Below are 60,948 nucleotides of genomic sequence, written 5' to 3' on the forward strand. Positions count from 1 at the left end.
GAACAATTTCAAAGCAATCAGTGGTGACAGAAACACTCTTAGGAAAAGATAACTTTCGTTGCTTAGCATAGTGGCAAGTGTCACAAACAATATTAGTGTCAACCTTAACATAGGGAAAAGTTTCACATATGAATTTCATAACTCTGTTTCCAGGGTGGCCTAATCTATAGTGCCACAAGTTTACATCAAGATTCTTAAAAGAGAAAACAGTCTTAACAGTATATCTTTGATCAGATTTAGGGAAAGCTTGTAGATAATAGAGGCCCTTCCAAGAGTTAGCACATCCAATCATCTTCAATGTATGATTCTCCTTTATCTGGCAGGTCTTAGAGGAAAAAGTCAGACTGCAATCTAAGTCTTTAATGAGACTTTGAACAGAAATTAAATTGAAGCAAAATTCAGGTATATAGAGAACATTAAAAATAATAAAATCCTTGGAAAATTGTACAGTTCCAGCATGTTCAGCAGTTAAAATAGCATTGTTTGGCAGTTTTACTGAAATAGGTTTAATCTTATGAAAAGAGACAAAGTTTGTCCTATCATGTGTCACATGATCTGTGGCACCAGTGTCTATAATCCAGGAAAGGGTACCTTGTTTATGTTGGGTGTCACTTCTCTGAACTTGATTAACTTTGTGAGGAGGTTCATCCATTTTGTCCATCATCCTGAGGAGTTTTTGCACCTGTTCAGCAGTGAAGGGGGGAAGAATATTACCATTACTTGTTTGATGTGTGCTCTGAACTCCTTCAGGTTCAGTGCTGGTTTGGCATGCATTTGCAGAGCCCCAGTCAGTCCTCTTGTCTTGGTTACTGTCACCCTTCTTGTACCAAGGAGGGTATCCATGCTTAGAATAGCACTCATCTATAGTGTGATTCATCTTGTTACAAAAGGAGCATTGTTTCCCATGATTGGGATTTCTGCCCCTTCCTCTGCCACGAAAACCAGATCCCCTTCCTTGGCCCTTCCATTGGCTGTTCTTATCAGTTGTATTTGCCAGAATTTTGACTTCGGGAGAGCTGTGCTTCTCTTGTCTCTCCTGCTGCATAATGAGAGAGAAAACCCGATTGATATTGGGTAGAGGATCCATTAGAAGAATCTGTGTCTTGACTGTACTGTAAGAGTCGTTTAACCCCTTCAAGAAACATATCACATGCTCCATTTCCCTGTATTTTAAGAAAATTCTTGAAAGATCACAACTACAGGGAACTTTACATGTGCAACTAGGAATGGGTCTTAGAAATTCCAACTCTTCCCATAGGATTTTCAGATCAGTAAAGTATTGACTCACTCCCCTTTCTCCCTGTTTGATAGAGTGTATATCCTGTAGCAGGTCAGAAATCTTGAAATAATCTCCTTTGGAGAATCTTTCTTTCAGTTCATCCCATAATTCCTTGGCCTCTTCAACATATATGACACTTTCAACAATCTGTGGGGAGAGAGCCTTTGTTATCCAGGACAAGATCATCACATTACATCTTTCCCATGCATCAAACAGTGCATCAGTTTTCTGGGGTTTCTTTATGGACCCATCAATAAACTTGGTTTTATTCTTGGAAAGCAAGGCTCTCCTCATACTTCTGCTCCATGAAGAGTAATTACTCTCGTTCAAAGTCTGTGCAATGAGGGTGAGACCCGGGTTCTCACCTGGGTGCAGATAATAGGGGCTGGATGGGTTGGTGGTGTCTTCCATAAAAAAACCAGAAACAGCCCAAGAAGACACCAAAAATAGAATCAGAGGTGCAAGGCAGCAGAGCAGGTACTAGACCTGCTCTGATACCATAATAAAGTTGGCCCAGCACTGTGCAATTAATTGTGCGGCCCAGCCCATTTGGAATTGCATCCGGGTAGGCTTAAGGCAGAAAAGAAAAGCCACGCAAGCAGAGTTGCGTGATATGAGCACAAGAAGAGAGAGAACGGAGCGTTCTGGAAGCTCCTTCAACCTAGGGCGTCGTCCGTCCAAGCTGGTGGTTCCGGAGGCAGCGGTTGGCGACGGTGAAGAAAGCAAAGATGGAGAGCGCGTCAAAAGAGGTAAGAAAAACCTAGCCTTTTCTCATTATGTGAATTTCTGGAAAAATTCTGATACAGATTGAATGTAATGTTATGCTTCTTAGTCGTAACAGAGGAAAAAGGGGAGAGCTCTATTTATAGAGCTCTTGTCTGAACAATCATGAAAAGCATAAGGAAACAGTAAAACCTAACAAACATTAAAGCTAACTAACTGAAACAGAAAGGGGTTACTGTCTTTATGACAGTAACCAATTTCATTCCCAATACATTCATTCATAAAAACAATTATATCACATATAAAGACTCATATTAGACTCAATTATCCGGATACATTCCTTTGACATTGAGTTTCACTATAGGCGTGCACTTGTAGTAATATTTATATTATATAAAGTCATAAAAAAAGATGTTATTACCTTACTACTCACAAGATTAATCCCCTTGCGCCTGAGACCAAATGGTCCAGTTGCTAGGAGCTCCTATCATTCTCTTCCACCACCATTCCTCTCTATATGAGTTGAATGCTAGGTAGAATATCAAGATGCTTCCTTTCTAACTCCCCAAGTGTCAATGCGTACACTAAGATCATCACCACAAAATATTTCTCCTTTAAATTCTCTCAACACCATCACCATACATGTCCATAACCACAATCACCATAGTTAATAACAAACATTATTATAAATATACATCAATTCCATCACATATCTATTTCAAACAACCAAAGAAGAAAATAGATCCAAACATATACACTAATACTCAAAGGTGGCACCCAACGTCAAACTAATCCCAAAAGGTGGCACCCAATAGTAGCCATGGTGTTCAACGTCACTCTTATCGCAAAAAGGTGCACTTAGTGACACTTTCTAACACCTAGCGTCCTAGAGTGAAAATGCTCCAGGCATGCAGTATAAGAATGACGTTCAGCGGCACCTTGGCACTGCTCAACGCTAAACCATTCACAAAACACTCGACATCACCCTGGCGCTTAACGCTATACCAACTATCAATCCTTTTTTTGCATTTTTAAGAAAACTTATACATGTTTAATTGATTAAATGGTATTCCTCAGTGAATTAGTTCCAAAACAATTTTAAACATGAAAAGTTGTACTGTTTGACCAATTATCCAAATTATAACTCTCTTAAACTCCAAAAACAAGTCCAAACTACAAGATTCAAGATCAAACATTCAAACCACAATTTCAACATATCATACATACATTCAATCATCCAATCAATTCACCATGTAATCATATAATAAAAAATTTCAAAGTATCTATAACTTAAAAATAATGAAGTAATGTGTTTTGAAATAATAAAGTTTATTCATAACAATAGTATTTATATTAAAATCTTTTAATATTAAAATAATTTAATCTCATTAATTTTAAAATACTATCATTTCTAAAAATATCATTTTCTATATTTTTATATAAGTAACCCTTTTACATATATTAAAAAGATATTGTACATATTTGCAGCTAATTTCTAAAAAGATTTTATATATTTAGTGTCATATAATAAATAAAATGTAGAAAAAAAAATTCTTAAATTTTTTAAAGTCTTTGGGTTAAATATGTTTTTAGTCCCCAAACTATTGACTGTTTATGGTTTTCATCCCTCTTTCAAAATAAGGTACAATTTGGTCCTCATTCTTTTCGAAATGTTGGTTTTAGTCCTCGAAAACTAAACACAGTTAAAATTTTGGTCCTCATTTAGTCAACAAAATGAGGACTAAAACCAAAGTTTCGAAAAGAATGAGAACCAAATTGTACCTTACTTTGAAAGAGGGACGAAAACCAGACACGGTCAATAATTTAGGGACTAAAAACATATTTAACCCTTTTAAATTTAACTACATTTTAGTTTACTTTACAGGTAACTAATTAAATCTTCAAATTAACTTTATGGATCCGCACATGTTTAAAGTGTGTATTACAGGGAAGATAATATATATATATATATATATATATATATATATATATATATATATATATATATATATTAGCATCATAAAAAAATTAATTAATTTAATAAAATAAAAGTTTTATTAGGACCAAAATTACACTTTTCAGATTTAGGTGTATTATATATTAAAAGGTTGAAACACTGGAGTTTCCGAACACAGGAATGAGGTAGTTTTGTAACATTGTTTTAGCGGTGGGGAACTAAGTGGTCAGTCCTAATCGTGCAACACGCTATTTTGAGATGAATTCGTGCACGTGAAATGCATATTAATAAAGCAATTTGATTTGTAATTGCATGAGTGACATCAGCCTTGACTTTGTGTAGTGCGTTTGAATTGAGTCCATTCTTGGCTCTCCGGCATAGCCAAAAGGTTAAACCTATCAACCCTTTCCGTCTGATGGTCAGCTTTCAAAATTGAATAACACGCTCCAAGGGGAGGCTATCTAACATTTACGTAACTAAAAAATCAAAATCAATAGAACACCTTGTTAAGTCTTTTCTTTATTATATTTTATTTTTATATTTAAAATTATGATTCATTTAAGTTTTTATATATTTTTTTATTAAATTAAGATTCAATGTCTTTTAAATAAAATTAGTTAGTTTATTTGTTAAATTCACGTTAATATTTTTTAGAAGTTTCATGTGTCAAAAATTTGAAAATGTCATGTGTTATGGTGTTTGGAAGTTATCATGTCTTAAAATTTGATATATGTCACATGTTAAATCCAAGGAGTCACAAGATACACTAGTGTATATAAGCTTTTTTTTGCGTCGGTATATAGGCGATATAAAAAGTTTTCATTTTCTATCCTAGTTATTCATTAATTAGTATAACTTTCCTCACTCAGGGTTTCTTCTTTTTTTTTTGCTATAGACTCTTCTGTTACTCTTTTCATCCAAATACGATCAAAGCAATAACTCAACTTGACATCATCATCATTCGTTGTGCCCAAAAGGGATGTATCAGTGTCAATAGGTTTCTTCTTCTTCATCTACGATGGTCACTCAACCTCGTTGTCACCACGGGAGGATGCATCAAACCATGGGAGGGCGTCGAACAAAGGGAGGATGTTGTAGTCATCGTTCCTCCATCTTTCTTTTCGTTCAACCTTCTTCTTACTCTTTTGCCTTTAATTTATGGTTGTTATTTGTAATCTAGTGCCTGAAAAGTGTGACATGAGATTGGAATTGTTGAAATGCACTGAGATAGAATTGTGATGAAGTTTGATGGTTTGGGTTGTGTGTGTATTTTTTTTAGAGAGTTTGGAGAATATTAAAAAAAGAGTTTGGAGAATATTAAAAAAAAGAGAGTTTGAAGATCATAATGACGAGGAGAACAACAATGTGAAAAGGGTTAGAGGTATATTATGCCAATTTTAGTGATGAATTGGCATAGAAAAGTCTTTAATATCACAAAAATGTCACTCTCTCACTTTCTATGCTGGTTTTAAGTCTGACTGATATAGAAAGTATTTTAATTCAATGTAAAAAATTTCACTGCTCAAACTTTTCATGTTGGGTCTAGGTACAACCATTATAAAAAGTCTTCTAATTTGTTACGAAAAGACCATCACCTCCACTTTTAATATTGATTTTATTGATAACCATTATAGAAAGTCTTACCATAATTACAACTTTGCCACCGCGTCACATATTATGCTGAGTGGATTATAATCCACATAAGAAGTTGTTATAAAAGCATGTTTTTTGCACTACTATAAAAGATGACTGAGATTTGGACAAGTGAAACAACAATTCATGTGTTTGCTTCACTCACAATAATTATTTTGTTTGAAAATTTAAATTCAAAATATAAGTCAAAGGGAAAGAATTATGGGGTCACTTGGATGGAATAACACTCTCACCCAAGGAGGAAGCTTGTTTTGCTACATGGGAGGTAAAAGCTGCTCAAATTATGTCTTGGGTCCTTATTGATCCTAAATGATCAATAATTTGAACTCTTTTACAAGGGCTGAACAAATGTGGGATTGTTTGAAACGCATTTACAATCAAGATAATACAACCAATTTTCAATTGGAACGAGAGATAGTTAATTATACCAAAGGTAATTTTTCTATTCAACACGTCCGACATAGAGATGACAATAGATCGAGTCGGGTATGGATAGTGTCTACCTGTATTCCAATCCGAAAATGAAAACTCTACCCGCAACCCGACCCGTACTTTCGTGGACATCCGTTCCAAAAAAATCCACATATATTTTAAAATCTGCGGGTATTCGCGGTTACCCGCAAATATTAAAAAGTATATATTTTATACATTTTTAAAATAAAATTTAACTACAATTACAAAAAAAAATATATAAAAATTTAATATAAATGAAATAAAATATAAACTAAAATTTAATTTAATTATATTTAATCTAAACAAATATAAATTAATTTTATTTTAAATTAAATTATTATTTTTATTTTTTTACGGGTAGCGGAGATATTTGTAGGTCAGATAGTATAATATCCACACCAAACTCGTTTATAAGCGGGTACTAAAATAATTGATACTCATAACTCGCACAAAAATAAATATCTACAACTATCAATTATCCGTCATGAATTTTATAGACAAATTTTTTTACCATATCTAATCCCGGACGTCCTCCATGACCAACAAAATGTCCTGTACATGTCCTCCTACCCAATTTCCATATGATGGTAGTGTTTTCCAGCTTGAAATGATTTAAAAGATGTTATTTTCCACTTTCTCAACCTTGGGTATTCAGGGTATGTCCTGTAGTGTTTGTCACCCATAATTTTTTTGATTCTAGTGCATCCAATGGCATGATGGATTCCTTTAAAAATTTGCATAATGTACATTTTTATAATGGTACACATAAAATACAAAGTTTTAACGGTAATACTCTTTCTATTACTAATATTTGTGACCTAAACCTGATTTTCAAAATATACTTGTCTCACCTGGATTTGCTTACAATTTATTGTTGGTTGGTTAATTAGTGGAAAATAATTATGATGTTAAATCTTCTCAATCTGTTTGTCTTGTGCAAGAAGGTGATCGCAAAAGAACCTAAAATGAAACAATTTTTTTCTCTCCAATTTATCTTTAATCATTTGTCTTTTGATTGTATTAATGTTCTAAATCTATATGAGTTCATGACATAGAAAATTAGGTTATTGAAGTTCTATGGTTCTGTCTCACTTATTTTAAATTGGTTTGTTAGGAAATAAAAATGTTTTTCTTGATACACCTTTTTCTTGTTTTGTTTGCAAATATAGTTTTATTAATTTAAAATACTTATCAATTCACGTTTAAGATTATTTTAAGTGTGTAAATAGTTTGTTTTTATTATTTAATTTTATTTCATTATTATTTCATGGATAGTAAAATAATAATTTTAAAATTTAAAATATAAATAAAGATAAAATAGAAACTGTTTCGGTAAATATTTTTTGGGACCGAGACACTCTCGATTGAATGTTTTTAGATATCTATGTGATGTAAACAGTGTGTAATTTGAATATGAGCATGAATACAACATCCCTGGCTTATGGCCCTGGCTCTCTATTTATAAATTGTCTCGTGGACTTTAAGGTGACGTAAGTCCAATAAAATATAAACAGAATGAAATATAAACAGACTTACCTTTAGATTTGGTCAGTTGTTCGTAAACAGATTATCAATACCTCTAATAAAATATCTTTGATTATTTTATCATCTATTGGCCTTTTAGCCCAGTAACGTAAATGAATGCAGACCCAACTATGACCCAACATCAATATAATCCAACTGACCTGGTCGACCATTGCTAAGGAGGTGACCGAACGGCCTTGAGTGGATGAATCGACCGAACGGTCTTGGGTGGTAACCGTTTTCGGTCCTGAATTTATACGATACAGAAACCTAAATTAATTATATATTATTATAGACAATAATTTTTTCATGTGTAGGGTTGCCCTCAGCGTATATAGTTTCTTCATTGATTATATATATATATATATATATATATATATATATATATATATATATATATATATATATATATATATATATATATATATATATTTATCATAATTCTGTCATATTTTTCAAAGTTGGTATTGATGAGATCAAAGTTGAGTGTCAAAGACAACAACTACTCCAATGACTCAGAAAACAATATACCTGTGAGCTTGTATATATCTCTATCAGAAACACACGCCAACAAAACATTGTAATAACTTTGGACATTAATTCAGACTTCCGTATTCAAAATTATTCTCAATGGTAACAGTGTTACACTCTCGAGATCTTCATGATAGCTGCTCAAAACTCAAATGTCAAGTTCATCTTTGAATCAGTCTCCATTGACATTTTGAGGTCAAGAATTTGCATGGCCACCTTCTTCAATCATCATATCCATATATTCATGTCATGTGATTCATCAACATAATCAAACTTGTTGATTCCACAGGTCATTCCAATTTTATAAAGCCACGTGAAATGTGTGCACAGAGGGTACAAAGTTCTTGATTATCTATATAAGTTGTTGTGCACATAAAATCTCTTTCTGCAACATGAGGCACAGCAAATTGTTCTAGTGCAGACAATGTTGATTTCTTTAGAGGCTTTGGCAATGGCAGGAGCAAGTAGTATCCAAGTAGATGTGGAGGAATGGGAGCTCAGAGATTCTGAGCAGAATCCACCACCCCATTTGCTGGCTGAACATTACTGCAATGAAGAACATTTTCTGACCTTCACAGATCATCAAGAAAAGCTAGATACTTATGCGGAAAAGAGGAAGAGAAAATGCATCAGGTCAATAAAAGCAAAGCTGCGAGCACTTGTAACAGCATGCATGTTCATGTTGAGCGATGCATGCAATCGTGGTTCACGATAAGCGTGAAATTTTGTACAACATTGGCATTACATCTTGGTAGAGTTGTATCTTCATGATGATTTTGAATAAGTAGCAAGACAAACATTTTTTTTCTCTTAATATAACTATACTTGTGTAATCAATGGAATCAAGTCTTCCCTTATCTGATTTTTTGTCTCTCTACCCTTATCTAATTAAAAAAGAAGTCTCGTTTTAGATAGAGTAAAAATCGCAATTAGAGCGAAAATGTTATGTAATTTTTTATAATAATGCTATAAGTAAAAAGGAATGAATTAAATTATACTTAAAAAGGTTATTCAATTGAACTAAATTGAAATGTGTAATACTTTAGATAAATTGAGTTAAAGTGTAATATGATAGTAGGGAATTGAAACACATCGAACTATTCTAAATTGTTTTTGAAGTACCTAACTTATTTGAATTTTATTTATAATATCATATTTTAGAGTAAATTTTACAATTTCATAAATTGTAATCTAGTTTACTTAAAAAAAACAATTTTAATTAATTCAATTCATTTTTTATTTTAATTTTTGAAGTAAATTTTTCTACATTACATACATATTCCAAAAGTACTATATATTTCGGGCTCTGCAACCTAAAATAAATTTCAGAACATGAAGGTGAAGCAATGGCATAGAATTATTAGAGTTTTGTGACGTATGACGTACTTGAATATTAGAGTTTTAGCAAATGCACACTAAACTAAAATAAAATTATGCCTATCTACTTGAAAAATCTGCTGCTGCACTATGAACATTGAGATTATTCAAAACACCAAAACGAGAAACAAGTTTTTGTGTCTTCTCTCATCTTAACGTTGTTTGCAAGTTTTCAAGTCCAAACGAAACACATCACTGTTTGACAAGCCGCAATATAATGTTGTAGTTGTTGGTACCCTGTAATGTAATGGGATAACAGCTGAGATCACACCAACAGATTTTTCTAATAAATTCCTTATCCGGAAACAAAAACAACAAGTTCCTTGAAACATCAAAATTTTACAACTATTTTCCCCCTTTCTTTACAGTTGGAAAACAAGAAAAATCACATTCCTAATCAAGCTTAACCTATCATAAAAGGATATATAGGTACAACATACAACATACATGTTTTAAATTTATAGATAATCTCATCTCCCACCAGACAATTCAATGGCATCTTGATTATAGACGGAATCTTCTCCCCAATCAAATCTTCTTTGTAATCTCTCGTATTCTTGTCTCCGATTGACCTCCACGTGCTGCCATTCCTCCCACCTTTCAGCCAACCCTTCTCCTTCAAGCATTCTTACCACCTCAGACATTGGTGGACGGTCCTCTGGTGTTGCTTGCGTACAGAGTAACGCAACCTGTATCATCATTTCTACCTCTAGTAGGTTGTAATTTTTATTTAGGTTGCGATCAACAATGGCGTCTAGTCGTTTTTCCCGTTCTAATTTTTTAACCTGTAGAACACAAAAATGCAGTAAAAACAGTAATCAGATAACCAACAAGTGCAAAGCAATAATGGTGCATTTCGGTTTTTGAATAATGATGACCACAAGCAACATGTACGCTACGGCAGAAGGCTAAACAAACACTGCAGTTCAGCTTTTCTTCATCAACATTATCATATAAATAACGCACACCAGCTTATTCCAATCTAAATCAAAATGTTTATGTACTATTATAGCTACACGAACTTCCTTGGCTCACTACAGCATTACTCATGTTAAGAGGGGTAATGATATACTCTTTAGGTAGAGCAACTATGACCGGTTGATTCTTGAACACAATCACTCACAAAATCACCCAAGAGTCACACAAAAGATATAAAGCATGCTAAACACAAACAAGAAACAAACCAAAAAGACAACAAATAAGGAGGCCATGATGTTAGAAAGTGATTTTACATGGTCAAGTAGCAGCACATCATCTTCCTCTTCTAATCTTGAAAAGTCAATTGCTCGTTGACCTGTAACGAGCTCCAAGAGCATAATCCCATAACCAAAAACATCAGTCCTTCCCGAAGACTTTCCAGTGGACAAATATTCTGGAGCTATGTGGCCCATCGTCCCACGAATTTCAGTTGTCACGTTGGTTTTCCGAACATCGACTAACTTTGCCAAGCCAAAATCACCAACAACAGCTTCAAAATCTTCATCTAGTAATACATTAGCTGCCTTCACATCCCGATGAATAATCTTAGGATTGCAATGCTCATGAAGATATTCTAAGCCTCGAGCTGTTCCCAGGGCCACTCGTTTTCTAGTAGGCCAGTCCAGAACAGGTTCACCAGGTTTGAGTTCTGCATCAGTATTTACTTGGTAAACCATAACTGGTAAAGATGCAAGATTTTACATATACACAACAAAATGTGGAAATCCAACCTACCCAAACACATTAAAGAAAGTATACAAAAATCATATTTAAATCTAAATCATTTAATCTCTTTTATTTATGGTTTTGATATCATGTAAAGGTTATAAAGCTCAATATTTAAAATAGCAGCAGTCAGATGGCAGTGTTAGTGATGAAACACCCATTGACACTTTTCATATCTTGTTTTATTTTGAAGTTCCTCACATAAAAGTAATTTATAAAAGTATTTTTTCTTTTGAACAGACCATACAGATAGAGTTAAACAGTCAAACCACGCTTGCATTCACAAAACAAGTGAAAACCAGCTAAAACAGGAGAAACAGATTGGTTTAGGAAATGTGTACCGCAAAACTAAAATTAGGACGTGGTTGGGTCAGAAGTCAAGTCAGGATAGAATAAATCCTAAAAATGGTTGGCATATATCCTCAATTGTGTACTTTAAATATTTTCACCCAGTTATTTTCTCATAAGTTTAAAATGATAATATGACTGAAACAATATAAGAACTTATCGTGATGATACTCAACAATATGAAATCTGAATAGCCATACAACTCCAGTTACAGAAGTAAATAATACTTTCTTTTTTGTAGAAATTCAAATTGAATGCCTAGCATACCAGTGACGCCAAAAATGATTTATAAATTGTTACCTCGAAGACGATAGGCAACACTTAAGTTCTGCATAAAGGGATAAACCAAGAGGCGCTCAGTCGGGGTAGTACAAAACCCAATCAACCGTAACAGGTTCCTATGCACAGCTACACTTATCATCTCAACCTCACGCTGGAAAGCTGCATCTCCCCCAGGACTTTCATAATCAGTTAACCTTTTGACAGCAACTTTTGTGTTATCAGCAAGAACACCTTTATAAACCTTTCCAAAGCCTCCCTGTCCTAAAACATTCTTCTCACTGAAGTTGTCTGTAGCTATCTGTAATTCTCTCCATGCAAATCGTTTTAGCTGACCAAATGCAATTCGCCGATCAACTTCCCCTGATAAAAAAACAAAAATGATCAGAATATAGAATACACACACGGTATTTTATAGTTAGCATCAGAAATTTGTAATTTTTAAAAAGGGGAAATTTCACACCAACTCATTTTTAATGTAGCTACTACTCTATTTTAACAAGCATTCACAGTAAAAAGATTACAGAATAGATTCAACCAGTAAATTCTCTTCTATCATGCCATAATTTGATCATATCTCGCATTCACTTAACATGAAAGGTTTAGGGTCATAAAGATGGATGGATATATTCCAAAGTTTTAAGGACCATTTTGTTTGGGAGAAGCCTAATATGCAATAACATTGCAATCTAAATAAGAAACTCAAACCTGGAACATCTACAAAAACTTCACGCCTGTAACCCTTGTTTCTACCCTTGCACCAAAAGAACAGCAGACCACCAAGGAAAAGGATAACAACTAGCGCTGTAACAATTCCAACAACGAGGCCAGTTTTTGATTTATGTGATGAACCTGAGAAATGTAGACAAATTAGTATTCCGCTTGTAGAGAGGAGAGAGGAAGAGATAACACGCACATCAAAAGGATGGAATAAACTTTCAAATAAAGTAACCTTGGTCTGCATTATCAGATTCGCAAAGTCGATGACCACAATCCAAATTATTTCCAGTGAAACTGCAATAATGAGCACAATTAAAAGAGTAAAATGTAATGGTAAAAATTATGTTAAAAATGGCAAAGCATCTCATGCACATAAATTAAAATAATATTCTATCCGAGGACTCCGTGCACAGCGCATACCATATGGTCCCAAGAGATAAAAGGGGGAACAAAAACAGTTTCAAATTTATAGTTAACTACATAACCAAACAATAAAATTAAGCATTTTTTTATCATTAATGCTCCCATTTGCTGCACTTATAATGTGAGTTCCTTAACATGGTATTTGATCCACTTTGACCAAGTGGTACAGAGTTCAATCCTCATTACTCCTTTATTCTCATTTTAAATCAACTTGTTGCAGAAAATATTACTGCACAAAGTTTTGTCTATTCTTCAGGATCAAAAGGCCTATATATAACAAGGTATGTTAAAAGATACAAGTAACAACAGTTCTAGGTTTTCAAGAAAAAACCTAAGCTATTTTAGAGTAGCCAAAGCCAAATAATAAGAATATAAAACACTCCAACACCTTTCATTCAACAATACTAATCTAGTGTCCAATCAATTTATTTTCTGGATGTTAAAAATGTTGTAATAATCCAAACATTCTGTATTAACTGTAATAATTACAGTTATACAGCTTTGCATAGCTTTAAATAATAGTAAACTCTGTAAATTCAGTGTGTATTGAGAAAGTCTCTTGTTTCTCAATCTCCTTAAAATTGTGTGGCTTACTGTGTCTGAGTATTAGTGTGCGTGGTTTGCCTTGTTCCAACAGAAAACACGGAAGTAGCCAAGCTACAAAAACTAAATGAAGTTTGTTGAAAAAAATTTGACAAAATCTTTCAAATGCAGATAAAGAAGTGGAACCAGAAACAACCAATACAATGTTATGAAGGGAGTAAAAGAGGCTCCAGAAATAGAAGCAGCTGCAGGTAGTGAGCAAATGGGGACTGTGGAACCAGGCGTACAAATGGCAACGAGTGAGATAAACAACGGCAACTGCAAAAAGTGGAAGGAAGAGAATAGTAAATTCTGCACTGAAAGATTTCGGGTGAGGGACTGAGTGATTATAAAAGGGAAATTGCTAAATGAAAAATGTGTGGATGATGTAATTTGTCTCGTTCTCTCTCTTGACCCTTTTGGGATATTCTTTGACATTCTTTTTATTTCAGAAATTTCTGTTTCTTTTTTGTAAGGGCTGACAGCTTGTTGTTTCAGCTTTTTCTCATGTTATGAAATTCCAAAATTCCATAATACTATACATATTATTCTGCTGGTACCATTTGCTTGCTGTTTTATTGATTAATTAAGCACATTGCATTTGGTGCTCTCATGGAACCATGGCCAAAAACAAACGTCTCAGGGAGCTTGAAGAAGACAGAAAATCCTGGAACCCATGAAGAAACATGTTGAAAGTCCTACATCGACTAAAAATAAAATGATTTCATAATATATAAGTAAATACAAACCTCATCCTATGATCAAAATGTTGATCTACCAACATGCCAAATCATCCAATACTTTAACCGTGGGACTGTTATAACCCCTCCCTATCCCTCAACAAATTTGGCCATGGATTTTATTGTTTGTCTACCCCATCTCATGGCTTCACAGTGATCATGGTTGTCATGGATTGTCTCTCTAAATAAGTGCATTTTTCCACACTTAAAGGCAGATTATTCAAGCAAGCAAGTAGTTGAGGTATTTATTAAATCCATTGTGAAGTTCCTTGGGATAAGTGGCACCATCTTAGATATGAGAACTGCCTACATTCCACAATTCAATGATCAGTCCAAAGCTCTTAATAGATTAGATGTTTGGAGATGCATCTAAGATGCTTCACAGTTGACTATCCAAAGGGCTGGAGTAAGAAGAAGTTGCGATGGACAGAATATTGATATAATACCTCCTTCCAAACCGGTATTGGCACCAAACAATTTGAAGCTATTTATGGAGAGACCCTCCCAATCTTCCTAAAATATTTGGGTGATGCCACTGAACCCCTCCACTGCAAGAAATGTTGCTACATCATGATCAAACACTGTTATGTTCTAAGCCTAATTTGATGTTAACACAAAATCTGATGAAGATTGCAGATCATTGCCCCTCTACAGCAAAGATCCACCCAGTTTTCCATGTTTCTTTATTGAAACCATACAAAGGAGAGCGTTGGCAACAATACTTGCCTCTGCAACTTCTAACCAATGAGTTTGGTCCGGTTGATAACTCTGGATTGTAATGCCATGAGCGGTACAATCCAGAGTAAGTTTGTACTGGGATCAACATATACCTCAAGTACTTGATCAATGGGTGCTCCTTGGGAAGATGTGCTCACTTTGCAACATTAGGGGAGAAATGTTATGAAGGGAGTAAAAGAGGCTCTAGAAATAGAAGCAGCTGCAGGTAGTGAGCAAGTGGGGATCAGGGGACTCAGTGGACACATAGCAAAGAGGGAGGTAAACAAGGATAACTGCAAAAGTGGAAGGAAAAGACAAAGTCAATTTTGCACTGAAAGATTTCATGTGGAGGACCAAGTAATATAAAAGGGGAATTGCAAAATGGAAAAGGTGTGCATGATGTAATTTGTCGCTTTCTCTCTCTTGGCCCTTTTGGAATGTTCTCTGACATTCTGTTTTATTTCTGAAATTTCCGTTTCTTTTCTGTTAGAGCTGACAGCTTCTTGTTTCAGCTTTTTCTCATATTATGAAATTCCAAATTTCCATAATACTATACAGATTGTTCTGCTCATAGTTTTCCCTTACTGTTTCATTGATTAATTAACCACATTACATAGAATCACTATCACTGATTGATTCGATTATGTCAGTAATTGTTAAATGAAATTCTATGTATCTGGACACTTCGAATGTATTTCATCAAGTGTTGGATGTGAACACATTGTCCTTGCAGTCAGGGTTAGAAAGACAAGTTCAATTGGCAATTTAAATGCATCATACGCTAATTTTGTGGTTTTGTCATCCATACTTGTATTTAGAAACCTCAAATAACCGCTCTGGGATTTTGCCATTCAGATTATTTGAATCTAGCATACTGCAAAAAGAGAAGTTAGAATAATCGATCAGATACTAAAGTAATGAAATATACTTTAAAAGAACCAGCAGAGTTCTAGAAACCATAATTGCACATACACATTGATCAAGATTGGAAGAGTAGCAAGTGATTCAGGAATAGTCCCACTAAGATTGTTTTGACTCAATGTTCTGGTTGCAGGGCAAATAAACAGACACTTATAAAAATTACATAAAAGAATACATAAGAAGACGCATCATATAACCAAATAACCTAGCAAAAGGAATGTCATACTTACAAGAACTGAAGCTTTTTAAGATTACCAAGGGAAGAAGGTATTTCTCCAGTTAATTTATTGTTTTCCAAATCCAACCTGCACAAGCTTGTCATGTTTCCTATCTCTTTCGGTATGCTGCCAGTGATGCCATTCCCTTGCAAAGAACTAATACATGTACAATATACATCAATTCTTAGATTTAAATTTTTCCTTTAGTTGTTGATGGTAAATATTTAAAAGAAAAAACCATTCCAATGAAAACATGTAATAAAACAAAAGCATGAACAACTTCACGCCACACCCCTCCGCAATATAGCAAGAGTAAACTTGTGAACTACTTCACTAGAGAACATCAATAACTTCTTTTAAAATAAGAAAATTAATCATAATAAAAAATATATCAAAATTATCAATACTTAGCAATAGTATGCATCAAAGTCCGTAACATTCACTGCAGATAATAACTACAGCTCATCAGATGCATAGAAAATAATTTCAATCTTATATAGCAACAAAAAATAATGGTGACGTGTGTATATATAATTTCACATTGTAATGCAAACAATTCAATAATGATAACACTAGCCAGTAAAAAGGAGGGAATATGCACACATGGTTTTTAATAGCCAAAAAACTGAAGCTATCTAACAAGTTTTCCATCATAGAAAATTGCGAGTAGAATGCCAAAATTATTTTTAGTACTACGGAGTTGACCAAGATTGTGTGGATCCTTTTGGTGATAGAAATCCTTACAGAGCTGTAGCATATTTTAGTACTCCTATTCTTGGGTTCAAGTATCCTGTGAATCCCATATATGCTAGTGATCTGCAACGAAGCAATTTTATATACAGAAAGCAAAAAATTAAAGCTACGAAAATGTGAGATATATAACTTCAACAATGAATAATGATAGTCAACATCTTCAGCAAATCAAATAATTAAAAGAAAACAACAACAGAAAATATCTTACACTTGGATGACATTGTTGTTTGAGTCACAGTAAACACGTGACCAAGTACAAGGATTCACTTGATTTTGATTCCAGTCAGTAAGCTGGTGAGCTGAAGCATTCAGTGACGCCTTCAATGCATATAGTGCATCTCCTGAAATGAACAAGAACATTACATATTGACTAGATCTTGGACCAAAAGTCCAAAACCACGGAAGTTTTGGAAAAAAAAGAGGCAACCCTTCAATTCTGTTGATAAATAGTTGTTTTTATCTATTTACTCCTCATAAAAAAATTGGAAATTAAAGTTGAAAAGCTACTTTATTTACATAAAAGAAATTCAATGTATGTAAGCATATCAGTTAACTTTTACATAGCACATATGCTTTTCTTTTGGGTTGAGTACCATAAGAACAGAAGAGTATACCTTGCGTGTCAGGAAACACAAAAGAACATAAGCAACCCAATATCAATAACACAAATAAGAAGCCCATTTCTACTGGCATCATCCACTGACACAATGTCCGTCAGAATCAATTAGCATAGTAGCAACCTCCATCTCTACAAAGCAGAATCATCAAAACAATTAAGCAGTGAAAATTGAAAAACAACTGTAAATGTCATACAAAGATTAACAGTACAGAAAAAATTACTAGTGATAAAAACAGAATTATTGCAGAACAAAGTATTTACGATCAACCACGAAGTTAAGCCTGTTTTTGGAATTAGTAAGAGTACTTTTCCTAGCCATGCAAAAATGGATAACAAGAAGACCAGGAAATCTATTCCGTGTTTAATTCCAAGGGGAAAAAACATAACCTTTTGATTTCTTTCTGTTCTGTACATAAATCAGGTCTAATAGCAACTCAAATTGTGCAGACCCACAGCCAAGCTATCCAGAAAAGATCTAGAAAGAAATCACTCTAAACGTGAAAACCAATCTAGTTGTTAATTAACACTTTTAAATCACAAGTTCATCCAAAGGAGTCAAAAATACAAATATGGCTCAATTGCTAAGCACTGAAACTTCATCTACTAAGAAAATGCAGAAACACGACAGACTCCAGACACAACCAATTAAACGACCATGTAAAGTACGGAAATAATTAAAAAATCAACAAAGTCCCATTTAAAGAACCGGGCATGAAAATTCATAAAAAATAAATTAAAACACTGCACTACACCAAAAACCCACAAACAAAACCCACAACAACAAAAGACTGATGCAATGGGGACCAAACCAAACAAAATCACCCGCCAGAAAAAGAGAAGAAAAAAAAATCCAGAAAGCTCAATCAGACAGCGGAAAAATCAGTGAACAGAAGAGTAGGGAGAAAATGAAATCGAGTAGGCACAGACCAAAGCGTGCGCGCAAAGGGACAAAAGGGTTGGGCAAAAGCAGAAGAAGCAAGAAAACTTAGAAAAAGAGAGAGAATCAGAAAAAGAGAAAGTGAAAATCGGAATCAGATACCGGAGTAGCCGGTTGTAGGTGATGGACGGTGAAGTTGCACTTGGTGAGAAGAGAATAGAAGGAAAGTTTGTTAGCGAAAGGGAAAGTTGAGTAATGGCGAAGCGTTAAAAGTATGGTGAAAGAGAAAGACAAGTAACTGAAGAAAACAGAAGAGAAAATGAGAGTGAGATATATACATAAATACATAGCTGGCAGAATGGGCAAAACTAGCGGTGTGACACCAAATCTGGAACAGAACCTTCTATCCCTTCTTTCTTCCCTTCTTTCTCTTTGGTCAGTTTTAAGCCAAACCTTTCTAATAATTCATTTTCCCCTTTTTCCTACTTCTTCCACTACTTTACTTTACTACACTTGACTATCTGTCTCACACTCACTCTCACACACACCGCAGCAAAACACAGTCTTTGTTTCTCACACACAAACATTTTTTTTATAAATATTTTAACACAATTCAAAATACATTAGTATAATAATAAATAAATAATGAATTAATATATGTTGTAAAAAAAGTATTAAAATATCTTTTTTCCAGTGGTTTAACAGGAATGAAAAAGAGAAGCAAGTTGGCATCATTATTGGTTCTCTCATTCACTGCACTTGTGTTGTGTTGTGTTGTGTTGTGTCTCTTGCTGGCTCCTTTCCAGTGCTTTGAAAATGTCACCCTCTTATTTAATTCCACTTGTCTCACCCCCACATGTTCATACAAGTAAGTTACTATTATCTGCTAATTAAAAATTAATGCTTTAAGAAGATTATGATACTAGGTTCTTTTGCTGTTAAGAGATTAGTTAATGCTGTAATTGTATGGAATAAAATGAAGTCTGTGTAGAATCTAGTCAACCTGTTTATTCTTGTCTTAAAACAGACTATTCATAATCTTATCCAACTACGATTTAACTCCTAACAACGATTGTATTTAAAGAGATTATTTATAATTGTATTAGCTTATCTGTGATCATTAATGAGAGAATTATTAAATTTCCATTTTAAATTTTAATGTTTCTGAAAATTTTCGCTAAAATTAATAACGCAGAAAAGCGAGTTTATTTATAATATATATTTCGTAAAATATTTTTAAGGTTTAATGTCTTGATAGGTTCTATTTTCGTCCAAAATTTCAAATAACTCTCTTCTTTTTCAACGTCTCAATTAAGTTCTTATTTTAAGAAAATTGCATCAATTATACCCTTACCGTTAAATTGAATCTAACGGTGTTAATATATACTTGACGTGACACATTGGATTATATTTTTAATTCATGTGGCTAAATGATATGAATTTGGGTTATTTTAAAATTAAAAAATTGAAAAAAAATTGGGATGCCATGTCAAGCTTGACGGCATCAACAACGGAGAGAACAGCGTCGACGGCGAGGGGCGCAAGAAGCGTGAAGTACGGGCTCACGACCTTGCGGTTGAGAGAGGTGCTAGCGGACTTCACGAGAGAGTCGTGGTCTGAGAGCTCCACGGTGGGGATATCCACTACCTTTACGGCGATCTTGTGGAGGGAGTCGGAGACGACAGTGGGGTGAATGCCATGGGAGAGTTGGAGGCACTACTCGAGCAAGGCTTCGGCGATAACAACAACCGTGGTAACGTTGTCGCCTGCAGCGGAGTTCTCGACAGCGGAGTGCTACGACTTGGAGAGCTCGACGAGCATCTTGGATGTGGTCTGGACGACCTACATCTTGTTGAGGAAGGTGGAGATCATCTTGTCCATACCCTTTGGGTCTGAGACTGGTGCGCACAGTGTTGGCGACGGAGCGAGCGACCACGATGTTGGCTGGCGGAGCGGAAAGGGCTGGAATCAACGATCTGCTTGGCGATTGATGATAATAACCCACCACTTCCATTCTCAGGGAGCCCTGTTTAAAAAGACTCGACCTTTTGAACACACGATGTATTTTCTGGTTGCAAGAAAGAGACTTTTAAATGGGGTTCTTCTTTAGGGGCACAAGGGTTGGGGTTAAGCCGCCATAAGGAGGTCCCGTCGTCGTAAGATATGCTCTCATCACCACTGCCTACACTCTCGACAATGGAGGAGGTGGAGGGACCTTGTTGGACGAGTCCACTGAGAATGCTTCTTCGATGCCACCATCAACCTCGTTGTCACGCGCAACCCACAACCTTGGTGGTGGCGTTTTCTGCTTGTGTGGCTGTGCATGGACGGATGGTGGTTCTGTTGTTGATTGATGGTGGCGAGGCGCGAGAATGTAGATTGGCCGTGAGCATGGGCACAACGATTATGGGTTTCTTTGTGATTGGGTTTTTCTTTGCAGGTTGACGAAGGCGGTAATGGCTCGTGGTGCTCTGGCGATGGTGGACGGAGAAGATGAACGGAGATTCGTGGAGTGTGGTTGCTTGCGCAATGCGGAGAGACTCACCTAGCGATTGCGAGCGTGATTGATGTGTTGTGGTGGTTCTCTGTTTCTCTGCATAAGCGTTAATGGCGGAGGCGCGAGGGTTTGGTTTCAATTGGGTTTTCTAGATGTTGGCAGGATGGTGACGGTTAGGATGGTTGGTGGCGCGTAGAGGTGATCGCGAGGGCGTCCTCGTGATAGTATTCTGGGTTGCGTTTGCAGGTGTGTGGCGATTACTATGGCCGCTGACATGAAGGTTGACGGTAGAGGTTATATGAAAGACATGTCAAAATATAAAGAATTCCACGTCATTTAAAAACAAAATAAGAATGTCATGTCAACTTAACAATAACACCGTTAGGTCCAATTTAACGGTAAGATATAATTGATGCAATTTTCATAAAATAAGGACTCAATTGAGATACTGAAAAAGAAGGAAACTTATTTGAGATTCTGGACAAAAATAGGACGTATAGAGGAAGATTAGTTTAGAAAAATTGTTTCTCAAAGTGATATATTTATGATTTGTTGTTAATGTTACGAAAGAATATTGATGATGAAAGGTATTATTAATTAATTTTAATTTTTTATTAAATTAAAATAAAATACTTAATGACTAAAACTGTCATCTTAACTTTTAACTTTTGATGTTTTAAAGCTTCGAGTCTCGTTTTGTTGTTTTATTTATTTTAGAATTTTATTTATCTCTATATTGGTTAATAATATAAAAGGAACGGGTGAAGTATATTCATGTCAATGAAGATTGTTTAATTTATGTTTGGAATAGTTTTAGTTTACATTTAATTTTTCTAAAGTTTTTTTTCCCTTTTGTGACAAATTTTTAAGCTGGGTTTATCTTTTTAGTTTATTCTTTTTTTCACACTTTTTTTCTTTCTCCTCCCATAAATGAAATGAATTTAAATAAATTGATAATATATAAATGATTAAAAAGGTATATTATAAAGCAGAAAGAATAAAATATTGCGTGGAAAATTGAAAATGCAGGTTTTATGATTGGAGAAGAAAAGAAGAAAAGGATAGTGGGTATTAAAAGTATCAGGTGCCAAAAATTGAAGGAAGGAATTGTTGCAGAAAATGTAGGAGAATCCTCTGTTGTGTTCCACTTGTTGTTTTCAGCAAAGTGAACAACCCACGTGTTTACTCAACACTCTTCACAAACAAAAAACATAAAGAAAAACATTCTACAAAATATTTTTTATATTTAAATATTTTGAAATATCCTTAGTGAGTTATAAATAAATTTAGTTCAAACAGTTACATTTAATATCAATTCAGTTTTAAAAAACTAAAATTATTCAATTCATTTATTGTAATTAAATGCATTGCTATATATTGAGTTAAGTACAACAATAAAAATACATAGGAGTGTGCTCTTAAAAGATATTTTAAGTTTGATTATATCATACTTACTATAGTTATAACATAGTTATACCTATCTAATCATAGTAATGTTACAAGTTTGTATCAAAATACCTTATTAAATCTCAAAGATATGAGGTAGAAAAATAACATAAACTGAAATGTTTCAATTAATTAATGAAATTGAAAAGGTAAATTAAGAAACGGTAAATAAGAAGCAAACAGCATTTTGTTATGTTATTGTGAGCAATTATTGTTGTACTTATCAAATTGAAAAGTAATGATGTGGGCTTTGATCACAAAAATAAAAATATTTTTGTAGTTCATCGACAACCAAAAAGGGTCCCATTATGGTGTTTTGCTACCCTAAAAAATCTATCAAAATCTTGAAAAAAATGCTCTCTTTCTCATATTATAATTATACCATACAAATTGTTTAGTGTGTTATCCAACGTGATTTAATCTTTTGTTTAGATATATTGTTTTTCTTAAATTATTTTAAAACAAAATAATTCTTAAAAAATTAAATTATTACATGTTTTATAAAATATTATTAATATAATTTTCAAATATTAATTGGTGGGAATATAGTATATTAACAAAAAATGCGTTTTAAAAATAGTTTAAAGATAAAAAAAGATATATTTAATTCTTATTTTTTTTAATCTCAAATATATATTTTTAAAATGTTATTCATTAAAACTTTATATAGTCGATAAAATAGACCATTAAAATTATAACAAGCTTAAATTAAAGATGTTTTAAGAATGACATTATTAACTAAAATCAAGTTATTTATGAATAAAACAAAATAAAAAATAGATAGAACTTATAATATTTGAAAACAACTTGTTAATAAATAATGTATGTATAAATATTTGTATAAATTAAAAATATAAGTGTTTCCGATGTGGGGGTAAAACTAATATACAGGTTAAGTTATGTTATCTAAAGTTCAAATGTTGTCTAATAGGTTGTCTCTCATCCGTTCAAAATAGTCGAAGAATACTTGCAAAAAGCACTCCAATATCAAAATTAGTTCAACGCATAAGGCTTCGAAATCCTATGTACATATGAACGTATCGGTCAACCATAACCTAAACGGTCAATTATAGTTCACGTGGTCAACCAGTAAGCTAGCGAACCACCAACCAAGTCGGTTGATCATACACCAACCCAGATGGATGTTCTACAACCCAGAGTGGAAGTCATTGAACTTAACCAGTCACTAAATTAGTCGCCCGAACCACTTTGAATAGTTAATCATCGGCTTGGTGAACAAAACACCGAGTTTGATTGGTCATACACTAGCTTAGATGAATCAAGCACTGACTCGAAGAACAGGACAAGCCTGGATGATCATTAAGTTTATTATTCGACCTTGAATTAGACCGATCAGGATGAACAATACTTTAATAGATTAACCTTAAAGTTGATGAACTTAAAAATAAAGTATAATTAATCACAAGTAGGTCGTAATTAGGCCAATATTAATAAAAAATCTACCATAAAACCTATGATCGGTTTGGACATGCAGAAAATCACTTAAGAAAAATCTACCATGAAACCTATGACCGGTTTGAACATACAAAAAACCACTTACTATACAAGATTTAGACTTTAAATAACACAACTTAACTTAAACTATTGATTTTGACTCTATATCTGAAATATTAAGATATATTTGTTTCATATTCAAGTGGAATAATATTATTAAATCAATTAGTATAAATGAAATACTGATTGTTTTAAAATTTGAAACTTTTGATACAATTAAAGAGTTAGAAAAAATTAGTATTTAAATTATTTTTAATACTAATTATAAATTATATAAAATTATTATTACCTAATAAATTGTAGTCATTTATTAAAGATTTTAATCTTTTTTACAAGTACATTAAATTTTTAGAACATTGAATAAGTATTTCCGAAATAAAATTTTAAATTTAATTAAAAAGATATATAAACAATATCATAGTACTTATCTTTTAATTAATTTTTTATTGGCATTTGGTGATAAGGACAATGAGTCACATTAAAATTACTTTATGGAAGGTCTGTTGGTATCTAAAAATTGTTTGGTTACTGTTAGATAAGGTTGATATGTTGTCTAAGTAATTATCATACACACACTTTTATATATATATATATATATATATATATATATATATATATATATATATATATATATATATATATATATATATATATATATATATATATATAGATAGATAGATGTGAAATATATAAACAATTTGTATAAAGAAAGAAGAGTAGGGTTGAATTAAATTCTTTAAAAAATACACATATATAATTTAATTTATTAAATTGGTGTGATGAGAAAGTGAGAAAATTTTATGACATATGATAAGGAAGTGACAGCGCATGATTTAGATTGAAGGTTGAAATCGTTGACTTCAAAATAGCAATAACAATGCCATGCATCTTCATGTTAATTTGGCAGACAAGCAGACAAAGTTTGGCAGGGTTAGAAGTCTGTGCCTATTGCCCTATTACCCTACATTTTAATCAATTACAAAACTGTCATATTTGAAACAGGAAAACAAAACTATATTTAAATACCCCATAAATATGAGCGTGTGTTAAATGATATTTTTAGAGTATTTAGTATAAAAGTCTGTTGACAAAAGTTGTATAAGAAAAGGTTAAATGATGATTGAGGTTTATATTTTTGTTTACTCATCTTAAATTAAATGGTTTTTTATTTATTTTTGTTTTTAACTGTATTCTTATTTGTCTAAAATGGATATAATTGGATATTTGTCGTTAAATTGACTAAATAATGTTAAAAATACATTAATACGAAATGTTGATAGGTGTATCGTGAGTTTCAAACATGATCAAACAATTAAAAAATCTCATTTTTATGCAAAACCCTAAAATCTAAAATCTATAATTGATACTCTGTTGTCTCAAAAGCATGTGACGTTGTGTGACTCAGGACCAACAATGTTTAGTTGCATTCTCTTCTCTGCATTTTTTGAACTCGTCTATTTTCTTCATCACTCGTAATCTGTTGAAGTGTTTTTGTGTTGTTTCACTTAGCATGGGCCATGACATTGTAATGTTGAGTTTGTGTTATCGTATTTGTTTTTAGGAAATAAAAATCAAAGAACAAAAATAAATAAGAAATCTATTTGGGACGAAAAACAAAAAATAAGAACCTTGAAAGAAAAATATAAAATAATTATATACTTTGTTGATAGTTAAAATGAATTAGTAGAGAAGAAACGGGTGAATTACGAGAGTGCAAGAATAAATTAATAGACTAGTATTGAATTTAATAATTTAAATGAGTAGGTTAAAAGTATTTGTTGTAACCTTCTCCTGTATCATTATAAGTGATTCCTTAATATTTATTATCTTTACCCGTGATTATTTTTCTCCTCATTTTCAGTTGAGGGTCTATTTAAAAGAAAAATGAAACAGGTGGTGTATTAGTAAACTTGAAGGGTATCAATAATGAGAATGTGTAATAATTCTTTCTTTTTCTGTTGTTTACTGAGTCCAAAACGCAGACCCCTTCCAAGCCCAATATGCGAGAACAATAATAAATATATTGTTAGTTTTAAAATAATAAAATTTGTTTATAACAAAATTATTTATAACAAAATTATTTATAATAAAATTATTTAAAATTAAAATAATTCTATTATTAGTTTTAAAATACTATTTTTTAGAATTTTACATAATACATAATCGATTAAGTAGTTTTAAAAATCAATCGAGTATCATGTGAAATATTTAATACATTTAATGTCAATATTTGTGACATTATCCATTTTAATTGGTAAATATTTATGGAGGAAATAAATAGAAAAATAGTAGGATGGTTGGTCCTCTCACGCACTATTTGAAATATGGGTGGCCATTTTCTTAAGTTTACTCTTTTATTAAAGGTGTTCTAAGCGAACAAATTTTTAATTTTATATTATAAATAAATTATTGTCCATTAATTATTATATTGATTAATTGATTTGTTATAATTATTTATGTAATTAATTTAATTATTTGTAAATAAGATTTTTCTTTTCGGAATAATATATTTTCTCTTCTTCCTTTATTTTTCTTCTTTTATCATAAATTTTATTTTATAATAATCAGTACAATGATCTAATCAACTAAATTAGTGGGGACGTTTTCTCTATTTATACTCTCCGTATTTTTTAATCTAGATTTGTTTTTATTTTCATTTATAATTTATTTTATATTTTTATTTTTGTGATAAAAATTATTTAATTTTATCAATTTTTATTTTTGTCTTACTATTACTATTATTTATATCTGATCATTTTTCTAGTACTTAATATTATTATATTAATTTTGCCGTTTCACATATTAATATTAAATTTATGGTCATGATATTACGGAACAACTAATTTACTTATGTAACAAAAATATTTTGAAAAAAAAATTCATAAATATTCTGAATATATTTCATATATTATTTTTGCTAAACAAAATAATGATTTTTTTTATGTTAAGGAAAACTTTAATAATGTTAAGGAGAAAGTGTGTTTTAAAATTGATATGACTTATGAGTCCACTGATCTTGTGGTGGATATCAAAGCAAATATTTATATATAATATAGATAATAAATATACTTGAATCTAAAAGTAATGCAATTTTCTTTATTGTGGTTGGAATTGACTGAGGAAAAAACCAATCAAATTATATATAATTGATATAGGTTTTCTTTTACTTAAACACCAAATTATATACGATCTTATTCTAAGACTTCTATAAATAAACAACCACAATTCACATTTTTCAATAATCATAAATAACATTTAAACATAAACAAACACAGCGTAATTCTTACCATATTCTGTTTCACGTGATGGTGAATGGCTACACACATTTCTTATTTGTCTATTTCAGCAGTTTAAAAATGTTTGTTAAAAAAATAAAAAATATATAATATATTAAAACTGTTAAAATCCATCTCTCTTCATGTATGGATTTATTTATGTTTAATAAAATTTTAAATTAATTTAAAAATACATTTTAATCATTTAAAATTTTAAAAACATGGTTCAGTGTCTAAATATATAAGACTATCTTTTAAAAATTCATCTTAGGTTTTTTAAATTTAATATTTAGAAACTAAAATTGTTTCTGCAGTTTTTTTTTTAATTTAGTTGACCAAAACTAAATTCATCTACAATGTATAATAATATAAATATAGGTATGACATTTATATAATTTTGGTACGCGTTCATTTATTAATATATATTGTTTTATTGAAAGCTGTCCACTCATTCGAAATTTGTCTTTTTTCATTCTTTAATTTTGATCAAAGAAAAATTTGTTAACAAATCAATTCACAAAAGTTACGTCCACTGATATAGCGAAATATTAATCACTAATATGCTTTTAAAAAAGTTTAAAATAATTAATGCATATATTACAGTAAAATGGTAATGAAAATTACATTTTCTATATTTTTATTGTTCAGTAATGGACTTTAATTATTTAAAAGGAACTTGTAACATCCCAAAATATAGTAATTACCATAATTGAGAATTAATTACAATTAACAGTAAACAACAAACAGTCTTTACATTAATAAAGCAGAGTTCAAAAGCCGAACGGCTTGAATAAAAAAATTAGCGTACGCTCAAACAGAAACAGAGATAATTAGGACGAACGGCTTTACAAAATACTTAGCCGAACGTTCAAATACTCTAACATTTACAGTACTAAACTAACGAGCACTCTAAGGCTCGGCCTTTACTTCCACTTCCACCAGATTTGCATCTTCTAAAATTTCTTCTTCCAGCATTTCTTCAAGAGATGCACCCCCATCTGCTCACATCCACACGGATGATCATTGCAAGACAAGACGAACGTACATGGACAATTGACAACACAAGGAAAACGAAAGGGTAAGCTTATAATATTTAATTCATACATTCAACATACACATTCAACATTTCAATGCACACGCACAACATACAATTGAACATAATCCATCATAGTAATTTATAAATATATAATAGACGACCGTCCGGACTGTATGAACCATGTAGCTACAGGCGTCCTTGCACCCGAGTGATGTAGTAACTGGGATACACTCAACAGCTGTCACTCGAGGTTAGCCCTATCCAAAGTACCCCTAAGGAATAGAACCTCCTGCCATTCCCACGCATGACTACCCCCTTCTACGTGAAGATGAGTATCACGGAATATCAGGATGGACCAAGCCAGCATTAGCTAACCACAGTCATACTTTACCAATTTAATATTTAACACATCTGAGACGTTCCTCCTTGGAACGCTCGTTCAAATTCCATAATCATAAAATCACTTAATATAACGTTCGCACTGTAATTTATCATAATTCATAATCAATCTCATCTTTAACTTTAAGAGTACAGAAGGACGAACGTTCAGTCCTTTGAAGAAAATAGGACGAACGTCCAAATACAGTACTGGATGGACGGACGTAACTCTCTGTTTTACCAATTAAATGAACTGATGCCAGTATTTGAACGAACGTAAGAGGATGAATATTCAAATGTTGGAACGAACACTATTTTGAACGAACGCTTCGGTATCAGATCGAGCGCTGTTTAGGACGAACGCTTCGGTATCAGGCCGAGCGCTGTTCCGGACGAACGCTTCGGTATAAGACCGAGCGTCATTTAGAACTATCGTTCGACATAAGACCGAACGATATTAAGGACGAACGTTCGACAGAAGGCCGAATGCTATAAGGGCGAACGCTTCGATTAAAGACCGAGCGTTACGTATTTATAAAGTTTCAAATATTTATAAACAGCTGAGCTGAACGAACGCTCAGACATCCAAATGGGGACGCTCGTTCTCGAGCAGAATTCTTTCCAAATGAAGGAATTCCATTCTAAGTTATTTTAAGGAAAACCGAACGGTCTAAGACCGTACGGTGACGAGCGTCATTTATCAAAGGGGATGATTTAAGTTTCAGATTTCTCAAACTTAACAAATTTCCAGATTTCAACCTTTAAACTTATACTTTATGCTTCATAGGATCTTCAATTTATAAACTTTATAACATGCATTCCAGTAACTTCATATTCAACATCAATATTCAGATTTACTTCATACAACAAAACATCCATTTTTCATACGTATCAAACCATCATGCAGATCAATCAAAATCAGAAACCAGATTCCATAATAGTGATCGTCCATACAGCTCAAACATCATACATGCAATCCAGATTACACAACATGCAAGTATAAATTAAACATATAAGCTTCCCTTACCTGGATAGCAGGGTTCGTTCAACAGCAAAGATTTGATTTGTCTCTTAGACTTTCTACCCTCAGTTTCACTAATTATCTTCACTTGATCTAAACATCAAAATCAGAGATTACTTACAAATAGTTCATGCATGAACCGAGGACATGGTTTCGAATGAAACTCTAACGGACGAACTGCTAGCGAAAGGAACTTACCAGCTTAGAATCTAATTCTGTTCGGTCCAAAGTGACGATCACAGCTGGACGAACACTCCTACGGTTCTGAAATGGAATTTGGAGAAAGCTTGGTGAGTTACAGTAGAGAAAAGTTTACTGGTTTATGAGAGAAGTTGGAGAAGATGAAGGGTTTGGGTTCTGAGGAAGAGGATGAGTGGTGCAGGTAAGAGAGAGAATTCTAGAAAATCCAGTTTTGTTAAATTCATGTTCGTTTGAGCGAACGTATTCCAAGCTGACACCTGCACACTAAATTCTGAACTGGAAACTTCTTCTGCAACACGTGGCGGGTGTACATGTGAAGCCATGTGCGTTTTTAATGTTGCAGAGAATGATGTGACTCGGTTTCAGTGCACAGCAGAGGGTTTATCAGATTTGGAAATGGGTTTTAAAATGAGATAAGCATGGATTGTGGTGTGCATTAATGGTGATATGACAGGTAATTTACAGAGTAAATTTTCAGGGTCTCACAAAACTCAAACTCATTATTTAATGAGATTAAAATTTTTTAACCTTAAAAACATGTTATATATGGTATGATACTGAGTCCCATTTACAGTTTATTCCGTTTATAACAGAAAAAAAAGGCAACTATTTAGTATTTTGAGAAGAGACGTAAGAAATATGTATATACATATTTTTGGATAATATTATTTGGATAATATTAGTATGAAATATTTTATAAAAGATATGGTCCATTATCATTTTGATATTTTTTTTACCACGTTTTTTTATCAATTTGTGTTACAAAAAATTATTTAAGGATTAGAAACATTTTTCTTTTAATATAAACCTGATAAAGAAAATCTCCAATTTATTTTTTTATTCTATATATAATTATTTTTGTGGCCTTTTATTATTAATAATATAGGAGACTTTTGTCTCTGATACATTCACTTGTGTGTGCGTGCTGTGACTGTTGTGTCTGCGTCTTCTACTCTGTAATATAATATCTCTTACTCTGAAAGTACAGTCTCCTTTGCTTCATCTTCATCATCATCTTCAATCAATTAGCTAATCATTAACAGCATGGCGGGGTGTATAAGCTTCACCGCCACGCGCGACCGCTGCTTCCGCTTCTCCTTCTCCAGCGCCGGCCTCAAATCCGCCACCACGGATCTGGGCCAAGGCACCATCATGCACTGCTGGGTCCCCAAGGCCCCCAAAGACTCCAAGCCCAACCTCCTCCTCCTCCACGGCTTTGGCGCCAACGCAATGTGGCAGTGGAACGACTTCCTCCCCCCACTCACGCGCCGCTTCAACGTCTACGTCCCGGACCTCCTCTTCTTCGGGGACTCTCACACGACCCGCCCCGATCGCACCGAGGCCTTCCAGGCCCAGTGCGTGGCCGCCCTCCTCCAGGCCCACGGCGTCCGGACAAGCAGCGTAGTCGGGATCAGCTACGGCGGCTTTGTCGCCTACAGCCTCGCCGCGCAGTTCCCTGAGCGCGTGGAGAAGGTGGTGCTGTGCTGCGCTGGGGTGTGTTTCGAAGAGAAGGACTTGGATGAAGGACTGTTTCAGGTGAAGAGCGTCGACGAGGCTGCCGAAATCTTGCTGCCTCAGACGCCGGAAAAGTTGAGGCAGCTTTTGCGCCTCGCGTTCGTCAAGCCCTCTAAAGTCACGCCCACTTGTTTCCTCACTGATTACATCAACGTGAGTACCACGCGCCGACCTGAATTTCAATTAATTTTTATTTTGTTGGTTTACTTTAAAATTGTTTGGTCCACTTGTTCCTAATTACATCATGCTCTGTTATAATCCGATGGTGGTGGGTGACCCGTGGTAGAGACGATTTATTTAATGTTTAGGTGGAGAGAAGGAGAAAAAAAATAGAAAGATGTAAGAAATGAGCACAAGGTTTGATTTTTTTGACAATTGGATCAAAGAAAGGTTTGCCTCTTTTTCAGTTGTCGTTTTAATTGAACATAAGTTGTGCCTGCGTGTGTGTTCTCTGTTGGTCCATTTGGATGCTCTCTTCTACACAATACCATGGTCCTCTCGTATTGAGAACAACACCCAAGTATGAGCACGTAAGCCTTTATGAAAAAGTACGTGTATTTTAATCAAATTTGTCGTTTCTATTTGATTTCAACCGTTCTTGATTGCTCCACAATGAGAAATTACCCAAAGTTCTGATTGCTTGCACAAGCATGGGAGTGCCAATTGCCTATTTACTGAAGTTTGTAACTTGCAGGTGATGTGTACTGAAAATATCCAAGAGAGGAAAGAACTGATCGAAGCATTGTATAAGGATAGAAAACTGTCTGATCTTCCTAAGATAACACAGGTTTTTTCTTTTTCTTTTTAGACTTTACATTATGGTTTAGTTTCACCATGTTTGCCATCTATCACTGAATGACATAACTTTTTTATGATGCAGCCTACGCTAATAATCTGGGGAGAAAAGGACTTGGTATTCCCAATAGAACTAGCTCACAGACTCAAAGGGTCTCTCTCTAATTCACTTGTAGTTTTGTGACATTGTTAATTTTGTCTTGAAAATGTCTCTCCAATTTACACTTAACGATTGCTTTAACTTCACATCTGATTTTAGGCATCTGGGAGAGAACGCAGAACTAGTGGTTATTAAGAATGCAGGACATGCCGTGAATGTAGAGAAGGCCAATGAGATGTACAAACATTTAAGATCCTTCCTCATTGATTCCACAGCTCCAACTATGCAAAAAAACCACAGTAACGGTCGCCATGTGGATTAGCAGAAAAATAGAAAGATGTCACACTACAGACATTTAGATTTGATTTCACCATTGTAGATATGCTTGTGTATTAATTTGTTTGAACGCTATTATCAGTCATGTGGTATTGTTTTTTCTCGGGCAGGACTGAAAGGGGATGGTTGTGAAACTGGTTCCATATAGAGAGAATAAAAACAGTGCATCTGTTTCTTATTTAAAGGAGTGTCAGAAAATAGTTTTTAGAGAGCATCTTCCACTGTAAATTCATAATTAAGGAAACTCGGCTGGGATTGCATGGTAATAATATCATGACTTGTTGTGTGTGCATTTCAACACTTCAATCTCTATGTCCTTCGGGTGATTACAGTGCATCTATCTCTTGTCTATTTATGTTTCCATGCTTTAATGTACCATTTTATAAGGATATCGAAATTCATATTGCTGTTATCAACAGTGTTTGAGTTATAGTTTCAAACATCTCAAGCGAATATTTCCACTTTTTTAAGGATTATCGCGTTGTTTGGTTCCACTAGAAACCAGTGGAACAATCTTGAACGGAAAGAAGAAATGCTATATTAACAAAGGAAAGGTAAAAAATGCTTCCATTAATCTCAATTTTCATTTTTTATGTGAGATGCTGTTTTTTCTTGAAATCATACTTACCATAAAGTTAAGGAATGGACAATGACTCAGAAGGAAACTGATCTCCAAACACGCGCTAATTAGTCATAGTCATATTTCACAGTTTAAAAGAGAAGACGCAAGGAATAAAGCGGATAAAGAATCATTTTGGGCCTTGGGCCTCCGTATACTTCCCCATCCTTTTTTGGGCCTGTGGCCTCCTTTATGCACATGCCCATCCTTTTTATGGATTCAATTTAGAAAGTAAAAAAAAAAATAGTAAATATGTAAGAATGGAATACTTACCTACACTTAAAATACATCTTAAAATATATAAATGTTAGCTACACCTTACTAAAGTAGCCGAATTGTAGTTGCAAAATTACCCACAGAAACCAGGAATGAATTAGCGAGTGCTCCTTTCTTTGATCATAAACTATTTTAACAAAAACAAAAGAACCAGAAAGACTACAGTGTAGGAGGAATGGATGCGGAATACCTTTATTCTTTTCTAAAGCAGCTTTTACTAATTAAAAAGTTTTGACGATATTCTGAAGTGAACGGCTCCCCTGAATGCTCATCACACTAAGCTCAAAATCATACCAGCCAAAATGGAACTCCAAACAAACCAAGCTGCCAAACATTCACAAAGAACACAACATTAACGATACATGTCTAATTACAACTGTAAGATATGTTTTCCATGCAAGACAATACATTTTGTTTCACCCAAATTAGAACATTGAAGTGTCAAAACGATCAATTGTTATCTATCTTAAATAATTATAAGCTTAACCAAAAACTCATTAGTTCTTATTAACAGGTACAAAAGGAAAAAGAACTTACATAAGAAGAAGAAGGGATAAGCAGAAGCAGAGTCAAAGAGGTAGTCCTGGTTCTGGTTGTAAGCGGGGGAGCAATCGAAGCTGGTGTTATAGCCTCCTTTACAGACACAGAGGAAGCCATTTCCAGGCTCCGAAAACCCGCACACTCCGCCGCTACTCTCGCAGCCACTACACTTCGTAGTCACCAAGTTATTATCCAAGGCCCCGCCATAGGAGAACTTCAACGCCACCCCATACACCCAGCGCGAGGGGTCAGTGGGGGTGTCGCCCAGCGACACTACAGAAGCGTAGGCTCCACACTGCATGGCTTTCAGGTCCAGCTTCCCGTTGCCGTCAAGGTTGGCGGGGGAATAGACGCAGCAGGAGTTGGTGGGAGGGAAGAGAGGGAGGCCGAGGGAGGCGACGGCGGGGCAAGTGTAGAGGGAGGCGCAGAGGTAGTCAAAGGATGGGTCGCAGAGGGGGGAGGAGAGGGAGAGGGAGGGGTGGCAGGAGAGGAGGAGGAAGGTGGTGGAGGTCAGCTGGAAGGGGGAGGTCCAGTCGAGGGTGAAGCTTGTGGTGGCGGGGTGCATGGCGGAGCAGCTGGACATGGAGGACGGGGCGAGAGTGAGGGTGGAGGTGTCGTAGGAGATGGAGGTGATAGGGTAGGTGGCGGCGGAGTGCGTTTTGAGAAAGAGTTGGTCGGCGGTGCCGTTGGAGGCGCAGGTTATGTAGGGGCTGAAGAGAGGGGAGCCGCAGCCTGGACCGGTGCCGAAGGGGAACTTCACCTGAGTGGAGCCGCACGTGTCGCGGCATGCTGCGGCTGGTGCAGATGGGAATATGTTGATGGAGAGAAAGGTGAGAGTAAGAAGAAGAGAAGCTGGTAGTGCTGCTGCCATGCTTTCATTAAAGAATCGATGTCACTAGCTTAGCTTAAGCTTCTTCACATCTATTTTTGTTACTTTATACCTTTTTTTCTTTTCATATAAAAATGCTCCCTTATTAATTCACTAATTATACTTTAGGCCTTAAGATTCATAGTAATTGTGATTTTGATTTTCTAAATTTCAGGAATTTTTTTTTTCTTCAAAATTGAAAAAATATATTTTAATTTAATAATAAAAAATGGGTAAAATATGTTTTTAGTCCCTAAACTATTGGTCTTTCGTCTCTGTTTCAAAGTAAGGTATAAGGTCCTCATTCTTTTTGAAACGTTCGTTTTAGTTCTCAGAATTTTAGTTTTAGTCCTCATTTGTTGTTGTTAAATGAGGACCAAATTTTTAAACAGTGTTTAGTTTTATATTCTAATTCTTAAACTTTAAAAATTAAAACGTAATCTATCAATCCCAAAAATTATATTTTATTCTCTCAAAAGAAAAATGACATGTTAAAAAATAGTTATATTTTTTAAAAGAAAAATTGTTTCTATTATTTATTGTATAGAAAAAAATGTAGCACGTATTAAAATGTACAACAATAGTATAGTACATAATGAAGGATGTCACATTTACGTGAGTATTTGAGTGAGATTTGGAGGTTCTCAAAATAAATATATATATATATATATATATATATATATATATATATATATATATATATATATATATACACGTGGGTTTGATAACGTCCATTGATATATCGTAAATAAAAATACAATAATTTTGATTCTCAATCCTAAAAACAAGAAACCCACCCTTACTCATCTCTCTCGTTATTCTCAACCTTTTCTCTCTCGATCCCAAACCCCCCAAAATCCCTCTCTCACACCAACCACTTCACTGCCATTCATTCACTCCTCAAAGAAGCCAAAGCTCTCAACTTTTCCATGCACCCTTCTCTTTTCAGCTCCATCACAACATCCCATATTTCCCACCACCGTGTCGCGAAGCCTTTTCGCTCTTGGGTAATGTTGCTCCCCTTTGTGCCGAAATTGGAGGGCCCACTTATAACTCACTCTTGGCTGCCCTTGCCTCTAATGGGTGTTTGGAAAGTGCGTACCAGCTGTTTGAGGAAATGACTTCAGTAATAACAGATAAACTTAGTTATTACTGTCATACTGATTTAATTAATTATATAGTGATCTGTGATCTGTGAGTGTCTTCTTTCTGCAAGTGATCTGTGATTCTCTTCATGCTAATAATACATAGCCCCTTGATAATAGATGATGGTTAATAAGTCTTGTGACTTTGTGGTTTCTCAGTGATTTTTGTTCTTTTTTGTAGAGAATTGAAAACAATCCGAGCTTTGCACCCTCACTGAGAGAGTCTGTTGGAGTTGTACCTACTGAAGAGCATACTGTAATTGAACTCACCGGCACAGACAGACCTGTTACTATCTGAAATCTGTGCAGTTCTCACGGACCTTCACTGTAATGTGGCGACTGCTGAGATATGGACACACAATACTAGAGCTGCAGCTGTAGTTCATGTGACAGATGATTCCAGCGGCTGTGCCATCAAGAATCCGTCTCGCCTCTCTACAATAAGGGATTTGCTATCTAATGTTCTTAGGGGAAGCAATGATCCAAAGACAGCAAGGACAACACTTTCACCCCCTGGAGTTACAAACAGGGACAGAAGATTACATCAGATTATGTTTGCTGATAGGGACTATGAGAGGATTGAAAGAGAAGGACGAGGGGGACTCAGAGATAGAGACAAACGCCCTCTCCCTCATGTAACCGTTGTAGATTGTGTTGAGAAGGATTACACTGTGGTTACCATGAGAGCAAAAGATCGACCAAAGTTGTTGTTTGATATTGTTTGCACTTTAACTGACATGCAGTATGTAGTTTTTCATGGTGTTGTCAAGACATTACGGACAGAAGCTTTTCAGGTTAGCCAGCTTTTTTCTCTTTGTGTTTTTGCTATATGGTTCAACCTTTTTTGTTTTGTATCCTGTACTTGTTATTGTAGCTAAACTAAACTCAAATACTAAAAGTTTTGGCCAGTAAATTTCAACTGCTATGACTTAAACAGAAGATGAGAACTTAACCTAAAATATTAGTTCATTATGTGAGAAAGTTCTATGGCTCAAGTATAACATTAAATTAAGTTTCTTATTCTACTTAACGTTAGACTCATAACAATGTTTTGATCAGATGAACTACATGCATTCTATAGTTGAGTTTCATATGGTCAGCATGAATTTTTCTGACCGAGCATATTTTCTCCTTCATCTAGGAGTTTTATATTCGTGGCTTTCCCATTAGTTTAGAGGCTGAACGTGAACGACTGGTGCAGTGTCTTGAAGCAGCAATTGAAAGGCGAGCATCTGAGGTGTGATAACAATCCATAGCTTGAAGCTGCACGTCTCACAACCTTTTGTGAATGGAATGATGATGCTAAGATATGTATTTGTTTGCAGGGAATGGAGCTGGAGTTGTGCACAAAAGATCGTGTAGGACTTCTTTCAGATATCACAAGAATATTTCGAGAGAACAGTTTGTGTATCAAAAGAGCAGAAATATCAACAGAAGAAGGAATGGCAAGAGATACTTTTTACGTTACAGATGTTACTGGTAACCCAGTTGACCCCAAGATTATAGATTCAATTCGCAGACAGATTGGTGACAAAGTACTGAACGTAAAGCATAGTTCTAGTATTTCACCAAAGGCCCCTCAACCCACAACAATTGGATTTCTCTTAGGAATTTTTTTCAAAGCTCGATCTTTTCAGAATTTTAAGCTGATCAGATCTTATTCTTGAGTCCTCCTTTGTATATTCTCTGCATTTTCCTTCACTTACTCTCAAGTGAAACAGAAATTTATGTGTGCAAGTTAAAGAGATTGTATATATGTTTCTCCCCAGCAAAGGGTCTTGGAATTTACCCTGTACAGTAGAAGAAAGCTTAAACACACATCTACATAGCTTAGTTGTGCTCAGTAGCATGTTACCTAGGTTCAATATGAAGCAAGTAGTCCTTTTAGGATGCCAAATCCAAAAGAGTATATAGTGCTTTTAGGGGTGTGATTTTTAGTAGATACGATTGGGTCTGTACATGGTTTAAAGAATACATTTTGGTGGTGTAATTTGGAGTAGATGTAAACTTTGGTATGTACATAAAATTCAATGGAAAAATTGTAATTATGTGTATAATTGTATGTCTCCTTTCCTTTTTCTCTGTTCAAATATCCTGTTCTGCACTAAGTACTGCCATGTGTATGGATGTAAATTACATCTATACATAAGAATGTAGGTTTAATTGCTTCCTTTGTCCCCAGTTTGGTTGAATTGTGTCAAATTCATCCTCATTTTTAAAAAAGTTTCATTGTCATCCTCACGTGGTGTAAAAGTGTCAATTGAATCCAAACATTGAAAAAATTTGTGTCAATGTAGTCATCTCCGTTAAATACACACTAACTGCGTTAAGTGGTTGATTATTTGGCACTAGAGAAGTAAAACGTGGCAAATGAGTCACAGTAGTGGTAATGACGTGTCATTTAGGGTATTTGTATTTGTGAACGAAAACTAATTAGGGCATTTGAGATATTTGAGATAGAGTGTTTCTGAGTTCAGGAAGGGTGAAAAATCGCAATTGGGGCTTTTGAAAGCAGAACGCGTTTGGTGATTTGGAAGCGTTTGGTGATTTGGAAGTGCGAAGTGGGTTCCATTCGAAGGTCCATTCGAAGGTACGTGTACATTGCTTTCGTTGGGTTTATGGTTGCTTTGGTGTGTGTGTTTGCTTCGTGTGTGTGTTTGCTTTTGTTGTGGTCCCCCATAAACTATTATCTCTGTTTGTTGTTGTCCCCCATTATGGGTGTTGTGTGTGGTCCCCCATTGTAGGTTAAAGTCAATCTTTATGCTGTGTTTAGGGTTCAGTACAAATTTGTTTTAATTGTTTATGGTCTGTTTAAAGTGCTTTGTGGAAGTGTTGTACCCTGATGGGTTGACAGTCGTATCCTGATATGTAAATGTAGTGTTATTTTGGTCAATTAAATGTAGTGTTATTTGGGTAAAGTTAGACTGACATGATTTTTTATATTAGTTTAGGATGCCTAACTGTGATGTCGAAGTGGTCTTTCACCATGGGGGCAAATTTGTGAATGATGGGTCATTTAAATATGAGTTTGGTCAAACATCTACTTTAAAAATTGACCCAGATAGATGGAGCTACTTTGAAATTATGTCCATTTTGAAGGAGATGGGCTATATTAATGTTAAAGAGTTGTGGTATTCAGTGGGTGGTGGTACTGTGTTAGAAGGAAGGTTAGAACTATTATCTGATGACAAGGGTGCATGTCATCTGGTCAACCTTGCCATTTTGAATGGTCAATCTCACCTGTATGTTGTACACATGGTGTCAGATCCTGAGTACGTTGATATGTTGGGGGAGGGTGACAGTGATAATCGTGTAGAGGTAGAGTGTGAGGAAGAGTGTGAGAAGGCTGTTTTGGGGGAGGGTGTACAGGCTGACAATGATAATTGTGTGGAGGCAGAGGCTGAGGGAGACACTGATGGGGCTGTTTTGGGGGAGGGTGTAGAGGCTGACAATGATAACATTGTGGAGGCAGAGGTTGTGGGAGAGGATGTTGGGGCTGGTTTGGGGGAGGGTGTAGAGGCTGTTAATGATAACTTTGTGGAGGCAGAGGCTGAGGGAGAGGATGTTGGGGCTGTTTTGGGGGAGGGTGTAGAGGCTGACAGTGATAACTTTGTGGATGCAGAGGCTGAGGGAGAGGATGTTGGGGCTGTTTTAGGAGAGGGTGTAGAGGCTGACAGTGATAATTTTGTGGAGGCAGAGGCTGAGAGAGAGGATGGGGGACATGATGACTACGATGTTAGAAGTTGGAATGGAGATGAAGAGGATGTGTTGAGTGAAGATGATTTCTGTAACCGTAGTGAGGAAGTTGAAGTGGGTGGACCAAGTGGGAAGTGTCCTCCATTACAGCATGTACATGACAGAGGTTTATCTGACAATTCTTGGGAATCTGAAAGTTTAGACAGCCTTGTATTAAGTGATTCATCAAATGATGATAGAGACCGTTATGGAAATTTTGGCATTTTTTCATTGCCCAAAAGTATGGAACACTATAACTGGGAAGTGGGGACATTCTTCAGTGAAAAAAAAGATTTCACAGAAGCAATAAGAAGCTACGGTGTAGAGAATGGTAGGAAATTGAAGGTTTTTAAAAGTGATAAAAGAAGAGTTTCTGTTAAATGTTGTGGGGCAAAAGGGAAGTGCCCATGGTACGCATATTGTGCATATAAGGCTGCCCAAAATACATGGCAGTTAAGGAAGATTATAAACAAGCATACCTGCAGTAGAGAATTTAATATGCGTTTAGTGACATCAAAATGGTTAAGTGGGAGGTTAGAGAAGACCATAAAAGAAAATCCAAATATTAATTTGACTAACCTCCAAAACAAAGTTTGTAAGAAATGGAATATTAATGTGTCTCGGTCAACAACCTTTAGGGCAAAGAAAATGGCACACAATAAAATTGAAGGTGATTTTGAAGAACAATATAAAAGGGTATATGACTATGCCAATGAGCTGCTTAGGTCAAATCCTGGATCAACTGTCAAAGTTAGTGTAGAACCTAATGAGGGGAACCAAGTATTCAAGAGACTTTATGTTTGTTTGAAGGCATGTAAGGTGAGTTTCATATCATGTAGGCCCATTGTAGGTTTGGATGGGTGTTTCTTGAAAGGGAAATATGGCGGTGAATTGTTAACAGCAGTTGGAAGAGATGGTAATGACCAAATGTTACCTTTGGCATATGCTGTTGTGGAGGTGGAGAATAAGGAAACCTGGACTTGGTTTTTGGAATTCTTGATTGATGATCTTGGTGGTGTTGAAAATTGTTCAACGTATACATTTATCTCAGATCAACAAAAAGTAAGTTATATTTCATTGTTTTTTATTATGAGACCTTAGTCTTCCATGTTCATGTTCAGTAAATTTACTTTTATCATTTGATAGGGACTTCTGCCAGCAATACAAGAACTTCTACCTCGTGTTGATCAAAGGTTTTGTGTCCGCCACATATATGCAAATTTTAGGAAAAAATATCCTGGAAAAAATCTGAAACGTCTATTATGGAAGGCAGCATCATCAACCCATCCTCAAGCATGGGAGGCAGTCATGAGAGAAATAAAAGATGTCAATGTAGAGGCCTTTAAGCACTTGATAGCTATTCCACCAAGGTATGTTTTCAAGAGTGTTAGCCATGTCAATTATTTAGAACTTTTTGGTTGTGTTATAAATGTGTGTGTTTTTCTTTATATAGATTTTGGTCAAGGTCAAGGTTTACACCTACAGCTGCTTGTGACACCCTAGTAAACAATATCTCTGAAGCTTTTAATAGTGTGATCTTGGATGCAAGGGCTAAGCCCATCATAACAATGATGGAAGACATTCGTATGTATCTAATGAAGAGATGGGCAAGAAATAGAGAGAAGATAAGGTTATATGAAGGTTCCTTTTGCCCCAAAATTTATAAACGATTTCAAAAGGAATTAAACAACACAAAATATTGGATACTTAGGTATGATTTCATAATATGAAGTTTTATTTGTTTTAATTTCTTTACTTTACTTACTCACTTGAATCCAAATTTCATTTTCCAGCTGGTCAGGATTGAAATTATTTGAAGTGAGACACACTTCCAACATTGGTGACAAGTTTGTTGTTGACATAGATAAAGTGGACTGTAGTTGCAGGAAATGGAGTATAACAGGAATCCCATGCTGTCATGCCCTCACTGCCATGACATTTTTAAACATTAATGGAGAAGACTACATCTCACATTGGTTTACAAAGTCAACCTATGAACAAACATACTTTCCAATGATATATCCAGTCCACGGTGCTCATATGTGGGAAATGACTTCAATGCCTGATGTGCTGCCTCCACCTAAGAGAATTTTGCCTGGTAGACCAAAAAAGAAAAGAAGATTAGAGCCTTGGGAGCTTAAGAAAGATGACACTCAACTAAGACAAGGTGGAACACGTAAGAGATGTGGCATATGTAGAGAGCTTGGACATAAAAGAAATAATTGTCCACAAGCTGCCCAAGCTGCTCCAACAACTCCAAATGCAACTCAATCCAGTCAAATTACTCAATGCGAGGTTGAACAACCCCAACAAAGTCACCCATCAACAACAGCACCTCAGACAACTTCAACACCAGCTGACCCAACTGCCACAGCACCTTCAAACTGATTTAGAAAGTCATTAGCTATTATTAATATGTATTTTGGTACTTTGTTTCGGCTAGCACCTTTTTTTGGATACAAACTTCAATATGTATTGTGTGCTGATGTATTATTTGATGAAGCAAAGTATTGTCTGTTCAATGAATATGATGTCCAGTTTGAAGCACAGTTTCTGATGTTATATTCAATGTGTCGTTTGAAGCACAGTTTCTGATGAATCTTATATTATTTATTAGTTATTTTCATTTGAAGATAAATGACAAGTGCAATATTGTTTCTACTGCATCAAATTTGAATTCAGCTGCATTTAGCTGTCTGCACTCAGCAGATTCATGAATATGCAGGTATGAACATAATTCAGACGCTCTGAGTTAGTTTCTGCATGTCGGATCAAAACTGGCAGATGAGTTAGTTTCTGCGCGACTTAGAAGGAAATTGGACGCTCGTCGCTCAGGACGCTCGTCGCCAGGACGCTAATCGCCCAAGACGCTCGTCACATAGCAAGGGCACGCTCGGTTCATCGCAAGCGGACGCTCGTCGCTCCCTACACGCATAAGAGGACGCTCGTCCAGAGAATATGAAATGGACGCTCGTCAAGACGCTCATCCAGAGAACATCAAGTGGACGCTCGTCGCCCAGGACGCTCGTCGCCAGGACACTCGTCACATAGCTAGCGCACGCTCGGTTCATAACAAGCGGACGCTCGTCGCCCCCTGCGCGCACAAGGGGACGCTCGTCCAAAGAATATGAAGTCAACGCTCATTCCAAGTTCATTATTCGCATTGGAAAAAAATTTACTGTTGAAATGGTGATTAAGCCTCTGTTTTTACTGATTTCTACTGTCCAATTCTCTTAAGTAAGATTCGGTTCGGTATGTAATAAAGCAATGGAATAGCTTTGGACAATCATAATGAATTTATCACAAGTTTTCAAATTACGTAAAGAAAAAGCATTTGAAGTGAATTCTGCTGTTATATTCAATGTGCATTCGAAGCTCTGATTTTATACTCAACTTTCATTGAATCTTATATTATTTATTAGTTATTTTCATTTGAAGATAAATGACAAGTGCAATATTGTTTCTACTGCAACTGATAACTGTGTACAGTAGCCATTAAATTGTTGCTGTCATCAAATTTGAATTTAGCTGTTAGGTTGTATTTGAAAGAACATCCACCTTCTTCAACAATATCACTGCCAATTAGCTATTGAAAGAAGAAATTGAGATTTTTCATTCATTTTCAACAACTGTCTAATACAACACATTGTCTAATACAAAATAGTCATGGAATTTTAAACAAGATACAAACAAGGATGACATTAATAAACCCCATAAAACATAGCATCCATGTTAATTGCTTCTCCCATTTCTGAGAAACCATAGCAGATTTCTCCAGACTAATAATTTTCCTCCTTTGCCTAGCAATAATAGTATCCCTTTCATCCAAATTAGCTTCATTGCACCATTTAAAATAATTGCATCCTTGAAGTTCTTCGTTTCGAGTCCGCTGTTCAAAACATCCAACCACAAACATTTCATTACTCAAAAAATAAACTAATCACTAAAATGAAACTACAGCCATTGAACAAACCTTGTAATTAGGGCATCCCCAAAATTGTTTGCCTTCGTTCTTCACAGTTTTCGCCACTCTCAACACAGCAACTTCCCCACAATGACATATGTTAGTTTGAACCAATCCTCTGGATGAAACGGCACGACAGCTCCCCCATGAGCAAGACGAACAACACTGATGATTCAATGACATTGCCACTTCCTAAGCCAACGAAAAAACGACACAACCTCACAACCAAGCTTTCTCACCCAACCCCAATCCACACAGTACCAACACTTCTTCAACCAACTCCAAACCGAAGAACAGCCATTTCTCAACAAACACCCAAAGAGGGAGGAAGAAGTACAGGGAGGAAGAAAAATAAACTCACGAAGCTTATGGGGGACCACAACAAAAGCAAACACACACACGAAGCAAACACACACACCAAAGCAACCATAAACCCAACGAAAGCAATGTACACGTACCTTCGAATGGACCTTCGAATGGAACCCACTTCGCACTTCCAAATCACCAAACGCTTCCAAATCACCAAACGCGTTCTGCTTTCAAAAGCCCCAATTGCGATTTTTCACCCTTCCTGAACTCAGAAACACTCTATCTCAAATATCTCAAATGCCCTAATTAGTTTTCGTTCACAAATACAAATACCCTAAATGACACGTCATTACCACTATTGTGACTCATTTGCCACGTTTTACTTCTCTAGTGCCAAATAATCAACCACTTAACGCAGTTAATGTGTATTTAACGGAGATGACTACATTGACACAAATTTTTTCAATGTTTGGATTCAATTGACACTTTTACACCACGTGAGGATGACAATGAAACTTTTTTAAAAATGAGGATGAATTTGACACAATTCAACCAAACTGGGGACAAAGGAAGCAATTAAACCTAAGAATGTATACATAAGAATGTGTACATAAGAATGCTATTTGATTTATCTTAAACCTGAAAGGTCACTATGGTAGATGTAAATTACAAACCAAGAAGGGATGATAATTAAAAATCTCAAGATAATATGCTAATTAACGAGATGACTAGTGTTACCATTTACTTGCTTGTTTGAGAAAACGTTGATAAAAAAACGAAGCTATTTATGAATTTGTATGGTAGCATTACTCCAAGTTATATATTAAAGGCTTGAATAAGTTTAATGTTTCTAAAAATATCATCAGTTTTTGCTTTGAATGTTTAATGATTATTGTTTAATTGAGTATGTAAAAAAATAATTTTTTTGTTAAGTTTATTTTATTATATATATCAATTATATTTTCTATGAATTTATTAAAAAGTAATGTCCTTTAAAATTATACATTTTCGTATCATAAATAATATATCATTATTAAAATAAAAGTAAGTTGAGAAAATAAAAATATGTAACGATGTTTTAGAAATCAATTAAAAATGTAAACATAGCTGTAAGAAAAGAATATAAATATTTTCATAAACTTTATAATTTGTAATATGTTAATGTTTTAAAACATTATTAACGACTTAAAACAAAAACGAATGCGTACATTAAAATAATAATACTTGTGACTTTGTGGTTTCAAAATTTATACAATTGTCCAATGAAAGAAATAATGATTCAATGTGCATAGGTAGTTTGGATATAGAAGGTGTTTTGGATTACATAAAGACTTAAATTGGTATTTAAATTGTATAATCAATAAGCCACTATCAATCAAAATTTGCATGGAAATCAAAAATTGAATAGCTAATGTGTTGTTCCATAAATTAGAATGAATTGAGCATTTAGTAGACATGAAATGTTAAGTTTAGAAGAGAAGTTAACTTAAGATATATAACTTTTTAAAATCTTATTCAAAAGTATAAAAATTACTAGACATGTTAACAGATTATTTTCCAATGGAACTTTTCCATCCACCCTTCTCTTTTCAGCTCCATCATAGCATCCCATATTGCCCACAACCGTGCTCGCGAAGCCTTTTCGCTCTTGGGTAATGTTGCTCCCCTTTGTGCCGAAATTGGAGGGCCCACTTATAACTCGCTCTTGGCTGCCCTTGCCTCTGATGGGTGTTTGGAAAGTGCGTACCAGCTGTTTGAGGAAATGACTCAGAGTGGTATTGGTTTCAACACACTGGGATTTGGGGTGTTTCTTTGGCGGGTTTGTGGAGAGGGTGATGTGGAAAGGGTGGTGAGGTTGTTGGATGAGGTTAAGGAATGTGGTTCTGGGATTAATGGTTCTGTTGTGGCGGTTTTGACTGTTCATGGGTTGTGTCGGGCTTCTAAGGTATCGGAGGCTTTGTGGATGTTGGGTGATCTCAGGAGTAGGGGTTGGAAACCCGATTTCATGGCTTACTGGGTTGTTGCCGCAGGGTTCCGATCAATGAGGAATGTGGCTGATGAAGTGAAAGTTTTAAAGATGAAGAGGAAGTTAGGGGTGGCTCCTAGAAGCAGTGATTACAAGGACTTGATACTTGACTTGATTACGGAGAGAAGGATGTGTGAAGCAAAAGAAGTTGGGGAGGTTATAATTGGTGGTAATTTTCCTGTTGATGACGACGTTCTCAATGCATTGATAGGATCGGTATCAAGTGTAGATCCTAGTACTGCTATAATGTTTTTCAATTTCATGGTTGAGAAAGAGAGGTTCCCAACTATTTTGACTGTCAATGATTTGTGTAGGAATCTGTGTAGGCATGGCAAGGTTGATGAGTTATTGGAGGCGTTCCATGTTTTGAATTCTCAAAACTACTTTAAAGATGTGGAGGGTTTCAATGTAATGATTTCATTTTTGTGCAGGGCTGGGAAAGTGAGAGAAGGCTATACTGTTCTGCAGGAGATGAAGAAGAAAGGGTTTCAACCCAATGTCTCGTCTTATAATTACATAATGGAAGCGTGTTGTAAGGAGGATCTACTGCGTCCGGCGAGGAAGCTCTGGGATGAGATGTTCTCGAACGGCTGTTTGGGAAATTTGAAAACATACAACCTTCTTATACAAAAATTTTGTGAAGTGGGACAAACTGAAGAGGCTCAAATGCTCTTTTACCAGATGTTAGACAAGGGAGTGGAACCTGATGTTACCACTTACACTTTTCTTCTAGAAGGAATCTGCCAAGAAGACAAACTAGAAGCAGCTGTTGAGCTCTATAACAAGTCTGTCAAACAGGACATAATCAATGCAAAAGGCATATTGAGCTCCTTTACATCATCACTGTGCAGGAAAGGTATTATCCAGTCAATCAAATCTTTGTAACATAATGCACTGCAAATGCGTGCTTGTCAGCTTGCTGCCTCATCTCAATTTAACATATGCTGTATGTTTTTCAAGCAGGTCATCATATGGCTGCATCCAAATTACTTTGTAGTCTCAATCATGATATAGGATGTGCAGAATCCCATATAATTTTGTTGAAAAGTTTGTCAGATGCACAAGAGATTCCAATTGCCATTGAGCACTTGAAGTGGGTTCAGGAAAAATCACCTTTGATACTGAGAGATATATGTACTGCACTTTTGGATTCTCTTTCTTCTGCTACGTGCCCAGAGCCCATGTTACAGTTCCTTCAAAGAATACAAAATGTGTTTGATTTCCCTTACTTCGAAGGATATGTGTGACAAATGATTACGATTTGAGAAGATTATGTTCTCAGTTTTGGGTGCCATTGGTTAAGTGTACATGCAACTTAGTAACAAAACCTTTACAGCATTGGTGTATTTGGATGAGAAATTTTGGGAGTAATTATATTTTGATTATATTTGTTCTATATGGAAAATTGTGTTGTTTGAATTAGCTGTTTTGAGAAAAAAGGATTTTTTTAAAAATATTTTTATCATATAAACCACTTATGAATCAATACATCAAAATTACATGTATAAGATTTGTATTAAACATGCCTTAATAGATATTAGCATATGATTAAATACTTAGATTTACAAACAAATATAAAATAATAAGTTACGACAAGTTTATTACAGTCTAAATCGGACATCTATCTATGTCACAATATGCAAAAATTTCTTATTAGTTTCTCGACATCCAATATCTTAGTCTATAACTTAGATTATCAATGAAACAAAGAGATATGTTTGTTATAACAAATACAAACACTTAATACATAAAATTCCATGTATGTAATCATAATTTTTTACCATTCTTATTAATTTTTAAGATCATTTTCATACAACATGCAATTTCATAAATGTTTAATAAACATAATTATATGATATAACTCATTTAATTAAAATCACAAATTAATAAAATATTTTAGACAGAGAATATGATTGAGTTTCAATGTTGTATTTGCTTGAATGAAAAGTTTTCTAATCACATCAAATTCCTAAATTATAATAAAGAAAAATATAAAAATTTACTCTATTTATCTAATCGTATTTAAAACTTAATTCAAAAAAAATTTATACTTCACATATATAATTTAGTTACTATATCAACTTATCAAGTATCCAATTCATCAAGCAAAACTTAGTTACATTCAAATTCAACAATTCAAAAAAAATTTTTAACCAACCACAGTCTCTACATAAAATTTAAGATACTTTCACATTCATATTATTTCTATAAAAAAATATATAAATAACTTCTCTTATATACAATGTTTATCTTTAAAACAAATTCTAAAAATCCAGACAAAAAAATTACTCAAAATTTAGAAACCTAAATCAAAGTATTATGATCAAACAAGTGGAGATACATCTCAACTTATTGACGAAAAAAATATTATTACAATTGTGACATCTCAAATATATAGCAGTATATATATAAAGGTATCATCAATCATAATAATAGAAAACAGTTAAAACAGTAGTTTAAGGTGTTTAGGATTACAGTCATCCGGAATGGTCTAAGAATTTAAAACTTTAAGTGCAATAGCGTACTAAACTTGAACTTAATCATAAAGAGTATTTCAAAAGAACATAAAATGACTAAGGAACTCCTAGGAAGACTAGGTTGCATCATCAGCATCCTCAAGCTCTTGCTCCAGGGGAACCTCCTCAACATCTACTCTCATCCAAGTGGATGATCATCACAAAAGGAAACATACACAGGCAACACAAACAAGCAAGAGTGAGCTAGATATAAAAATCATGTTATACAATCACACACATCATGCAAAGACCATAACACAATACAGACTAAGACCGAACGCATTATTCTGATACCAATGATCGACCACGTGATTTGACCATCGGGACTAGCATGAAATGTCAAGTTCCAGGGGTTTGTGCACCCGGGTGGTGTAGTAACTGGAAAACCATCAGCTGCAACCCGAGGTTAGTCCGTTATAACTCACCCAAGAACCTATGGGCTAGGACCTCCTACTATTCTCACCACATGACTCATCACTCTCTACTTGAGCATGGATGATCATTAAAATGTCAGGATAAACCCCATATGGTCACTTCGGCCATTCATACGGTCAATCACAACAAACCATAGGGCATCACCATGTAACCTCCCTTGAGGATCATGGAATTACGTCCAATAATCACACCTGATGCACTTACTTGAATCACAAACTTTGTACATATACATACCTTCAAACTGTATTCCGCAACATAATATAACATACTCTTAATCATGTTACACAAATCAAGTCACCCAAATCAGTTATATAGACATACATACACCCTGACAGTCAAACAACATCAAACAGCTCAAACATATGAAGAAAAGTGTGAAACTCACTCAACCTGGTCGCACAGCGCACTAGGGTGCAAGGCAAGACAACAAAAATTCGCACAGCGCACCAAGCGAATTTTCCTAATGGGGAAGGCAAGGCTTGACAGCAAAAATTCGGACAGCGCACGACCCTTGGTGCACTGAGCGAATTTTCCTGACGGTGAGCCTTTCAGCTAAAATTTGCATAGCACATAGGGTGCACTATGTGACTCTGCATAATCTGCAGAATGAAATTCTGCAGAATGAAATTCTGCAAATTTCAGGCACTCAACACCCCAGAACTCGTTCTAGACCTCTTCCTTAACTTCTAATGATCCTAGATCGTAGTATAAGCCTAATTAAACCTGTCTATTTGATGATAAACATTATTAGCATGATTCTAAAGTGATCAATACCCAACTTTTAACTTAAAACTCCGATTTCATTAACCCAAGAACCCAATTTCAATTCTACCATTTTGAACATGAATTTAGGGTTAAATATGTTTTTTATCCCTTAACTTTCAGTGAAAATTGGAATTAGTCCCTCTTCAAAACTTTGGACTAATTTAGTCCCCAAACTTTAGAAATGTGTGAATTTAGTCCTTTTAACCAAATTTTGTTAACTTTATTTGATGTTTCAAACGCATTTCTTAGTGAACATTGAAGCAAAAATATGTGAAACGGTGTAAACAACTCAAATGCTATCATGAAACGCACTTGAAACATCAAATAAACCTAACAAAATTTAGTTAAAAGGACTAAATTCACACATTCTGAAAGTTTGGGAACTAAATTAGGCCAAAGTTTTGAAGAGAGACTAATTCCAATTTTCGCTGAAAGTTAAGGGACCAAAAACATATTTAACCCCATGAATTTACTCAGTTTTATGACCCTAATCAGTTCTAATTGACTCATCCAAGCTAGCCAAACTGCCTAATTGCACTCAAGACCACCTAAGCTCAAATTTACTACCTTAGTTCCTCTCAAAAGACCTAAAACAGTACCCCAGTAACTGTTTACTCATCTAACAAAGCTAACACATGATTTCCACCCTCAAACACTCCTTATTAACCCAATTGGTCATCGGAGAAGAATCAAATGTCTGAACACATCAGACTCACCATATGCCGGTACATATGATTAGTCACAACTTGTTGGGCCATGCTAGGGCTGCTCTATGATCAGGGATGTACCAACTCCGGTTTTTAAGATTCCTCTATCCTACCAACAACGTGCTCTCAACCAGTCCTAAATTACCTCTCTACACTGTCTCAGTACTTCAATCACACCCCCAATCATAGTAACTCACAATCTCAGTTTACTTAATCCCTTCCAAAATGACCATCATAACAGTATTAACACTCTCCACCATATTTAATCACAACAACATAGTTATTCCCAGATCAATCACAACATCAATTCACAGTTCAAACAGCATTCACATACAGGGCAGTTTCATATAACATAAATTTACAGCTTCAAACAGAAATCTAAGTCATACATGCCCTAGTTCACTAAATCGAAATTAAGAGAAAACCCCAGCTCCCTTTACCTGGATTCCAAAGCACAACTAATTTAAGAAGTCCTAACAATAACTCCGCACAAAGGCAGGTTCAACAGTACCTATAAACCACCAAATTGGTGTAGAGCACAACTCTTAGAGCTTGTTTGGGCATAAAATATGAAGATGAAACCTCACTAGTAACATGAAACCAGTAACGTTGCATGCCCTAGGCTCTAGAAACAACGAAGGAAAGGGGAAAAATCACTTACCGGTCCAAACGAAAATATGATCAGATCAAAAGGAAGCCCTTGACGTTGTGGTTGCTTAGGCGGCCCCTAAACAAAAGTCTAACGGTTCAACAAAGGGATATTTTAGAGAGAAGTCAGAGAACTTTTAGGGAGAAAGAGTTTTTAGAGAGAGAAAGGAAAGCTGTAAAATGAACTTGGATTTCTGAAAAGTCTCCTCTAAGACTAAGGTATCCTTAGTTTATGGGTCTGACTGCCTTAACAGAAGATCCAATAGCCTTATACTTTTTAGACCCTTACAAGAAGAAAAGATTCACAAAATAAATAACAACTTGTATCTTTTAAAAGTATCGTTAAGTAAAAATGTTCAACATCTATTGTGTACTATAATCATATTTTGAAAAAAAAAATAAAAAAAATTTAAAGGTAAGTGAAAAAGAGAGAACGAGAACTAGAGAAAGATAGAAAATAAAAAGTAATAAAGATTTGAAATTTTACCAAGAAAAATGTATTTTTAACAATTTTTTTAAATATATTTTAACAACATATAGTGATTGATTTATTTTAAATATTTTAAAAAAATAAATTTAAATAAACTAATAAAATAATGACATGTTACTGTTAAAAAATTGTTATAAAACAATGTTACCCTTTTACAAAATCAAGCTTATAATTAATAATTTAATAAGAAAGAAGTGAAGTCAAAATTAAACCCGTTTATAATTAATAATCTAATACTTAAACAGACTAGGAAAAAGTCAACTAAAAAACCAAACCCAAAATCTCAACTTAGGTCTTTACTAATTAAGTTCATAAAATTAAAATAAAAAAAAACACTAAAAAAGTCGTTGAAAATTTGAAAGGAATTATTTGATGTTATCTTATTAAATTAGTTTTTGACTATTAAGAGAAAGATTTGAGAAAAAATTATTAAAAAGATTTTAGGAAAAGGTTGTTAACATAGTATCTAATATCCTGAATAATAGAGAAAAAGGATAGAGAAATATGCAAGGAAGAGAATCAATCAGGGGCGAGACTGGTACGTGTATTTTAATAACCACAATAAATCAAACAGCTAGGAAGAACCAAAAGAGAAAGCAATACTAGGGTGTGTCCACCCACCATCAATTATCAAAGAGAACTGAGCACAATAATCTAACCTTCAATTCAGCGCTCACTTTTCCCTGTTCAGAGAGAGCGCGAAGCTTAAAAAAAAGAACCGCCACTACCGCCACTACCGCCACTACCGCCAGGTTTTCTCTCTTTGAGATTTTACAGTTCCCACTTTAATAAACTAATCGATTTTCATGGCTAATTTTGCGCCGTTTGCTTCTTGTGATTCTTTTAAGTCAAGTTGTTATATAGACGCGATTCGAATGTTGCCGTTTCTGTCTTTTTTATATTGATACTTGTTGTTGCTTTTGGAGTTAATTTTATTTCATGGTGATAAATGAAAGTTGAATTTGCTTGTAATTCATTCGGAGCTTGTAATTTTTTATCTGGTTCTCGTCGTAGTTTTGTTATTTTGTAGGTTTAGGGTTACATTCAGGATTTAACTTTATTTGGCTATTGGTTTGCATTTGGTTGTAATTGATTCTGGATGAATTTTCATTTGGAGTGGTTAAGAAATAGGTATCATTTGATTTAGGTATTGAAATACTAGTCCAATTACTTTTCATCACGCGGAAGCCTAAAACCATCTTAGTCCTTTTACTTGAGAATTAAACTCAAATAATTCTTGAAGGATTGATTGATATAAATTGATACTAAAAATGTAAGAGTTTTTTTTTTTTTTTTAAGAATTGATTTGATATTGATCAATAGCAGTGAACATCTTCTGAAGACAATTAAAGAAGGAGCCAATTCAACTTCTGAGGATGTACTAGTTCTTTATTGTATAAAAAAGTAATTCTGCTTTAATTGCATAAGTTGTGTAATCTTATGGTCAAAAGGTTTATCTATCATTACTTAAGATTTTTTTTTTCTTTATACATTATACTTGTAGTGCCATTTGGCAACTTGAACACCTGATCTAACCTTCCCCTCTAGCAACATTTAGAGGGTCTCTTACCATGCTAACATATTAAAGTTCAGTCTGCAATTTTTTTCAGCTGGCAGATCATCAATAAGGGTTGATGGCAATAACACCTTTTAGTAGTACATCTACTGCACAATGGGGAATTCATCCTCAGCTCTTTGTAAGATCCAGTATTACAGGCAAGGTTGCATCATCCAGCCACAAGTGAGTTCTATGATTGAATATTTATTTTGTAGTATGGAAAAAGTAAAGTTGTTCCTTTAATAACAATTTATGGGGCAATCATTGCGTGTAACAAATTAACTATAGGTCTGTGGTTTGCAGCCCTAAAAATAATTTTCATTATTCATATTGATGCAAGCATATATTTCTATTTAATATTGTTTTCTCTATAACATCACCAAGATCAACTGGGATATAATCATAAGTTAGATGTAATTTGTAATTTTGTTACTTTAATTGTCATTAACAACAATTTTATTGTTTGGGTGTGGCCTGAATTATCAGATACTAGGGAATCTTTCTATACTATCTGTCTGTAAGTATTGTTGGATTTAGAGGGGGACAAAGCGAGAAAGTTCTAGAAACTATGCTTTCTTGTTCTCCTTGAGTACATAGTTTATGCCAGACATCCATATATATAGACTATTAATAGACCTGGTGGCAACTTTTTACTTAGTTAATACACATCATCTTGAATAGCAGCATAGCGGCTTGCTTTATAAACTTGGGATGACTGTTATTTTAATAATGTAGTACAAAATAAATAGTTTATAGCATACATATTAACATTCAAAGACTAAAGAAAACTCTAAAGTTAAACAAATGCATAATAAAGAATAAAAGTGGCATTTGCACCTTTACTCACCATCAATCTTGTAGTAATAAGAAAATATTAATGAAGTCAAAAAGTTAAAGATTATAGTGACATTAATAGAAAAAATAACAAATACATAAAAATAGTAGACTGTGATCTGGGAAGTTTAAAGGATGTCAAAAAAAGAATGGAACACTGGGAAAAAGTAGTCCTGTTAAGTGTGAAGGAACAATATTCAAGACAGTAGTTTTTGTGTTTGGGATGATCAAGGACGGGTTTAAAATCCTACTATTGAAGGAACAAACGCATTTGAAAATTGGAGAGAAATCACAATTTACCCTGCAAAAACTAAATAGAATGCTCTTTCAGCGGGTAAATATGGGTTTCTGAAGCCTATATCATGATAACATTGCTATTTGAAATCTGTGGCATCTGAGGGTTGCTCCGTCCTGCTACTCCACAGTGCAATATTGACTAAATGACATTTTATCATGTGATACACGAATCCAATTTCCAACAAATAACATATTTAGCACCTACCCAACAGATATACTCAATTTCCAGCTTGATCATTGTGCTGGATTTTGTAATATGTTTAAGTCACCTTGCAGTGTTACCAGCAGGGTAAGCTTCATGGCTGCATCAAGTTCAAGCTTTTTTTCTCGAGATTCCACACTACTCAATGTGGCTGCACCCCAAACTTTTAATCATCGCAAGGGATCAAGGTTGATTGTTAGAGCTGATGCAGTAAGTCTGAAATGCAGCCTTGAGCAGCAATGAGTTCCTTTTGTGGATGTGCTTTAAATATATGATAGCACTTTTTGAAAGTATGTTTCTTATTTAAAGTGTATAAAGCCCTTGGGCTGAAAACCCTTTATTTGTCAACATGCAGGATTATTATTCTGTCCTTGGGGTTTCAAGGAATGCTAGCAAATCTGAAATTAAGAGCGGTAATGTCCATTTGTTGCCTTATCCTCTACATGATAATCTCTCCATTATTCAGCTCTGTAATGATCTGTTAATAACCTTTATTCTGCTAGCCATCTATTTTTAAGTAAAAATATTTATCTCTGTAATTTTACTTTTTGACTATTAATGATTACCCACTATTTTGTGATTCTTTCTGTTTTCTTTGACCTTTGAGAAATCAAAATACTTTTACTTATTTGTGTGTGTATGCAATGTATGTATATGTATACATCTGTGTGTGTATAAAGCACACAAGAAAAGTTCGTTGAAGGAAATCTAGAACATAAAATTGTCAAAGAAGTATACTAGAACCTACAATGGGGATTTGAGTAATTTCACTTAGTTGCGAGGATCGATTAGTATACTACCAAACAAGAGCCTATTACATTTTTTCATTAGATATGAGAGCTCTCTCTTTGTTTTTTTTTTTCCAATGGACTTCTGTTCCTACCAATTCTAATTAAGCATAGGGTTACCTTTCCACACCAAAAATTTAAATTAGTTGGAATTATTTACTCCTTGGTTTGCACTTCCACATTTTACTGAGGCAGGAGGATTTTGTATAGAAGGGATATTGGCTATAAATGTGGTATAAAATTGTTAGGTAACCATCTATAGTGGTTTGTTATGATAGGTAGTTACCCAATAATTAGTTAAATATCTGAGTTAGTTAGGTTAGATAGTCTGAACAATAAATGATGTTGCTTATAAATAATAGAGATAGATAATCTTGCATTTGTGAGGAAAATCTTTGACCCAAGAATCTAGAAAGTGAGACTTATCATCCCTTTCACGTATTTTCCTTGTAATATGGGATAGTTCTGCATTGACAATACAAAATTATTGAACAGGAAACACCAATTATTTGGACAAGCACTGTACTTGATTTAAAATGTTGGTATAAATTGGAGTAGAGATCAATAGAACATAGTAATTGTTAGGACTTAGAGAGTATAGGAAAGGAGAAAAAGAATAGAGAAATAAGGAACTGCTGAGCGGTTAAGGGGGGCGGGACAAATGTTTATATAAGAGGAGCTCTTTTATTGTTTTCGGTAGACAGTTAGAAACTTGGCTTGTGCAGACCGGTCTGAGTACCTGGTGAAAGAGGTTAAGCTCCTGATATCTCATTGTATTCTTGTTTCTTGATGTGAATACCATACTATATGTTGATTCAATTGCTTGTGCTATTCTTTTGACTTGAGAGAGAGAGGAAGATAGTTAGGTTTCATACCTTGTTTCATAACAAAGTGGTCTGACCTGCCGGATCCGCTTGGGAGGGGACTGCCGGATCAAGAAGTTGCCGAATCAAGAAGCTGCTGGACCAAGAAGTTGCCGGATTACTGTACGGTGAGAACAAAAACGATGGAAGGAAGAATGAACGTAGTCGAGGGACGATTGGAGCACATTGAGATGGCCGTAGACGGGTTGAAGGCAGAATCAACGACGAATCGTCAAGAGTCTATCGCGATGCGCAAAGACATCCAAGAACTGATGCGGATGATGGGTGCGCACACCAAACACGCCGATGAGAACTCCGACGGAAGCCAGGGTTCTGTCAACGACAATCAGAGGGACCGGCGCGACGACGCAAAGGGGGAGAGAGATGGGGAGCGATCAGAGAACCTACCCAATTGGAGGCAAAGGGTGGAATTACCCATCTTTGAAGGACCCGACCCTCTGAATTGGATCAATCGGGCCGAAAAATTCTCAGAAATACAGAAGGTGGCGAAGGCGGAGAAGATCGAATTGGCCCATATTATCATGGAGGGAAGCGTCGGATATTGGTTTAAGTTTTGGAAAGATAAAGCGAGCGACCGATCGTGGGAAGGGCTTAAGGAGGCTTTGTTGATCAGGTTTGAGAGTCGCCACTGTGGCGGCATTTTTGAAAGGATGGCGGCGATAAGGCAAATGACCACCGTGGAAGAGTACGTTCGGGATTTTGAAGCACTGGCCGGACAAATGAAGGAGTTTTCGAACGACCAACTGTTGGGTATTTCCTGGCGGGCCTAAGGGAGAAATTGCAGTGCCAAATACGGCCACACGACCCACGAAATTTGATGGCGGCAATGAAAATTGCACGGGAGGTCGAAGAGGCACTACGCGGGTTAGGTCTGAGTGTTTGGGCAGCACCCAAGGATTCCTAGTTGTGGGGTCGAACAACGGGAGGAGGGGCGGTGGTGGCGAGAACCGAAGCGGCGAGGAGTAACCCGGGGAGGATTGTCGCAACTGAGAGCGTCGGATCGGCGAGGAGAGACAGCACGACGGGTAGTGCGGTGAGAGAAGGAAATCCTGGGGGAAGTGATGACAGAGGAAGAAACTCGCGGAACCTTCCCTACCCAGAATTTTTGAAGCGAAGAGAAGAAGGGAGGTGTTACAGATGTGGGGGACCTTTCAGGTCAAGGCACCAATGCCCTGAGAAGAGTTTACGAATAGTGTTATTGGCTGAGGATGAAGAGGATGTAGAAGAGGAGGTGGTAGAAGTGGAGCTGAAACGGATGGAGCTCTCGGCCTTCTCGGCTGGCGGAATAGGATAGCGTTGCATGAGCAGTTTCAGTTCAACCTTGGGGACAAGGTTGATCTTCAAGGGGGGAGTAATGTTAGGACTTAGAGAGTATACGAAAGGAGAAAAAGAATAGAGAAATAAGGAACTGCTGAGCGGTTAAGGGGGGCGGGACAAATGTCTATATAAGAGGAGCTCTTTTATTGTTTTCGGTAGACAGTTAGAAACTTGGCTTGTGCAGACCGGTCTGAGTACCTGGTGAAGGAGGTTAAGCTCCTGATATCTCATTGTATTCTTGTTTCTTGATGTGAATACCATACTATACGTTGATTCAATTGCTTGTGCTATTCTTTTGACTTGAGAGAGAGAGGAAGATAGTTAGGATTCATACCTTGTTTCCTAACCGTAATCATATTAGTGAAACATATTTTCTCTTTTCTCTTGTTCCACCTAACTCTAATTTAAACATCCATCATCCTTTCCGTCCATATTTACTTCTGCTGTAGTGTTTACAAAGATTGGAACTCATCTGTTCTCACTCTGCTTTATTTTCTGCTGACTGTGATCGTTTCTGTCCACCAGTTATTGTTATATGTCCATTTTTATCCCTTTGTCCTTCTTGTTTCATCTTCTCTCGTTGTGGAAGCACTTTTACCCCCTCAAGATTGTTTGTCCATTTTAATCTTTCTGATTGAGAAGTTGTGATTAATGAGGAATTATTTGCTGGATTGTGCATGTTGTACTGTGATTAGTGCCTAGTTTATCATAGAAATATCAAAGTTCTTGCTTTTTCACATTTCAGCGTATCGGAAGCTTGCCCGGAATTATCATCCGGATGTCAACAAGTGAGTAGTTATTATTATTATTACTACTACTATTATTTTCTTATTTCATAGATTTGACTGTCTCTTTTTCTGATTATGCCCCTTCCTGTTTCGTTTTGACACTCCCCCACCCCTCACCTTAATGCAATTGTACCTGTCTTGTGAATTTCATTCAATCATATTTTTACTTTGGTCAATAAAGCTTTCTTGAATTACTTTAGCTGTTCTTTCTTGTTTTATGATAATTCATTGCATACTGAAAAAACAATGCTTATTCTTTTACTGTCATTTGCGTAGAGGTTTTATGTGAAGCAAAATGATGTTATTTGTTCAAATTGAAGACTTTAGTACCAAAATGAAATTAAAATTGAGCTTCACGGTGTGTTTGGTATATCTATGAAAATTGAATGAATTTTTGTTTGGGTAAGCTTACTAAAAAAAGTGATTTTAAGATAATTAAATGTGTATAGAAAAAAAAGACTTTTACATTGTTAATTACAAAAAAGGATACGAAGTTGTTTGGAAAAAGGTTGAAGGAAGAGAAACATTGGTGGAAAATTTGAGGATAATTTTTTTACTTTTAATTTCTTAGGCGTATGAAAACAACTTATTTTTCATTTTTTTAGTAACTTTCAGCTCAGGTCCAAAACACTGTTATTTTCAAACTACCTTTTTCTATATAAAAACAAGAAAAAATAAGCAGTCCCAAGTGTCAATTTTGCTAGTTGCATAGTTTTCTGGAGTAATATGCATTCTGAATCATTTTTGTAAACATTGGATTTCATATTGTTAAACAAGTATCTGTATTATCTTGTGTTGCAGAGAACCTGGAGCTGACCAAAAGTTTAAAGAAATCAGCAACGCATATGAGGTAAAATGTTAGGTTCCTTTATGCAAGGAACCGAACAGCAGCAAATAATACTCACACACTCAACAGTATAAGAAATATGTATGTATATGTATTGATATTTCCTCTGTAATGATAAGAAAAGATGAATACAGGTATCTCACTCTCCCCCCAAGGAAGCCTCCCTTCCTCCACTGGCCAAGAGGTCCAGTCTTAATTCCAAAATCATCCTCCTCTACCTCTCTCAAACTATTTGTTATTTATACTCTCTCTCTCTTCTAACAAACTCACCCTCTCTCCTCTAACTGATTTCCCCTCTACCCGCCACTAACTCTCTCTTCTTTTATTCCTCCTCATATACACTTTTAATGGTCTAACATAAAACTACAGACTGTTGAACTCAGCTTGTCATTATGCATATGCCTAATAACAACTTGTTTCTCTGAATAATTTCCGTTACAGGTGTTATCAGATGATGAGAAACGATCCATATATGACAGATTTGGAGAGGCTGGACTTAAAGGTTCTGGAATGGGGATGGGGGTAAGTTACCTCTGATGATGTATGATTTAATTTTTTATTCTCGTTTCTCAACGAAGGATTTCTCTGTTATGCCAGGATTTCAGCAATCCATTTGATCTGTTCGAATCATTGTTTGAAGGCATGAATCGCGGTGGAGGTTCGAGAGGTTCTTGGAACGGTGCAATTGATGGTGAAGATGAGTATTACAGTCTTGTTTTGAACTTTAAAGAAGCAGTTTTTGGCATAGAAAAGGAAATAGAGATAAGCCGATTAGAGAGCTGCGGAACTTGCAATGGCTCAGGGGATAAACCAGGGACTACACCAACCAGATGTAGCACTTGCGGAGGTCAAGGACGGGTTGTCTCTTCAACAAGAACTCCGTTAGGTATCTTCCAGCAGTCAATGACATGCTCTTCATGCAATGGGAGGGGCGAAATTTCAACACCTTGCAATACATGTTCTGGGGATGGTCGGGTGAGGAAATCGAAGAGGATAAGTCTGAAGGTCCCAGCTGGTGTGGACTCTGGTAGTCGTCTAAGGGTCCGAAATGAGGGGAATGCTGGAAGGAGAGGTGGTTCCCCTGGCGACCTCTTCGTAGTTATTGAGGTTATCCCAGATCCTGTCCTTAAACGAGATGACACTAACATTTTGTACACCTGCAAGGTTTCGTATATTGATGCAATCCTGGGGACTACAACTAAGGTTCCTACTGTAGACGGAACGGTGGACTTAAAAATTCCTGCTGGGACACAACCCAACACAACACTTGTTATGGCTAAGAAAGGTGTTCCCTTCCTTAATAAAAACAATATGAGAGGTGATCAGTTGGTTCGTGTGCAAGTTGAAATCCCTAAAAGACTCAACAATGATGAGAGAAAGCTTATTGAGGAACTTGCTGATTTAAGCAAAGGCAAGACTACCACAGGTAGGAGATAGTATTTTCTAGGAACCTGTGTATCTATCTACATACCCTTTTTATACTTTCACGTATATTCTTCTTTCACACAGATGCATCTTTCTTGTTTACGCCTCTCTGAGAGGGATTACATTGTGTTGGTGGAGGTTTTTCATTTATTCTTAGAAACAGGCGGAGAAGAAGAGCAGAAGAAATAAGAGATCTTTTTCTTTCATTGGAATTTATTCTATTTTGGAGTAAGGTGGGGTTGATCTTGAATTATGCTTTAGGTTCAGTCCCTCGTTATTTCGAAAATTTATATGGTCTGAGAGAAAAACTAAAATAATTATTCATTTTCATATATTGTAAAATTGTATATTCCTTATTTACTAGGATGGGTGGCAATTGATTGTACTTAGTTGGAACAAATCTGAATAATAGTTGTTCTCAGCATAAAACCATTTTTGACAGGATTGAACAT

The 60,948-nt window shown here is 35.1% G+C and overlaps 8 protein-coding genes across 20 annotated transcripts; 5 read left to right on the forward strand and 3 right to left on the reverse strand.

The window, feature by feature from the left end:
• Positions 1–275: 275 nt before the first annotated feature.
• Positions 276–1,465, reverse strand: LOC148205521 (uncharacterized). The gene is made up of 2 exons (XM_088103422.1): positions 592–1,465; positions 276–316 (listed from the first exon to the last, which is right to left on the reverse strand). Exons 1-2 carry the CDS (start codon positions 1,463–1,465, stop codon positions 276–278), a joined length of 915 nt encoding a protein of 304 aa, XP_087959548.1.
• Positions 1,466–9,762: 8,297 nt separating this feature from the next.
• Positions 9,763–18,886, reverse strand: LOC148205522 (putative LRR receptor-like serine/threonine-protein kinase At5g10290). 5 transcript variants are annotated; one of them, XM_088103412.1, is made up of 13 exons: positions 18,561–18,675; positions 17,909–17,996; positions 17,517–17,650; positions 17,111–17,243; positions 16,894–16,965; positions 16,162–16,305; positions 15,983–16,054; positions 15,819–15,884; positions 12,781–12,842; positions 12,537–12,680; positions 11,850–12,191; positions 10,730–11,124; positions 9,763–10,282 (listed from the first exon to the last, which is right to left on the reverse strand). In XM_088103412.1, exons 3-13 carry the CDS (start codon positions 17,596–17,598, stop codon positions 9,968–9,970), a joined length of 1,827 nt encoding a protein of 608 aa, XP_087959538.1. In that variant the 5' UTR covers positions 17,599–17,650; positions 17,909–17,996; positions 18,561–18,675; the 3' UTR covers positions 9,763–9,967. The 5 variants fall into 5 exon arrangements, with proteins under 5 accessions (XP_087959538.1, XP_087959537.1, XP_087959535.1 ...); XM_088103411.1 differs by lacking the exons at positions 17,909–17,996; positions 18,561–18,675 and adding an exon at positions 18,737–18,886; XM_088103409.1 differs by lacking the exon at positions 17,909–17,996 and having other exon boundaries at positions 18,561–18,701.
• Positions 18,887–30,677: 11,791 nt separating this feature from the next.
• LOC124824662 (uncharacterized) lies at positions 30,678–32,819 on the forward strand. The gene is made up of 4 exons (XM_047297121.2): positions 30,678–31,435; positions 31,977–32,069; positions 32,163–32,230; positions 32,337–32,819. The coding sequence occupies exons 1-4, from the start codon at positions 30,812–30,814 to the stop codon at positions 32,497–32,499; spliced, it is 948 nt and encodes a 315-aa protein (XP_047153077.2). The 5' UTR covers positions 30,678–30,811; the 3' UTR covers positions 32,500–32,819.
• A 566-nt stretch (positions 32,820–33,385) lies between these two features.
• On the reverse strand, positions 33,386–34,834 carry LOC124824661 (uncharacterized). The gene is made up of 2 exons (XM_047297120.2): positions 33,946–34,834; positions 33,386–33,732 (listed from the first exon to the last, which is right to left on the reverse strand). The coding sequence occupies exons 1-2, from the start codon at positions 34,817–34,819 to the stop codon at positions 33,680–33,682; spliced, it is 927 nt and encodes a 308-aa protein (XP_047153076.1). The 5' UTR covers positions 34,820–34,834; the 3' UTR covers positions 33,386–33,679.
• Positions 34,675–38,018, forward strand: LOC124824659 (ACT domain-containing protein ACR6-like). Of its 6 annotated transcripts, none has more exons than XM_088103420.1 (4): positions 34,675–34,778; positions 36,143–36,755; positions 37,103–37,198; positions 37,287–38,018. In XM_088103420.1, exons 2-4 carry the CDS (start codon positions 36,513–36,515, stop codon positions 37,626–37,628), a joined length of 681 nt encoding a protein of 226 aa, XP_087959546.1. In that variant the 5' UTR covers positions 34,675–34,778; positions 36,143–36,512; the 3' UTR covers positions 37,629–38,018. The 6 variants fall into 6 exon arrangements, with proteins under 6 accessions (XP_087959546.1, XP_087959547.1, XP_087959543.1 ...); XM_088103417.1 differs by lacking the exon at positions 34,675–34,778 and adding an exon at positions 35,635–36,010; XM_088103418.1 differs by lacking the exon at positions 34,675–34,778 and adding an exon at positions 35,635–35,942.
• A 136-nt stretch (positions 38,019–38,154) lies between these two features.
• Positions 38,155–42,265, forward strand: LOC148205523 (uncharacterized). Its single transcript, XM_088103415.1, has 4 exons — positions 38,155–40,758; positions 40,843–41,066; positions 41,150–41,407; positions 41,490–42,265. The coding sequence occupies exons 1-4, from the start codon at positions 38,914–38,916 to the stop codon at positions 42,082–42,084; spliced, it is 2,922 nt and encodes a 973-aa protein (XP_087959541.1). The 5' UTR covers positions 38,155–38,913; the 3' UTR covers positions 42,085–42,265.
• Positions 42,266–45,349: 3,084 nt separating this feature from the next.
• LOC124824656 (pentatricopeptide repeat-containing protein At5g14080-like) lies at positions 45,350–47,391 on the forward strand. Its single transcript, XM_047297116.2, has 2 exons — positions 45,350–46,851; positions 46,959–47,391. The coding sequence occupies exons 1-2, from the start codon at positions 45,732–45,734 to the stop codon at positions 47,240–47,242; spliced, it is 1,404 nt and encodes a 467-aa protein (XP_047153072.2). The 5' UTR covers positions 45,350–45,731; the 3' UTR covers positions 47,243–47,391.
• Positions 47,392–52,133: 4,742 nt separating this feature from the next.
• On the forward strand, positions 52,134–60,702 carry LOC148205524 (chaperone protein dnaJ A6, chloroplastic-like). Of its 4 annotated transcripts, none has more exons than XM_088103424.1 (8): positions 52,134–52,308; positions 53,167–53,297; positions 54,522–54,657; positions 54,803–54,860; positions 58,182–58,224; positions 59,026–59,074; positions 59,513–59,593; positions 59,669–60,702. In XM_088103424.1, the coding sequence occupies exons 2-8, from the start codon at positions 53,191–53,193 to the stop codon at positions 60,506–60,508; spliced, it is 1,314 nt and encodes a 437-aa protein (XP_087959550.1). In that variant the 5' UTR covers positions 52,134–52,308; positions 53,167–53,190; the 3' UTR covers positions 60,509–60,702. The 4 variants fall into 4 exon arrangements, with proteins under 4 accessions (XP_087959550.1, XP_087959552.1, XP_087959553.1 ...); XM_088103426.1 differs by having other exon boundaries at positions 54,531–54,657; XM_088103427.1 differs by having other exon boundaries at positions 54,534–54,657.
• Positions 60,703–60,948: the final 246 nt, after the last annotated feature.

This window comes from Vigna umbellata, chromosome 1 (assembly GCF_029865625.1).
Source record: "Vigna umbellata cultivar VRB3 chromosome 1, Vumbellata_1.0, whole genome shotgun sequence".
NCBI lineage: Eukaryota > Viridiplantae > Streptophyta > Magnoliopsida > Fabales > Fabaceae > Vigna > Vigna umbellata.

Bases quoted from the DNA above. Each gene is read 5' to 3' on its own strand.
- LOC148205521 (XM_088103422.1), bottom strand. From the start codon at position 1,465: ATGATCTTGTCCTGGATAACAAAGGCTCTCTCCCCACAGATTGTTGAA. The intron at 317-591 runs GTACCCTTTCCT...AAGACCTGCCAG, and splicing joins TGACACCCAACATAAACAAG to ATAAAGGAGAATCATACATT.
- LOC148205522 (XM_088103411.1), bottom strand. From the start codon at position 17,598: ATGATGCCAGTAGAAATGGGCTTCTTATTTGTGTTATTGATATTGGGT. The intron at 16,055-16,161 runs GTAAGTATGACA...CCCTGCAACCAG, and splicing joins CTTAAAAAGCTTCAGTTCTT to AACATTGAGTCAAAACAATC. The intron at 12,192-12,536 runs GTTTGAGTTTCT...TTTTTTTATCAG, and splicing joins AGTTTTTGTAGATGTTCCAG to GGGAAGTTGATCGGCGAATT.
- LOC124824662 (XM_047297121.2), top strand. From the start codon at position 30,812: ATGGCGGGGTGTATAAGCTTCACCGCCACGCGCGACCGCTGCTTCCGC. The intron at 31,436-31,976 runs GTGAGTACCACG...TGTAACTTGCAG, and splicing joins TCCTCACTGATTACATCAAC to GTGATGTGTACTGAAAATAT. The intron at 32,070-32,162 runs GTTTTTTCTTTT...TTTATGATGCAG, and splicing joins ATCTTCCTAAGATAACACAG to CCTACGCTAATAATCTGGGG.
- LOC124824661 (XM_047297120.2), bottom strand. From the start codon at position 34,819: ATGGCAGCAGCACTACCAGCTTCTCTTCTTCTTACTCTCACCTTTCTC. The intron at 33,733-33,945 runs GTAAGTTCTTTT...AATGTTTGGCAG, and splicing joins TTATCCCTTCTTCTTCTTAT to CTTGGTTTGTTTGGAGTTCC.
- LOC124824659 (XM_088103420.1), top strand. From the start codon at position 36,513: ATGTTTGCTGATAGGGACTATGAGAGGATTGAAAGAGAAGGACGAGGG. The intron at 36,756-37,102 runs GTTAGCCAGCTT...TCCTTCATCTAG, and splicing joins TACGGACAGAAGCTTTTCAG to GAGTTTTATATTCGTGGCTT. The intron at 37,199-37,286 runs GTGTGATAACAA...ATTTGTTTGCAG, and splicing joins TTGAAAGGCGAGCATCTGAG to GGAATGGAGCTGGAGTTGTG.
- LOC148205523 (XM_088103415.1), top strand. From the start codon at position 38,914: ATGCCTAACTGTGATGTCGAAGTGGTCTTTCACCATGGGGGCAAATTT. The intron at 40,759-40,842 runs GTAAGTTATATT...ATCATTTGATAG, and splicing joins TTATCTCAGATCAACAAAAA to GGACTTCTGCCAGCAATACA. The intron at 41,067-41,149 runs GTATGTTTTCAA...TTCTTTATATAG, and splicing joins TTGATAGCTATTCCACCAAG to ATTTTGGTCAAGGTCAAGGT.
- LOC124824656 (XM_047297116.2), top strand. From the start codon at position 45,732: ATGACTCAGAGTGGTATTGGTTTCAACACACTGGGATTTGGGGTGTTT. The intron at 46,852-46,958 runs GTATTATCCAGT...TTTTTCAAGCAG, and splicing joins ATCATCACTGTGCAGGAAAG to GTCATCATATGGCTGCATCC.
- LOC148205524 (XM_088103424.1), top strand. From the start codon at position 53,191: ATGGCAATAACACCTTTTAGTAGTACATCTACTGCACAATGGGGAATT. The intron at 54,658-54,802 runs GTAAGTCTGAAA...GTCAACATGCAG, and splicing joins TGATTGTTAGAGCTGATGCA to GATTATTATTCTGTCCTTGG. The intron at 59,075-59,512 runs GTAAAATGTTAG...TTTCCGTTACAG, and splicing joins AAATCAGCAACGCATATGAG to GTGTTATCAGATGATGAGAA.